Below are 72,089 nucleotides of genomic sequence, written 5' to 3'. Positions count from 1 at the left end.
TTCTCAAAGATCAGATGGTTGTAGATGTGTGGCATTATTTCTGAGGCCTCTGTTATGTTCCATTGGTCTATATATCTGTTTTGGTATCAGTACCATGCTGTTTTTGTTACTGTAGCCTTGCAGTATAATTTGAAGTCAGGTAGCATGATGCCTCCAGCTTTGTTCTTTTTGCTTTGGATTGTCTTGGCAATATGGGCTCTTTTTTGGTTCCATATGAAGTTTAAAGTAGTTTTTTCCAATTCTGTGAAGAAAGTCATTGGTAGCTTGATGGGGATAGCATTGAATCTATATATTACCATGGGCAGTATGGCCATTCTTACGATATTGATTCTTCCTATCCATGAGCCTGGAATGTTTTTCCATATGTTTGTGTCCTCTCTTATTTCCTTGAGCAGCAGTTTGTAGTTCTCCTTGAAGAGGTCCTTCACATCCCTTGTAAGTTGGATTCCTAGGTATTTTATTCTCTTAGTAGCAATTGTGAATAGGAGTTCACTCATGATTTGGCTCTCTGTTTGTCTGTTATTGGTGTATAGGAACACTTGTGATTTTTGCACATTGATTTTGTATCCTGAGACTTTGCAGAAGTTGCTTATCAGCTTAAGGAGATTTTGGGCTGAGACGATGGGGTTTTCTAAATATACAATCATGTCATCTGCAAAGAGAGACAATTTGGCTTCCTCTCTTCCTATTTGAATACTTTTATTTCTTTCTCTTGCCTGATTGACCTGGCCAGAACTTCCAATACCATGTTGAATAGGAGTGGTGAGAGAGGGCATCTTTGTCTTGTGCCAGTTTTCAAAGGGAATGCTTCCAGCTTTTGCCCATTCAGTATGATATTGGCTGTGGGTTTGTCATAAATAGCATTTATTATTTTGAGATATGTCTCATCAATACCTAATTTATTGAGAGTTTTTAGCATAAAGGGCAGTTGAATTTTGTCAAAGGCCTTTTCTGCATCTATTGAGATAATTATGTGTTTTTTGTCATTGGTTCTGTTTATGTGATGGATTATGTTCATTAATTTGCGTATGTTGAACCAGCCTTGCATCCCAGGGATGAAGCCCACTCGATCATGGTGAATAAGCTTTTTGATGTGCTGCTGGATTCAGTTTGCCAGTATTTTATTGAGGATTTTTGCATCGATATTCATCAGGGATATTAGCCTGAAATTTTCTTTTTTTGTTGTGTCTCTGACAGACTTTGGTATCAGGATGATGCTGGCCTTGTAAAATGAGTTAAGGAGGAGTCCCTCTTTTTCTATTGATTGGAATGGTTTCAGAAGGAATGGTACCAGCTCCTCTTTGTACCTCTGGCAGAATTTGGTTGTGAATCCATCTGATCCTGGGCTTTTTTTGGTTGGTAGATTATTAATTACTGCCCCAATTTTAGAACTTGTTATTGGTCTATTCAGGGATTCGACTTCTTCCTCCTTTAGTCTTGGGAGGGTGTATGTGTCCAGGAATTTATGCATTTCTTCTAGATTTTCTAGTTTATTTGTGTAGAGGTGTTTATAGTATTCTCTGATGGTAGTTTGTATTTCTGTGTGATCGGTGGTGATATCTCCTTTATCATTTTTTGTTGTGTCTATTTGATTCTTCTCCCTTTTCTTTTTCATTATTCTGGCTAGTGGTCTATCTATTTTGTTAATCTTTTCAAAAATCCAGCTCCTGGATTCATTGATTTTTTTGAAGGGTTTTTTGCATCTCTATCTCCTTCAGTTCTCCTCTGATCTTAGTTATTTCTTGTCTTCTGCTAGCTTTTGAATGTGTTTGCTCTTGCTTCTCTAGCTTTTTTAATTGTGATGTTAGGGTGTCGATTTTAGATTTTTCCTGCTTTCTCCAGTGGGCGTTTAGTGCTATAAATTTCCCTCTAAACACTGCTTTAGCTTTGTCCCAGAGATTCTGGTATGTGTGTCTTTGTTCTCATTGGTTTCAAATAACTTAGTCATTTCTGCCTTAATTTCATTATGTACCCAGTAGTCATTCAGGAGCAGGTTGTTCAGTTTCCATGTATTTATGTGATTTTGAGTGAGTTTCTTAATCCTGAGTTCTAATTTGATTGCATTGTGGTATGATAGACTGTTTGTTATTATTTCTCTTCTTTTGCATTAGCTAAGGAGTGTTTTACTTCCAATTTTATGGTCAATTTTAGAATAAGTGTGATGTGGTGCTGAGAAGAATGTATATTCTGTGGATTTGGGGTGGAGAGTTCTGTAGATGTCTATTAGGTCTGATTGGTGCAGAGCTGAGTTCAAGTCCTGAATATCCTTGTTAATTTTCTGTCTTGTTGATCTGTCTAATATTAACAGTGGGGTGTTAAAGTCTCCCACTATTATTGTGTGAGAGTCTAAGTCTCTTTGTAGGTCACTAAGAACTTGCTTTATGAATCTGGGTGCTCCTGTATTGGGTGCATATATATTTAGGATAGTTAGGTCTTCTTGTTGCATTGATCCCTTTACCAATATGTAATGGTCTTGTCTTTTTTGATCTTTGTTGGTTTAAAGTCTGTTTTATCAGAGACTAGGATTGTAACCCCTGCTTTTTTTCCTTTCCATTTGCTTGGTAAATATTTTTCCATCCCTTTATTTTGAGCCTATGTGTGTCTTTGCATGTGAGATGGGTCTCCTGAATACAGCACACTGATGGATCTTGACTCTTTATCCAATTTGCCAGTCTGTGTCTTTTAACTGGGGCATTTAGCCCATTTACATTTAAGATTAATATAGCTATGTGTGAATTTGATCCTGTCATTATGATGTTAGCTGGTTATTTTGCCCATTAGTTGATGCAGTTTCTTCATAGTGTTGATGGTATTTACAATTTGGCATGTTTTTGCAGTGGCTGGTACCAGTTGTTCCTTTCCATATTTAGTGCTCCCTTCAGGAGCTCTTGTAAGACAGTCCTGATGGTGACAAAATTTCTCAGCATTTGTTTGTCTATAAAGGATTTTATTTCTCCTTCGCTTATGAAGCTTAGTTTGGCTGGATATGAATTTCTGAGTTAAAAATTCTTTTGTCTAAGAATGTTGAATATTGGCCCCCACTCTCTTCTGGCTTGTAGGGTTTCTGCCGAGAGATTCGTTGTTAGTCTGATGGACTTCCCTTTAACCCGACCTTTCTCTCTGGCTGCCTTTAACATTTTTTTCCTTCATTTCAACCTTGGTGAATCTGAGGATTATGTGTCTTGGGGTTGCTCTTCTTGAGGAGTATCTTTGTGGTGTTCTCTGTATTTTTGAATTTGAATGTTGGCCTGACTTGCCACGTTGGGGAAGTTCTCCTGGGTAATATCCTGAAGAGTGTTTTCCAACTTGGTTCCATTCTCCCAGTCACTTTCAGGTACACCAATCAAACGTAGGTTTGGTCTTTTCACATAGTCCCATATTTCTTGGAGGCTTTGTTCATTCCTTTTCATTCTTTTTTCTCTAATCTTGTCTTCACACTTTATTTCATTAAGTTGATCTTCAATCCCTGATATCCTTCTTCTGTTTGATCAATTTGGCTATTGATACCTGTGTATGCTTCACAAAGTTCTTGTGCTGTCTTTTTCAGCTCCATTAGTTCATTTATGTTCTTCTCTAAACTGGTTATTCTAGTTAGCAATTCCTCTAACCTTTGTTTCAAGGTTCTTAGTTTCCTTGAATTGGGTTAGAACGTGCTCCTTTAGCTTGGAGGAGTTTGTTATTACCCACCTTCTGAAGCCTACTTCTGTCAATTCGTCAAGCTCATTCTCCATCTTGTTTTGTTCCCTTGCTGGCGAGGAGTTGTGATCCTTTGGAGGAGAAGAGGTGTTCTGATTTTGGTAATTTTCAGTCTTTTTTGTGCTGATTTTTCCTCATCTTTGTGGATTTATCTACCTTTGGTCTTTAATGTTGGTGACCTTTGGATTGTGTTTTTGCGTGGATGTCCTTTTCGTTGATATTGATGCTATTCCTTTCTGTTTGTTAGTTTTCCTTCTAACCATTAGGCCCCTCTGCTGCAGGTCTGCTGGAGTTTTCTGGAGGTCCGCTTCTGATCCTGTTTGCCTGGGTATCACCAGTGGAGGCTGCAGAACAGCAAAGATTGTTGCCTGTTCCTTCCTCTAGAAGCTTTGTCCCAGAGGGGCACCCACCAGTTGCCAGCCAGAGCTCTCCTGTATGAGGTGTGTCCACCCCTGCTGGGAGGTGTCTCCCAGTCAGGAGGCACAGGGGTCAGGGACCCACTTGAGGAGGCAGTCTGTCCCTTAGCAGAGATTGAGTGCTGTGCTGGGAGATCTGCTGCTCTCTTCAGAGCCAGCAGGCAGGAATGTTTAAGTCTGCTGAAGCTGCCCCCACAGCCGCCCGTTCCCCCAGGTGCTCTCTCCCAGGGAGATGGGAGTTTTATCTATAAGCCCCTGACTGTGGCTGCTGCCTTTTTTTCAGAGATGCCATGCCCAGAGAAGAGGAATCTAGAGAGGAAGTCTGGCTACAGCAGCTTTGCTGAGCTGTGGTGGGCTCCGCCGAGTTTGAACTTCCCTGCAGCTTTGTTTACACTGTGAGGGGAAAACCGCCTACTCAAGCCTCAGTAATGGCAGACGCCCCTTCCCCCACCAACCTCAAGTGTCCCAGGTAGATTTCAGGTTGCTGTGCTGGCAGTGAGAATTTCAAGCCAGTGGATCTCAGCTTGCTGGGCTCCATGGGGGTGGGATCTGCTGAGCTAGACCACTGGGCTCCCTGGCTTCAACCCCCTTTCCAGGGAGGTTCTGGCATTCCAGGCACCACTGGGGTATGAAAAAAACAAAACAAAACTCCTGTGGCTAGCTCTGTGTCTGCCCAAACAGCTGCCCAGTTTTGTGCTTGAAACCCAGGGCTCTGGTAGCATAGGCACCTGAGGGAATCTCCTGGTCTGAGGGTTGCAAAGGCCATGGGAAAAGCATAGTATCCAGGCCAGAATGCACTGTTCCTCATGGCACAGTCCTTCATGGCTTCCCTTGGCTAGGGGAGGGAGTTCCCCGACCCCTTGTGCTTCCCGGGTGAGGTGACGGCCCACCCTGCTTCGGCTCGCCCTCCATGGGCTACAGTGCACCCACTGTCTAACCAGTCTCAATGAGATGAGCAGGGTACCTCAGTGGGAAATGCAGAAATCACCCACCTTCTGCATTGATCTCAATGGGAGCTGCAGACTGGAGCTGTTCCTATTCAGCCATCTTGCCAGTCACCCATTGCTTCTAATTTTGATGACTATGAATAAAGAAGCTATAAACATTAATGTACAGGTTTTTGTGTGGACATAAGTTTTCAGCTTATTTGGGTAAATAGCCAGGAGCACAATTGTTGGTAAGACTATTTAGCTTTGTAATAAACTTCCAAACTATATTCCAAAATGGCTGTTCAATTTTGCATACATAACAGTTTCACTGCCCTAAATATCCTCTGTGCTCCACATACTCATCCCTTTCCCATCTCCTGAACCTGTAGCAACCACTCATCTTTTCAGTCTCCAGAGTTTTGCCATTTCCAGATGTTATACAGTTGGAATAATACAGCATATAGCCTTTTCAGATTGGCTTCTTTCACTTAGTAATGTGCATTTGAGATTCCTCCATGTCTTTTCATGCCTTGGTAGCTCATATTTTTTTAGTGCTAAATAAAATTTCATTGTACCACAGTTTATCCACTTACCTACTGAAAAATATCTTGGTTGCTTCCAAGTGCTGGCAATTCTGAATACAGCTGCTATAAACATCCATGTACAGGTTTTTGTGTGGCCCACATGTTTAACTCATTTAGGTAACTAGCTAGAAACATGATTGTTGCATTGTTTGGTAAGGGTATGTTTAGTTCTGTAAGAAACTGTTGCATTGTCTTCCAAAGTGGCTGTACCACTTTGCATGCCCACCAGCAATGAATGAGAGTTCCTGTTGCTCCACATCCTCACCAGCAGTTAGTGTTGTCAGTGTTTGGGGTTTTCACTATTTCAATAGGTATATAGTGGTATCTCTTTGCTGTCTTAATTTGAAATTTTGTAGTGACATATGATGTCAAGAACCTTTTTGTATGGTTCCTTTGCCAAATGCATACCTTCTTTGGTGAGGTGTCTGCTATATACTGTATGGTTTCAACTATATGACATTCTGGAAAAGGCAAAACTATAGAGACAGTAAAAAGATCAGTGGTTGCCAGGGTTTGGGGAAAGGGAGCAATAAATAGGCAAAGCACAGAAGATATTTAGGGCAATGAAACTATTCTGTATATACAAAGCTATGTTATGCTATACCATACTATACTACACCTATACTATACTATACTAGTGGATACATGTCATTATACATTTGTCAAAATATATGGCGTATACAAAACCAAGAGTGAACCCTAATGAAACTGGACTTTGGATGGTAATGATGTGTCAATGTAGGTTCATCGATTGTAACTAGTGGGGGATGTTGATAGTGGGGGAGGCCATGCAAGTGTGGAGGTGAGGGAATATATGGGAACTCTGCACTTTCTGCTCAATTTTGCTGTAAACTTAAAACTGCTCTAAAAACTAAAATCTATTTTTAAAAAAGTTATTCCTCCCCCCAATCCATTGAGGTTATCCATTATATTAACAGATTTAGGAAGGAAAAGTCACACAATGCTATGAATTGAAAATCATACAAAGTATTTGACAAATTAAAATCACCATAAGATACCATTATATACCAATTAGAATGGCTAAAATAAAAATATTATTTATACCAAATGGCGGTGAGGATGTGGGGCAACTGAATCTTTCATACATTGCTGTTGGCATAGCACTCTGACAGTTTCTTATAAAACTAAACATACAGTTATCATATCACCCAGCAATTGCACTCTTGATCATTTATCAAAAAAAAAAAAAAAGAAAACGTATGTTCACAAAAAAATCTTGTACATGAATAGCAGATTTATTTGTAATAGACAAACACTGGAAACAACCCAGCTGTCTTTCAGATAAATTCATGGTTAGACAAACAGTGATACAGTCATATACATCCTGGAATACTACTCATCAATAGAAAGGAACAAGCTATTGATATGTGCAGCAAATTTAATGAATCTCCAAGGAACTATACTGAGTCAAAGAAGCCAGACCCAAAGGCTGCATACCGTGTGATTCTATTTGTATGTTATTCTGAAATAGAGAAACCTATAAAGATGGATAATTCATCAGTGGTTGCCAGGAGTTGGGGGTGTAGGGGGGGAGGAGATGTGACTATAAAGGAATTGCAGGAGGGAGTTGTCAAATTATAACATTTTATTCCTAGTTCTACTCCTCCTCATCTATCACCTTCTCCTCCACCCTTCCTATGTGTTACTTAAAGAATAACTATTCATCCAGCCTTCTCTAGACTTCCACCCCTCCTCCACCCCTAGTTTGGTTCAGAGAGAGTATCAATTCTTCCACGAGCTTATCTCTGGTTTGTGGCAGGTAGCAGCAGTGTGACATGCGTATATGATGCAAGGGGTGACCACTTATTTTCATTCTATGTTGTGTTGACAATTACTTTGCAATTCTACCTTTGTCTCCTCCCTACTTTTGCATTAATATTAACATTTGATTTGGGGTCTAGCCTATTTTCTTCACTTGTTTTTGGTACTTGTTTTTATTACAGTGTGATCAGGGCCTACTCCTGGAAAAGGAGTTAATCTCACTATGCAAATCTATTCCTTTCCTCCCCCACCAAAATAGCTTAATTTAATTCTGAGACCACTGGGTAAAATGACAAGTGGAAAGGAGATTTTTTGCTTCAATGTAAATCTGAAGTAAACTTGCAGTAATCACAGCTTCAAAGACTAGAAGACAAGGATCAAGATTTTTAGTGGTATAATAGTGCTCTTTTTGATTTTGCTGATGCCAGATGACAACACACCTTTCTTAGAAAAATGGTACTTATTTCTGTTCATATTATTCTCAAAAGGAATATATCCATAAAGATGGGGGATTTAATTAAATAAATAATTTTATTCATTCCATTATAAATGTATAGCTATTTAGAAAATTTCTGAAATATGTTTGTGTTTCTTTGTCTTGAAAAATCTGAGGAGTGTTTCTCTCCAACTGTATACTTTCAGTACAACTTTTATCACTTTAACCACAATAAATGGTGTAATATAGGCTCACTGGGTTTTGTTATATTTGTTACATTTTCACTAAACCTTGAATTTAACACTAAACAATATAAAAGAGAAGGTGAGTACAACCCATTCTGACTATTCACAGCATGTCAGGTACCATGGAGAAGGTCACAAGTGCGCTAGTAGCTAATTCAAGGACCCTTTCTTTAAGGAGATAAGACGAGCAAATAGGTGCATGTTTTATTCCTTTAGTTGGTTGGAAAATACACATTTCTTACTTCTTTCCCGAGCTTGGCTTCCAGGCCTGTTTGCCTCTCACTCCACCCTTACCTCTTCTAGTCAAAATGTTACCAGTTGTATTCAGGGTAAGGAGAATTTAGTCTTAACCAATATACAACTTGAGGTGGTAAAAATATGTCTAAGTTAGATGGTAAGAAAGAGGGGTAAATAGTCAGAGAAAAAGGTGGTACGCTGTCACCAAATTCCAGTCAATCAATAAAATCTCTCATCTGGTGAATGCACAGAGAATCTATGATAATGTTCTAAGGCACGTCTAAAATGGAGTCAAGAAGATGAAGAGGATTCCCGAAGAATATGCTGAAGGAGTAATCAAGCATAAGGCAGAAACTATAGACAAATCGTTACAGTCGAGTTATCTTCTAACATGAAATGTGGTAAAATGGGATGGATACAGTGGCTCATGTTTGTAATCCCAGCACATTGGGAGGCCGAGGCAGGAGGATGGCTTGATCCCAGGAGTTCAAGAGCAGCCTGGGCAACAGAGTGAGACCTCATCTCTACAAAAGATAAAAAATTAAAAAAATGGCTCAGTGTGGAGGCATACACCTGTAATCCTAGCTATTCGAGAGACTGAGGTAGTAGGATTGCTTGAGCCCAAGATTTCAAGGCTGCAGTGAGCTGAGGTCATTCCACTGCACTCCAGCCTGAGTGACAGAGCGAGACCCCATCTCTTAAAAAAAAAATGTGTTAAGCTGGGCGCAGTGGCTCATGCCTGTAATCTCAGCACTTTGGGAGGCCTAGGCAGGTGGATCAAGAGGTCAAGAAATCAAGACCATCCTGGCCAACATGATGAAACCCCATCTCTACTAAAAATACAAAAATTAGTTGGGCATGATGGCAGGCACCTGTACTCCCAGCTACTCGGGAGGCTGAGGCAGGAGAATCACTTAAACCAAGAGGCGGAGGTTGCAGGGAGCCAAGATTGTGCCACTGCACTCCAGCCTGGTGACAGAGTGAGACTCCGTCTAAAAAAAAAAAGTGTTAAGAATGATCACAGTGTTCCTATATGGAGTCAGACGTTGCCCTAATTATTAATGAGAATCAGTATGGGAAGCAAACAAATATCATGTTGGAATTTTAACTCTAAAATCTTGCCAGAGAACCTGCAGGCTTTGACATTACATAGGTAGGTACAGATCTTGGGGAAGAATAGAGGCCCATATATTCACTTACATTTGGCATATGAAGAAAAGGCACAGAGTCATTGACAAAGGTTCAAGTGAAGACTTGTAGTACATTTTGTTTATAAAAAAATTATAAAGGGAGATTCTCATAGGACACAAGGGAGTGGTAATCTTTTCCAGTGGGCATAAGGCAAAGGAAATATTTTCTTACATAGGAGAGGAAAGGGAATCTGGAAACCCCATTCTTTTTTCTTTTCCTCACAATCTATGATACCAAAAGTCTACAAATTTTGAAACTGGAAAGAGAACCTCAAGTTCAATATAATTAAATCATTAAATGTCCCTGGCATCTGTGATCACATGGTAACTGCTAAAAAGTGATGGCATCCCAACCCTTTTTATAGATTATTTTTTCTCATTATTTTCAGCTCAAACTCTACAAATATCACAAAAACCTGCAATTACAGTAGTGCCATAAAAATATAAAGTTGACAAAGTCTTCTGTTAGAACAGATGGGCCTCTAGAGTTCCAACCAATGCAGATTAAAAGCTATTATAAAGTATAAAATCAGGCCATTGTGAATTTCAGTTGGGCTTTTAACAAAAAAGCTCTGCTTCATGTGGTCTTGTTGATCTGTAGAGCCTGCAGCTCTGCATTGCATGGAGATTATACTTTATCTGGTTGATGTTTCAGTATTTATATGGTTTAGTACAGAAAGGAGAAAATATATGTAATGCTCAAATAGAGGATATCGCTTCATAGGTTTGCAGGGTATATAGTATATAGTAGATTGTTATTTTGTTTGGCAGCCCTAAATCTGAATACCCTTTCTAAGTCTGGTAGATAAACAAATTGTGAGTTTTGGTGGGAGGCAGAGCTATCTCTCTCTTTGGGAACTGAAAATGCCAGATACTTTTTAAGCTCCCTTGAAGTTTTGATACAGGCATGTGACCTGGAGTCAGACAATTATATGCAGCCACAATGGATGTTAAATCCAGGGTAAATGATGAAAAGAATCAGAATCACACAGACCTCCAATTAACATTCCTTAGTGATTCCTTGCTTTGAAAACCCTTTTGGATCTAAACACATAACAATGGTGCATAAGATACAAAAAGTAAAAATAAAAAAGAATGTAGTTGAGATCAAATACAAGAGATATATATTTGTGAACCAGAGATGGGCTGAGGCTTGCTGAACTCGAAACCCAAGAACAGGCAATAGTAGCTAGAAATTTAGCTCCTGTATGGCCATGGAGACTGGAGTGATTCATACAAGACACGAAAAACAGATGCAGACTCACAGTGTAAAGCAATGGGTCAGGGGAACCAGGTCCCAACTCATCCCCTCTGAAAGGGGCCTAAAGAAATTACCCCAAATGTTTCCTGGGACAACTACAGTGAAGAACCTAAAACTAGAATAATGCTGCAGGTCAAGGAAAGTAAAAGAACAGACATACCATGTTGAAACCTGGGATTGAACTAAGCCACATGCTGGCCTTTACTGAATCTGTCAGGTCCTCAAGATCACTATGAGACAAAGCCCCCCAAAAGTTATTATTAGACCTAGCTTTGAATGGAAAGTACAGAGGGACAAGGGTAAGCAACTACAAAACTGCCAAAATAAAAGGGGGAGCATAGACGGGAGTAAAAGAAAGAAAGAAAACTGAGGCTACAAACAAAAATTCCAAAATGCAAGAATAAATCTAAGACTATGAAAAAATTGATAAAACAAATAATTGAAACAGAAATTTACTGCACAAGAAATTATTTTTGGATTCCATTCCAAGATGGCCGAATAGGAACAGCACTGGTCTGCAGCTCCCAGCATGATTGATGCAGAAGATGGGTGATTTCTGCATTTCCAATCGAGGTACCTGGCTCATCTCATTGGGACTGGTTGGACAGTGGGTGCAGCCCATGGAGGGCGAGCTGGAGCAGGGTGGGGCATTGCCTTGCCGGGGAAGGGCAAGGGGTCAGGGGATTTCCTTTTCCTAGCCAAGGAAAGCCGTGACAGATGGTACCTGGAAAAATGGGACACTCCTGCCCAAATACTGCACTTTTCCAATGGTCTTAGCAAATGGCACACCAAGAGATTATATCCTGCATCTGGCACGGTGGGAGCCTTGCTTACTGCTAGTGCAGCAGTCTGAGATCGACCTGCGAGGCAGCAGCCTGGCAGGGGGAGGGGTGTCCGCCATTGCTAAGGCTTGAGTAGGTAAACAAAGCTGCTGGGGAAGCTCAAACTGGGTGGAGCCCACTGAAGCTCAGCAAGGCCAGCTGCCTCTGTAGTCTCCACCTCTGGGGGCAGGGCATAGCTGAACAAAAGGCAGCAGAAACTTCTGCAGACTTAAACATCCCTGTCTAACAGCTCTGAAGAGAGCAGTGGTTCTCCCAGCAAGGTGTCTGAGCTCATAGAACGGACAGACTGCCTCCTCATGTGGGTCCCTGACCCCTGTGTAGCCTAACTGGAAGACACCTCCCAGTAGGGGCTGACTGACACCTCATACAGGCGGGTGCCCCTCTTGGACGAAGCTTCCCCAGGAAGGATCAGGCAGCAATATTTGCTATGCTGCAATATTTGCTGTTCTGCAGCCTCCACTGGTGATACCCAGGCAAACAGGGTCCGGAGTGGACCTCCAGCAAACTCTAACAGACCTGCAGCTGAGGGACCTGACTGCTAGAAGGAAAACTAACAAACAGAAAGGAATAGCATCAACATCAACAAAAAGGACATCCACACCAAAACCTCATCTGTAGGTCACCAACATCAAAGACCAAAGGTAGATAAAACCACAAAGACGGGGAGAAACCAGAGTAGAAAGCTGAAAATTCTAAAAAACAGAGCACCTCTTCTCCTCCAAAGGATCACAGCTCCTCACCAGCAACAGAACAAAACTAGATGGGGAATGACTTTGACGAGCTGACAGAAGTAGGCTTCAGAAGGTCGGCAATAACAAACTTCTCCGAGCTAAAGGAAGCTGTTTGAATCCATTGCAAGGAAGCTAAAAACCTTGAAAAAAGATTAGACAAATGGCTAACTAGAATAAACAGTACAGAGAAGACCTTAAATTATCTGATGGAGCTGAAAACCATGGCACAAGAACTATGTGATGCATGCACAAGCTTCAATAGCCAATTCAATCAAGTCGAAGAAAGGGTATCAGTGATCGAAGATCAAATTAATGAAATAAAGTGAGAAGAGAAGTTTAGAGAAAAAAGAGTAAAAAGAAACAAACAAAGCCTCCAAGAAATATGGGACTATGTGAAAAGTCCAAATCTACGTTTGATTGGTGTACCTGAAAGTGATGGAGAGAATGGAACCAAGTTGGAAAACACTCTTTAGGATATTATCCAGGAGAACTTCCCCAACCTAGCAAGGCAGGCCAATATTCAAATTCAGGAAATACAGAGAACACCACAAAGATACTCCTCGAGAAGAGCAACCCCAAGACACATAATTGTCACATTCACCAAGGTTGAAATGAAGGAAAAAATGTTGAGGGCAGCCAGAGAGAAAGGTCGGGTTACCCACAAAGGGAAGCGCATCAGACTAACAGTGGATCTCTTGGGAGAAATTCTACAAGCCAGAAGAGAGCAGGGAGCAATATTCAACATTCTTAAAGAAAAGAATTTTCAACCTAGAATTTCATATCCAGGCAAACTAAGCTTCATAAGTGAAGGTGAAATAAAATCATTTACAGATAAGCAAACACTGAGAGATTTTGTCACCACCAGGCTTGCCTTACAAGAACTCCTGAGGGAAGCATTAAACGTGGAAAGGAAGAACTGGTAGCAGCCACTGCAAAAACATGCCAAATTGTAAAGATCATTGATGCTAAGAAGAAACTGCATCAACTAAGGGGCAAAATAACCAGCTAACATCATAATGACAGGATCAAATTCACACATAATAATATTAACCTTAAATGTAAAAGGGCTAAATTCCCCACTTAAAAGACACAGACTGGCAAATTGGATAAAGAGTCAAGACCCATCAGTGTGCTGTAATCAGGAGACCCATCTCATGTGCAGAGACACACATAGGCTCAAAATAAAGGGATGGAGGAATATCTACCAAGGAAATAGAAAGCTTAAAACAAAACAAAACAAAAAAGCAAGGATTGCAATCCTAGTCTCTGATAAAATAGACTTTAAACCAACAAAGATCAAAAGAGACAAAGAAGGCCATTACATAATGGTAAAGAGATCTATTCAACAAGAAGAGCTAACTATCCCAAATATATATGCACCTAATACAGGAGCACTGAGATTCAAAAAGCAAGTCCTTAGAGGCGTACCAAGAGACTTAGACTCCCACACAGTAATAATGGGAGACTTTACCACCTCACTGTCAATATTAGACAGATCAACGAGACAGAAGGTTAAAAAGGATACCAGGACTTAACTCAGCTCTGCACCAATCAGACCTAATACACATCTACAGAACTTTCCACCCCATATCCACAGAATATACATTCTTCTCAGCACCGTATCACACTTATTCCAAAATTGACCACATAGTTGGAAGTAAAGCACTCCTCAGCAAATGTAAAAGAACAAAAATCACAACAAACTGTCTCTCAGACCACAGTGCAATCAAATTAGAATTCAGGATTAAGAAACTCAATCAAAACCACACAACTACATGGCAACTGAACAACCTGCTCCTGAATGACTACTGAGTAAATAACGAAATGAAGGCAGAAATAAAGATATTGTTTGAAACCAATGAGAACAAAGACACAACGTACCAGAATCTCTGGGAAACATTTAAAGCAGTGTGTAGAGGGAAATTTAGAGCACTAAATGCCCACAAGAGAAAGTGGGAAAGATCTAAAATCGACACCCTAACATCACAATTAAAAGAACTGGAGAAGCAAGAGCAAACAAATTCAAAAGCTAGCAGAAGGCAAGAAATAACTAAGATCAGAGCAGAACTGAAGGAGATAGAGACAGAAAAAACCCTACAAAAAAATCAATGAATCCAGGAGCTGGTTTTTTGAAACGATCAACAAAATAGATAGACCACTGGCAAGACTAATAAAGAAAAAAGAGAGAAGAATCAAATAGACTCAATAAAAAATGTTAAAGGGAATATCACCACCGATCACACAGAAATACAAACTACCATCAGAGAATACTATAAACACCTCTATACAAATAAACAACAAAATCTAGAATAAATGGATAGATTCCTGGACACATACACCCTCCCAAGACTAAACCAGGAAGAAGTTGAATCCCTGAATAGACCAATAACAGGCTCTGAAATTCAGGCAATAATTAATAGCTTACCAACCAAAAAAAGTCCAGGACCAGATGGATTCACTGCTGAATTTTACTAGAGGTACAAAGAGGAGCTGGTACAATTCCTTTTTTTCTATTGATTGGAAACTATTCCAATCAATAGAAAAAGAAGGAATCCTCCCTAACTCATTTTATGACGCCAGCATCATCCTGATACCAAAGCCTGGCAAAGACACAACAAAAAAAGATAATTTTAGATCAGTATCCCTGATGAACATCGACGCGAAAATCCTCAGTAAAATACTGGCAAACCAAATCCAGCAGCACATCGAAAAGCTTATCCACCATGATCAAGTTAGCTTCATCCCTGGGATGCAAGGCTGGTTCAACATCTGCAAATCAATAAATGTAATCCATCACATAAACAGAACCAACGACAAAAACCACATGATTATCTCAATAGATGCAGAAAAGCCCTTCAACAAAATTCAACAGCCCTTCATGCTAAAAACTCTCCATAAACTAGGTATTGATGGGACGTATCTCAAAATAATAAGAGCTATTTATGACAAACCCACAGCCAGTATCATACTGAATGGGCAAAAACTGGAAGTATTCCCTTTGAAAACTGACACAAGACAGGGATGCCCTCTCTCAGCACTCCTATTCAACATAGTATTGGAAGTTCTGGCCAGGTCAATCAGGCAAGAGAAAGAAATAAAGGGTATTCAATTAAGAAAAGAAGAAGTCAAATTGTCCCTGTGGGCAGATGACATGACTGTATATTTAGAAAACCCTATTGTCTCAACCCCAAATGTCCTTAAGCTGATAAGCAACTTCTGCAAAGTCTCAGGATACAAAATCAATGTGCAAAAATCACAAGTATTCTTATACACCAATAACAAACAAACAGAGAGCCAAATCATGAGTGAACTCCCATTCACAATTGCTACTAAGAGAATAAAATACCTAGGAATCCAACTTACAAGGGATGTGAAAGATCTCTTTGAGGAGTACTACAAACCACTGCTCAACGAAATAAAAGAGGAATCAAGCAAATGGAAGAACATTCCATGCTCATGGATAGGAAGAATCAATATCATCAAAATGGCCATATTGCCCAAGGTAATTTATAGATTCAATGCCATCCCCATCAAGCTACCAATGACTTTCTTCACAGAATTGGAAAAAACTACTTTAAACTTCATATGGAACCAAAAAAGAGCCCATATTGCCAAGTCAATCCTAAGCCAAAATAACAAAGCTGGAGGCATCATGCTACCTGACTTCAAACTATACTACAAGGCTACAGAAACAAAAACAGCATGGTACTGATACCAAAACAGATATATAGACCAATGGAACAGAATAGAGGCCTCAGAAATTATGCCACACATCTACAATCATCTGATCTTTGACAAAACTGACAAAAACATGCAATGGGGAAAGGATTCCCTATTTAATAAATGGTGCTGGGAAAACTGCCTAGCCATATGTAGAAAGCTGAAACTGGATCCCTTCCTTACACCTTATACAAAAATTAATTCAAGATGAATTAAAGACTTAAATGTTCGACCTAAAACCATAAAAACCCTAGAAGAAAACCTAGGCAATACCGTTCAGGACATAGGCATGGGCAAGGACTTCGTGACTAAAACACCAAAAGCAATGGCAACAAAAGCCAAAATTGACAAATGGGATGTAATTAAACGAAAGAGCTTTTGCACAGCAAAAGAAACTACCATCAGAGTGAACAGACAACCTACAGAATGGGAGAAAATTTTTGCAATCTACCCATCTGACAAAGGGCTAATATCCAGAATCTACAAAGAACTTAAACAAATTTACAAGAAAAAAACATACAACCCCATCAAAAAGTGGGCAAAGGATATGAACAGACCCTTCTCAAAAGAAGACATTTATGCAGCCAACAGACATATGAAAAAATGTTCATCATCACTTGTCATCAGAGAAATGCAAATCAAAACCACAATGAGATACCATCTCACACCAGTTAGAATGGTGATCATTAAAAAGTCAGGAAAACAACAGGTGCTAGAGAGGATGTGGAGAAATAGGAACACTTTTACACTGTTGGTGGGGGTGTAAACTAGTTCAACCATTGTGGAAGACAGTGTGGCGATTCCTCAAGGATCTAGAACTAGCAATACCATTTGACCCAGCCATCCCATTACTGGGTATATACCCAAAGGATTATAAATCATGCTGCTATAAAGACACAGGCACAAGTATGTTTATTGCAGCACTATTCACTATAGCAAAGACTTGGAACCAACCCAAATGTCCATCAATGATAGACTGGATTAAGAAAATGTGGCATATTTACACCATGGAATACTATGCAGCCATAAAAAAGGATGAGGCCTTGTCCTTTGCAGGGACATGGATGCAGCAGGAAACCATCATTCTGAGCAAACTATCACAAGGACAGAAAACCAAACACCGCATGTTCTCACTCATAGGTGGGAATTGAACAATGAGAACACTTGGACATGGGGCGGGAAATATCACACACCGGGGCCTTTCATGGGGTGGGGGGAGGGGGGAAGGATAGCATTAGGAGAAATACCTAATGTAAATGACGAGTTAATGGGTGCAGCACACCAACATGGCACAGGTATACATATGTAAGAAACCTGCATGTTGTGCACATGTACCCTAGAACTCAAAGTATAATAAAAAAACAAGAAAAAAAGAAATTATTTTTGTGTAATAATCTGATGAAGAATTGAATATAAGTGTATTGAAAATGTTCAAAGACATAAATGAAAGCATAATTTTGACTAAAAAAGTAAAGAAATAAAAACAGAGAGATATTTTAAAAGAACTGGTATATTTGACAAAAATTAGCCAGGCATAGTGGCATGCACCTGTAGTCCCAGCTACTCGGGAAGCTGAGGTGGGAGGATCTTTTGAGCCCGGGAGGCGGAGGTTGCAGTGAGCCATGATCACACCACTGCACTTCAGCCTAGGTGACAGAGTGAGAACCTGTCTGAAAAAGAGAAAAAAAATGTATATTTGAAAACAAACCCATTAGAATGTTGGAAATTTGATCTCTTGTCAGAAAAATTGAAATTTAATAAAGACTAGGCCAATAGAGAAAATTAGTGAATTATATGAAATAATCCTGAGGAATGCAGGATGGAAGAGGGAAATAAAAATAAAGAGAAATATTAAAGAGAAGACTGAGATGCTTCCACATTTGTAGAAAATTGTTTTAAGGGGGTGAGAACGGAGGAAATGGCAAAATACAATAATTTGAAGATATAATAAGTGAGAATTTTATTTTAATTAAGTTAAGCCTAATTTGCTGGGCCTGGTGGCTCATGCCTGTAATTCCAGCTACTTGGGAAGCGGAGGCAGGAGTATCTCTTGAGGCCAGGAGTTCGAGAACAGCCTGGGCAATATAGTGAGATCTCCATCTCTTAAAAAAAAAAATAATAAATTAGCTGGGTGTGTTGGTGCATGCCTATAGTTCCAGCTACTCAGGAGCATGAGGCAGAAGAATCACTTGAGGCCAGGAGTTTGAGGCCCATGGGGCTATGATTGTACCACTGTACTCCAGCCTGGGCAACAAAATGATATCTTGTCTCTTAAAAAAATAGTAAAATAAGATTGCTTTGGTTATTAGGGCTCTTTTTGGTTCCATATGAATTATAGAATAGATTTTTCTAATTCTATGAAAAACAATATTGCTAGTTTGATAGGAATAGTGTTGAACCCATAGGTTGCTTTGGGTAGTATAGCCATTTTAATGATATTGAGTCTACCAACCCATGAGCATGAAATGTTTTTCCATTTGTTTGTGTCATCTGATTTCTTTCAGCAGTGTTTTGTAGTTCTTCTTCTAGAGCTCTTTTAAATCCTTGGCTAAAGGTATTTCTAGGTATTTTATTTTTGTGTGTGGCTATTTTAAACAGGATCGTGTTCTTGATTTGGCTCTCAGCTTGAACATTATTGGTGTATAGAAATGCTACTGATTTTGGTAAATAGATTTTGTATCCTGAAACTTTATTGAAGTCATTTATCAGTTCTAGGGACCTTTTGGTGGCATCTTTAGGGTTTTCTACGTATAGAGTCCTATCGTCAGTGAAGAGAGAGATCTTGACTTCTTTTCCTGTTTGTATGCCTTTCATTTCTTTGTCTTGCCTGATTGCCCCAGCAAGAACTTCTAGAACTATGTTGAATATGTGTGGTGAGAGTGGGCATCCTTGCTAAGCAGCCAACAAACATATGAAAAAATCCTTCATATCATTAATCATCACAGAAATGTAAATCAAAACCACAATGAGATACCATCTCACACCACTTAGAATGGTTATTACTTACAAGGCAAAAAATAACATGTTGGTGAGGCTGCAGAGCAAAAAAGGGAAACGCTTACACACTGTTGATGGGAATGTAAATTAGTTCAGCCACTGTGGAAAGCAATTTGGAGATTCCTGAAACAACTAAAAATAGGACCACCATTCGACATTCAACCTGGAAACTGCATTACTGGATATATACCTAGAGGAAAATAAATCATTCTACCAAAAAGACACATGCACGTCTATGTTCATTGCAGCACTACTCACAATAGCAAAGACGTGACATCAACCTAGGTCATCAATGGTGGACTGGATAAAGAAAATGTTGTACATATACACCATGGAATACTATGCAGCCATGAAAAGGACAAAATCATGTTTTTTGCAGCAACATGGATGCAGCTAGAGGCCAATATCCTAAGCTAATTAACACAGAAAGAAAACCAAATACTGCATGTTCTCACTTGTAAGTGAGAGCTAAACATTGGGTACACATGGACATAAGGATGGGAGAAATAGACATGGAGGCTCCTAGAGTGGGGGTGGGGAGCAAGGGTTGAAAAGCTGACTATTGGGTACTATGCTCATTACCTGGGTGATGGGATCATTTGTAAACCCCAAACCTCAGCATCATGCAATATACCCATGTAACAAATCTGCATATGTACCTCTGGAATCAAAATAAAAGTTGAAATTTTTAAAAATAATAATAATTAAATTAAATAGAACAAAACCTTGAACATGCAGAATAAAAGGACTCTTAGCACCTCATATAATAAATTAAAACAAATACATAGCTAGGCATTTCACAGTAAAGTTGTAGAATTTCAGAGATGAAGAGACTGTAGTAATAGCTACAAAATACATTATATACATATTAATAAGAATTTGAGAGAAGACTTCTCACCAGTAGCGCTTAATGACAAAGAGAAAGGAGTAACATTTTCAGAGGGGAAAAACAAATCTCAATTTACCATTTTTACACAGCTAAACTTATCATTTAAGCTTGGTGGGGAGAGATAGAGAAATTTAAGAGAAAAAAAGACTAAGAGATCCTTCATATATGCAAACACCATTTAGGAGGTCGAATGGGAGATACGAGCTCTTTTGCCATAGAAAAAAATTAAATAAAATGCTTAGACATAAACTTAACAAGAAATATTCAAAACAGATATGAGCAAACCTCTACAACACTTTAAAAGACCGAAATAGACTTAGCATATTCTTGCATTAAAGAATCAACATAATAGGGTATCAGATCTCCTTAAGTTTATTTATAAATTTAACAGTTATTTTCCTGGAGCTTAACAAGTTGATTATAAGTTCATTTAGAATCACAAATAAGTAAGAATATCCAGGAAACCCTGAAAATGAAAAGTAATGGTGAAAGGTCTAACAATACCAGACATTAAAACATACTACATATCTTTTAAAATTATCAACATTTTGATACTGGTTCATAGACACACCAACGAGAAAGAATAGAAAATCTAAGCCAGCCATAGTCACTCACGCCTGTAACCCCAGCATTTTGGGAGCCCGAGGCAGGAGGATCTCTTGAGGTCAGGAGTTTGAGACCAGCCTGGCCAACATGGCAAAGCCCTGTCTTTACTAAGAATACAAAAATTAGCCGGGCATGGTGGTGGGTGCCTGTAGTCCCAGCTACTCAGGAGGCTGAGGCAGGAGAATCATTTGAACCTGGGAGGTGGAGGTTGCAGTGTGCTGAAATCGCACCATTGCACTTCAGCCTGGGTGACAGAGTGAGACTCCGTCTCAAAAAAAAAGAATAGAAAATAGACCCCATTTTATATGAAATTCAAGTATACACTAAAAGTGACATCTCAAGTCAGTAGGGGGAGATGGACTTTTATTTAGTTGGTATGGGATAACTATATAACCTTAATGAAAAAGATAAAACCCCTCACACCATACACTAGATAAGTTTTAAATGGATCAGAGATTCAAATACAGAAAATAAACATATAAGTACCAGAGGAAAACATGGGTGAATTCTTCTGTGAGTTGAGAGTTGGAAAAACTTTCCTTACTATGTTTTAAAATCCAGAAGTAATAAGGGAAAAAAGACTCATATATTTGATTACATTTAAAACATTCTGAATAAAGTAAAAAGAGAAATAATAAACTAGGAAAGAATATAGGACTTCTTAAAATAGGCAGGAAAAAGACCATCAGTCCTAGAGAAAACTTGGATAGAGATAAGAACAGACAGTTCACAGAAAAAAATGCAAATGGACCTTAACCTTATGATGGTTAACTCAAAATGAATGAAATGCAAACTGTGCAGAAAGACCATTTCACACTTACCAGATTGGCTGAGGCTATGAGGCAACACTGCTGATGGGAGTGGAAAATGCAAAGTCCCTATAAAGGGAAATTGGCAAAATCCTGAAAAATTACATACTAAATTATCCTATGATCCAGCAATCTCATTTCTAAGTATATCATTCAAAGATACATTGCCAAAAATGCAAAGACATATATATGTGTGTGTATATATATATATAGTTATTCATTGAAACATTATTTGTAATGATAGGAAAGCAAGAAACATATCTAAATGTCTATCAATAGGGAACTGCTAAAATAAACTGTGGTATTAAAAAGTGAAGTGCTATGCAGGTACAAAAATGGATAAAAAAAATCTCTGTGTAATACTATGAAGTAATCTTAGGGTATGTTGTTTAGGGAAGAAAATCAAAAAGGAGAAAACAGTATAGATGCCATTTTTATCTAGGAAAGGAGAAATATAAATTATAAATGCATGTATAATTATGCCCATATGTCATTGTAAATGAAATTATAAACCATAACATTAAAGAATGGTTACTTATGAGGAGAGGAAGTAGCATCAAAGAGACAGAAATAGAAGCTAGATTTCAATGAATATACCTCATTTTGTGTGTTTGACTTTGAAACTATGTAAATATTTCATGCATTTATAAGGCAAAATTAAATTTATACAAAGCAACTCCTAAAATTGAAATTAAGAAGACATAAATGAACTCATGTGTATATAGTTGGTGGCATAATCACCGAAAGAAGACTTATACCCATTGATTTTAAAACACAGAAATTTGTCTGTATACCCTTAATGGGGACAAAACCTAAGGACAAAACAACAACAATAACAAAAGGCAGCCCTGAAAAATAGATCTAAAACCACTTAGTAATTAATTACATTGTTAGTGGTAGTGTTGATAATGTTATTCTGCGATTGTTGTGTGTTTATTGTTGAATAAGGCAAATGAGTAATTTTTTGGTGTCATCAGGATTTTTGACATGGGAGAAAGGAAATCGGTATGTAAATTCAATGAGGTTAGGTAAAATTGGTTATTCTTATTTGAATTGGAAGTATCATTATGAACTCATGATGCATTTTCTTTTTAAAAGGCCTATTTGTTTTTATCACTAAAAAGATCTAGAAACGAAAATGAACCAGAAGTAATAAGCACCACTAGAGCCCACACTGTGGTCTCTAATTTCCCATTAGAAGGATCAGAGTTCCTGGATATAAAATGTATTAGATGAGCTTAAATATCATGTGATATAATAAAAGCAAGAAGTTTTATCAAAGAGTAATAGAATTGTGTCTGTAGGACTCAGATATCAGTATGAATAGGTTCCAACTAATCAAAGGTAGGTCTGTCTGAAGATCATGAAGGATAAAAACATGTAATGGATTTAAATCCATGAGTTCATAAGGATATTTTAAAAAATACTCTTTGATCTTCCTTGGAGGATGCTAGAGAATGAATTTACTACTCAGAATTAACAAATAAGGGGTTATACCAATGCACTCCAGAAAAAAACCCACATAAATAAGGGGGGAAATCAAGTATTAATTATGCCTTTCCTATATGAACTGTACTCAGGGTAAACAAATAGTTGATAAGTACAAGTTTCTATCTATAGAAGTATTTCAACTAATAAATGAAAAAGAAATAATAAAAATAAAACCACCATTTTGTAACACTTATCTAATTAATGATGTAGGTAATGGTCATTAGTGGCTATTAATGGCATAAAAAGAGAGCCAGACATTATATGCTTTCTAATGGAAACACACCACATCACCTATAATAAATATGTTAGTAAATTTGTTTAACTATTAATTTAAAATAATTATAACAACTTTTCATATTTAAAATGGGTATAAAATTAAAACATTAAACAAAACCAAGAGCAAGTGTGCCCATTGGACAGTAAAACTAAGCTAAGGACCAAGGTTGGATAAAGATATAGATATTGAATAACTGAACTTTCTCAGAAAATGCAGCCTCCAAATCAACAAATGGAAAATTTTATCTATCCAACAGAAGGCATAAGAAAAGGAACATATAATAATTACACAAGTAACTTCAAATATATTAATAATCAAAATAAATGTAACATATTACACTCTTTATTAAAAGAGTGGGCCATTTAAAACTTCAAGTATGTAAGACACACATCGAAAAATAAAGCCACCAGAAATGTTGACAATAAAGGAATGAAAAACGTCATGCAGGGTAGAACAAGATGGCACAATAGAAGTCCCCACCAATTATACCCTCTGCAAGGACACCAATTTAACAACTATCTACACAAAAAAAAAACCTTTGTAAGAAACAAAAATCAGGCAAGCACTCACAGTACCTTGTTCTAACTCTATATTGCTGAAAGAGGCACTGAAGAGGTAGAATAAACCCTTTGGAATTGCTGACGCCACTCCTCCCCCATCCCCTGGCAGTGGAGGCTTGGTGCAGAAAGACTTTCTGTGCCCTGGGGAGAGGGACAGCCAGCAATCCTTAGGCGATGAACTTTCGAGCTGCCTTTGTTAAGGCAGAAAGCAAAATGCGATAAAACTCAACTGATGCCCAACCACTGAGGATGCATTTAAACCTGCCCTAGCCAAAGGGGAATAGCCAGTCCCCGCAGTGGGAACTTGAGTTTCTGCAAGCCTTCCCACCATGGACTAAAGTGCTCTGGGGCTCCAAATAAACTAGAAAGGCAGTCTAGGCCACAAGGACTGCAACACTAGGTGAGTGCCAGGGCTGAACTGGGCCCAGAGACAGTGAACTGGGTGGCGGGTGGCAGGTGGCAGGGGCGGGAACTTCACCTACTGAATCACCATCTGGGGCAGCTAAGAAATTGCTGGTATCACTCCTTCCCTAAGCCAAGGGTGCACAGCTTGTGTCTCCAAAAGACATCCTCCTTATCATGGTAGCATCAGCTTCTACAATCCTCCTCCTTCCACAGTCATGGTGGAAGGCAAAGTAGGAGCAGGCAAAAGAAAAAAAAAAAGAGATCCCCTCCTTCTACTTGAGGAGAGGAGAGGCGAGAGTGGGAGGACTTTGTCTTGCTTCTTGGATACCACCTTAGCCACAGCAGGATAGGGCATTGATCAGAGTCATGAGGCCCCCATTACAGGCCCTACCACCTGGACATTTCTAGATACACCTTGGGCCAGAAGTGAACCCACTGCTTTGAAAGGTGTTACGTGCAACCATGTGAAGAGACCACCAAACAGGCTTTGTGTGAGCGATAAAGCTTTTTAATCACTTGAGTGCAGGTGGACTGAGTCCGAAAAAGGAGTCAGCAAAGGGAGATGGGGGTAGGGCAGTTTTATAGGATTTGGGTAGGTAGTGGAAAATTACAGTTAAAGGGGGTTTTCTCTTGCGGGCAGGGGCAGGGGTTACAAGGTGCTTGGTGGAGAGCTCCTAAGATTAATTGTCCAGGAGAAGGAATGTCACAAGATCAATTTATCAGTTAAGGTGGGGCAGGAACAAATCACAATGGTGGAATGTTATCAGTTAAGGCAGGAACTGGCTATTTCACTTGTTTTGTGGTTCTTCAGTTACTTCAGGCCATATGGATGTATACGTGCAGGTCACAGGGGTTATGATGGCTTAAAGGCCTGACAAAAGGAAGGACCCAGTCCTGACAGGATGAATCACCTACTAATAGAAGAGCCCTTGGACCCTGACCAGCAGTGATACCCAGGTACTATGTTGAGTACACTATGATGGGTATAACACCAACCAGGCTCTTGGGGTCCCCAATTCCAGGACTTGGCTCTTGGATGGCATTTCTGGACCTGCTCAGGTCAAAGAGGAGCCCACTCCTCTGAAAGGTGAGTCTCAGGCCAGGCAGCATTCACCATAAGCTAACTAAAGAGCCCTTGGGCCTTGAGGGAACATCAGAGGTAATCTGGTAAAACTCCTTGTGGGCCTGAGGTGGCGGTGGCCACATGCTGTGTCAAAAATAAAAACTCTCATGCCCCTTTGTTCAAATATACTCTCATAGCAACTGGCCAAAAAACGCCCCTCTACACGAAAGTAAAATTGCTTTACTAAAAATCCTTTATTCAAGTGTTCAATTTCCTTAAAATTTTAAGCGTTATTCCTAACATGGCCAGCAGTCACATGAAAAAATGCTCAATATCACTGATCATTAGAGAAACACAAATCCAAACCACAATGAGATACCATCTCACACCAGTCGGAATGACTGTTATTAAAAAAGTCAAAAATAACAGATGCTGGTGAGGTTGTGGAGAAAAGGGAACACTTATACACCGTTAGAGGGAGTGTACATTAGTTCCACCATTGTGGAAGACAGTGTGGTGATTCCTCAAAGACCTAAAGACAGAATTACCATTTGACTCAGCAATCCCATTACTGGGTATATATGGAAAGGAATATAAATCACTCTATTACAAAGACACATGCACATGAATATTCAATGCAGCACTATTCACAAAAGCAAAGACATGACATGGAATCCACCTAAATGCCCATGAATGATAGACTGGATAAAGAAAATATGGTACATATACACCATGGAATACTATGCAGCCATAAAAGAGTACGAGATCATATCCTTTGCAGGGACATGGATGCAACTGGAGGCCATCATCCTTAGCAAACTAATTCATGAACAGGAAACCAAATACTGAATGTTCTCGCTTATAAGTGGGAGCTAAATGATGAGGGGAACAACACACACTAGGGCCTATTGGAGGGTGGAGGATGAGCAAAGGGAGAGGATCAGGAAAAATAAGTAATGGATACTAGGCTTAATACCTGGGTTATGAAATAATCTATACAACGAGTCCCCATGACACAAGCTTACCTATGTAACAAACCTACACATGTACCCCTGAACTGAAAATAAAAGTTGAAAACAATTTTTTTAAAAAGAGAGAGAGAGTAGAAAGATGTTTACCAGAGGCTGGAAAGGCTCGTGGGGGGTTGAGCTGGAAGTGGGGATGGTTAACGGGTACAGATATATTTAAAATGAATAGATAAGGCCTAGTATTTGTTAGCACAACAGGGTGTCTATAGTCAATAATAATTTAGATATACATTTGAAAATAACTAAAAGAGTATAATTGGATTGTAAAACAAAGGATAAATACTTGTGGGGATGGATACCCCATCTTCCATGATGTGATTTTTATGCATTGCGTACCTTATCAAGACATCTCATATACCCCATAAACATACATACCTATCCACAAAATTATCCACAGAAATATAAAAACCCATGCAAATACTAACTATAAAAAGGTGTTAAATTATATTCATATAAGTCAAGTTAAAATTGGAAGCCAAAAGCGTTAACTGTAATAAAGACAGATAACTAGCAATAATATAATGAAATGAAAATTGTACCAGAAAGGTATTTGTTTTCAACTTGTATGAAACTGACAACGTTGCCTCAACGGATATACAACAAAACTCTACAATCATAATAGGAGATTTAAAATCATCTCTACTATAAATTGATAGATCAAGAAGATAAAAAATTATTAAGGGTGTAGAATCTGTGATATTGCAAAATATGTATTTGGTCTTTGTCCCTATTTCCTTACATACAGCTACCAAAACCCTTGGATTCTCTAAAGTGATCAGAATCTTTTGTATATTAATGAGATGACTGGTAGCTGGGGCCCCTAAATATCTTCAGGAAGGAGGGTAGTCACTGGAAATACCAACATATTATTAGAGGGTTGTGATATTTAGCCCCACCTCCCAACCTCTGGGGAGGGAAGAAGGGCTGAAGGTTGAGTTGGTCACCAATGACCAATGATTTAGTTAATCATATCTACACATGAAGCTGGTTCAGAGAGCTTCTAGATATCTGAACACATGGAAGTTCCTGGAGTGTGGCATGCTCAGAAAGGGGATGAAAACTCTGTTCCCCTTCCCACATGGTTGCCCTGTGCAGCTCTTCCATCTGGCTGTTTATCTGTATACTTTTTAATATCCTTTATAATAAATTGGTAAACATAAGTAAAGTATTTCCCTGAGCTCTGTGCAATGCTCTAGCAAATTGATAGGATCCAAGGAGAGAGTCATAGGAACTCCAATTTACTGCTGATAGGTCAAAAGTACAGATCAAACCTGGGGTTTGTGTCTATCATCTGAAGTGGGGGACAGTCTTGTGGGACTGAGCCCTCAACCTATGGAATTTGACAATAGTGTCAGAATGGAATTGGAGGACACACAGCTGGTGTCCCCTGGAGAATCTGGTGTCCATGTGCTATGTGTTGAGTGTGAAAGTAGAGAGCAGAAAGGAAAAACAGGGTTTTTTTTCTCTTACAAGAAGGAATTTTGTTATTCAAAGGAACAACAAAATTAATTACCATTCAATAAATATAAAATATACATTATTTCCAAATATAGATGGAATATTTATAAAAACTAGTCACTTAATAGGACTTAAATAAAGTTTCTAAAAAGTGTAAAAGATGTGTTATCATATTGACTATGTTCTTCCTTGATCACAATAAAATTGAATTAGAAATCAAGCACCAGAAAAAGGTGGTTAAAAACACAATGTTTGTAAACCTAAAAATGTTCCTGGAACTAACTCATGCTTAATAAGAAACAATGAAAATTGCAAAATAGAAATTTAGACCTGAATGACAATGAAAATACTACATTTCAAAACTTGTAACATGCAGCTAAAGCAGTGTTTAGAGAGAAATTTATAGTCTAAAATGTTTTTATTTAAAAATGAAAAAGATTGAAAATAAAGACGTTAATTGAAAATAAAAAAGTTGTGTTCTCTTCCAGAAGCTAGAAAAGGAATGACAGATATTCAGTTAGTATGGAAGAAATAGAGACTTTATGGGACTAGGAAACTAAAAAAAAAATCTTCCTTGAAACAAGAACAGGAAACTACAAAAAATCACATTCAGGAAACAACAATAAGAACAAAGAAATAAAAACATGGAAAGTTTTCAATAAAATGGAGTGTAATTTTGAGAAAAATTTCCTGGAAAACAGCAACAAGACAACTTTATGAAAATGGGAGATAAAAGATAAGCTAGCTGTTGAGGTTTCACATCTAAATAATAGGAATTCATAAGGAAAGACAAAGAGATGCAGAGAACAAAGAAAATAGCGCAGAAGTCATGGATGAAATGATTTAAGAATGTTTCCCATATCTGAAAGACCTGTTTCACAACTAAATGGATCAATCAATTGAAGGGCTCAAACCTAGGCATGTCTTCATAAAATTTTGGAGCACTGGAGATCCTGCAGCTTCCAAAGAGGAGAAAAGGAAAAGGTTTAACAGGAATGTAAAAGGGTCAGAATAGCATTGGAGTTCTAACCAGCAACAGTGAAAGCCCAAAACCAATAGAGCAGCATCATTCTTAGAAAATAATTACAATCAAGGATTTAACAAGCAGCTAAACTATCAAATAAGTGTGAGGGTAGCATAAAGGCAGTTTTTTCCCAACATGCAAGATCTCAACCATTTTTGCCTCCCAGAAACTGAGGGAGTAAACCAAGAAAGAGGAAAACATGGGATTCAAGTAATGGGGGCTGATATAAGAAAGAAGGAAGGAAATTCCCCCTATTACTGCTGACGTGAAATCTCAGAAAGACAACTGCAGATTAGGGAGAGAGCAATCACTAGTTTCCAGAAGGATTTCTTCAAGAAGATGAAAAAAAAATAGAATCCAATATTATATTATTCTATTATGAGGCTATTTACACAATGGAGCATAATTTTAGGGGGAAGCATTTGCGAACAAAACAAAAAGATATCAACTGCAAGAAAACAAAAGATTATGCAGGAAAAAATATTTCAAGATAAATAGCGTTTATATAGACCCAATAATGACTCAATTATGGTTAAATTATTATGATTTAACCAAAGAAACCATATAACTGTTCTGGAAGGACAGGGCACAAGGAAAATAGGGCATGAGGGAATGTAGTGGGGATTGAATAATAGTGAGAGGTAACTAAACCCCAGATACCAATATTCCGTTTTGGGAAATCAATGGATAATGTTTAAAACTTCGCAAGCAAAAAGTAGCAATATAAGCCATGTTTTTAAGATACGTGAATCATAAGTAATAGCTAAAAGAATGAACATGGTTGCTTCTGGGGAGCAGGAATGGGGAAGGTGTGGCAGGACAGTGTTATTTGTTATGAAACAATCTATGTGCACAACTCTGTGACTTTTCCAAATATATGCATACACACACACACTCACACACACACACACACAAAACTTTTATAAAGACAAATACTAAATAAAATAAAAAGACTAACATCGCAAATAAGTTGGAATAAAGGGGACAAGAGCTGTAAAAATAAAGTGGAAAACTACATAGGATCAACAAAAATAAAAACTGTTACAAAATCTATAAATTTAACATATCTCTAGTAATACTGAACAAAAACAGGAAATCACATGAAAAGCACACAAGTAAACAATATTAGGAACAATGAGATATAACATTACAAACAAGGAGTTTTCTAAAATTAAAAGATAAAGAGAATATAAATAATATATTTAGGAACAGATGAAATAATTTCTTTTTTTAATTGCATATTGAGTTGCATATATGAATTATTAAGTTGCATATATCATGCTATTTTCTCATGTTTCTTAATGTACACTGCTTTTTTTACTATTATAATTTTTCTTTTCTTTTTTTAAAATTTTACTTTAAGTTCTGGGATACATGTGCAGAACGTGCAGGTTTGCTACATAGGTATACATGTGCCATGGTGGTTTGCTGCACCTATCAATCTGTCATCTAGGTTTTAAGCCCCACATGTATTAGGTATTAGTCCTAATGCTCTGCCTCCCACCCCCTGACAGACCTGGTGTGTGATGTTCCCCTCCCTTTGTCCATGTGTTCTCATTGTTTAACTCCCACTTATGAGTAAGAACATGCAGTGTTTGGTTTTCTCTTCCTGTGTTAGTTTGCTGAGAATGATGGTTTCCAGCTTCATCCATGTCCCTGCAAAGGACATGAACTCACTCTTTTTTATGGCTGCATAGTATTCCATGGTGTATATATGCCACATTTTCTTTATCCAGTCTATCATTGATGGGCATTTGGGTTGGTTCCAAGTCTTTGCTGTTGTAAATAGTGCTGCAATAAACATATGTGTGCATGTGTCTTTATAGTAGAATGATTTATAATTCTTTGGGTATATACCCCGTAATCGGACTGGCAGGTCAAATGGTATTTCTGGTTCTAGATCCTTGAGGACTGGCCACAGTGTCTTCCACAATGGTTGAACTAATTTACACTCCCACCAACAGTGTAAAAGCGTTCCTTTCTCCACAGCCTCGTCAGCATCTGTTGTTTCCTTACTTTTTAATGATTGCCATTCTAACTGGAGTGAGATGGTATCTCATGTGGCTTTGATTTGCATTTCTCTAATGACCAGTGATGATGAGCATTTTTTCATGTGTCTGTTGGCTGCATAAATGTCTTCTTTTGAGAAGTGTCTGTTCATATCCTTCACCCACTTTTTGATGGGGTTGTTTGTTTTTTTCTTGTAAATTTATTTATGTTCCTTGTAGATTCTGGATAATAGCCCAATGGAACAGAATAGAGGCCTCAGAAATAACACCACACATCTACAACCATCTGATCTTCGACAAACCTGACAAAAACAAGCAATAGGGAAAGGATTCCCTACTTAATAAATAGTGCTGGGAAAAAAACTGGCTAGCCATATGCAAAACTGAAACTGGACCCCTTCCTTATACCTTATACCTTATACAAAAATTAACTCAAGATGAATTAAAGATGTAAAAGTAAAACCTGAAACCATAAAAACCCTAGAAGAAATCCTAGGCAATACCATTCATGACATAGGCATGGGCAAAGACTTCATGACTAAAACACCAAAAGCAATGGCAACAAAACCAAAATTGACAAATGGGATCTAATTAAACTAAAGAGCTTCTGCACAGCAAAAGAAACTATCGTCAGAGTGAACAGAATGGGACCTACAGAATGGGAGAAAATTTTTGCAATCTATCCATCTGACAAAGATGAAATAATTTCTAAGAAAATGTAAATTATAAAAAATTGACTCAAGATATCAATTAACCACTGAAAGCTTTCAAAAGTAATCAACTGTCTTATTCAAAAGATATCAGGACCCATTAATTTTATAGGCAATTTTTATCAACTTTCAAGGAATACATTCTCCCTATGTTATATAAACCATTCCAGAGAACATAAGAACTCATTTATGAGGCTAATAAAAACTTGATAACAAAAATGGAATAAAAACAGTGCAAAAAATTAAACCATTCTCACTTATAAACATAGATACTAAAGTTCTAAAAACAGACGGTGCAAATTTAAAAATGTATTATACCAATGTATTAGTTTTCTATTGCTGTGTAACAAATAATCACACAATGTAGCGGTTTGAAACAACATTCATTTACTATCTCAGTTTCTGTAGTTCAGAAATTCAGAGACAGCCTAACTAGATTCTCTGCTTAGGGTCTCATATGCTGCAGTTAACTTGGCCAGAGCTGGGTCCCATTTGAGTATTGGAGTCTTCTTCCAAGCTCACAAGTTGTTGGCAGAACTCATTTTCTTGAAGCTGTGGAACTCATAGGGGCATGTTTCTTCAAGGCCAGCAGCAGAATCTCTCTAATCACTAGACCCTCTTTTAAAGAGCTTGCCTGAGTAGGTCAAGCCCACCCAGGGAATCTCTCTTTTAATTAACTCAAAGTCAACTGAATAAGGACTTTAATTGCATCTGAAAAATCCCTTCGCTTTGCCAAATTCTACTGGTTAGAAGCAACTTATATGTTCCACTCACACTCAAGGGGAGATGATTTCACAAAGGCAAGGATACCAGGGAGTGGGAATCACAGGGGCCATCTTAGAATTCTGCTTAGGACAACCAGGTAGAGTTTATCCCAGGAATAAGTAGAGTACATTCCAGTGATGCAAGGATGATTAAACGTTAAAAAGTCTATTAATGGTTGTCATTCTAGGTCTCAGCCTCTCCCTATGGCATTCGCCTGCTTGCTCTGAGGCTCGTGAAGCCAAAACTGGCTAGACTTTCCTACTTTCCGCCCGCCTGTAGCCGCGTTGTTGCCACTCTGCCACCATGTTCGAGGTGCCCCTGGTCCAGGGCTCCATCCTGAAGAAGGTGTTGGAGGCACTCAAGGACCTCATCAACGAGGCCTGCTGGGACATCAGCTCGAGCGGCGTGAACCTGCAGAGCATGGATTCGTCCACGTCTCCTTGCTGCAGTTCACCCTGCCGTCTGAGGGCTTTGACACTTACCGCTGTGACTGCAACCTGGCCATGGGCGTGAACCTCACTATTATGTCCAAAATACTAAAATGTGCTGGCAATGAAGATATCGTTACACTAAGGATTGAAGATAATGTGAATACCTTGGTGCTAGTATTTGAAGCTTCAAATCAGGAGAAGGTTTCAGACTATGAAATTAAGTTGATGGATTTGGATGTTGAACAACTTGGAATTGCAGAACAAGAGTACCACTATGTAGTAAAGATGCTTTCTGGTGAATTTGCAAGTATATGCTGAGATCTCAGCCATATTGGAGATGCTGTTGTAATTTCCGGTGTAAAAGATGGAATTATATTTTCTGCAAGTGGAGACCTTGGAAATAGAAAACAAATTGTCACAGACAAGTACTGTCGATAAAGAGGAGGAAGCTGTTACCATGGAGATGAATGAACCAGTTCAACTAACTTTTGCACTGAGGTACCTGAACTTCCTTACAAAAGCCACTCCACTCTCTTCAATGGTGACACTCAATATGTCTGCAGACATACACCTTGTTGTAGACTATAAAATTGCTGATGTGGGACACTTAAAGTACTACTTGGCTCCCAAGATGGAGGATGAAGAAGGACCTTAGGCATTCATAAAATTCAAGAAAATAAAACTAAGCTCTTTGAGAACTGCTTCTGAGATGCCAGCATATACTGAAGTCTTTTCTGCCACCAAATTTGTACCTCTAAGTACATATGTAGATATTGTTTTCTGTAAATAACCTTTTTCTCTATTCTCTGCAATTTGTTTAAAGAATAAAGTCCAAAGTCAGTCAGATCTGGTCTAGTTAACCTAGAACTATTTTTCTCTCTTAGAAATACTTGTGATTTTTACAATACAATAGGGTCTTGACTCTAAATGCAGTTTTAAGATTTGTTTTTGCTACAGCTCCCAGCATGAGCGATGCAGAAGATGGCTGATTTCTGCATTTCCAACTGAGGTACCGGGTTCAACTCACTGGGGAGTGTTGGACAGTGGGTGCAGGACAGTGGGTGCAGTGCACTGAGCATGAGCTGAAGCAGGGTGAGGCATTGCCTCACCCAGGAAGTGCAAGGGGTCAGGGAATTCCCTTTCCTAGCCAAAGAAAGGGGTGACAGAGGGGTCACTCCCACCCTAATACTGCGCTTTTCCAATGGTCTTAGCAAATGGCACACCAGGAGATTATATCCCGTGCCTGGCTCGGAGGGTCCTATGTCCACGGAGCCTCGCTCATTGCTAGCACAGCAGTCTGAGATCAAACTGCAAGGTGGCAGTGAGGCTGGGGGAGGGACGCTCCCCATTGCCAAGGCTTGAGTAGGTAAACAAAGTGGCTGGGAAGCTCAATCTGGGTGGAGCCCACCGCAGCTCAAGGAGGCCTGCCTGCCTCTGTAGACTCCACCTCTGCAGGGAGGGCACAGCCAAACAAAAGGCAGCAGAAACCTCTGCAGACTTAAATGTCCCTGTCTGACAGCTTTGAACAGAGTAGTGGTTCTCCCAGCACACAGCTTGAGATCTGAGAACAGGCAGACTGCCTCCTCAAGTGGGTCACTGACCCCTGAGTAGCCTAACTGGGAGGCACCCCCCAGTAGGGGCAGACTGACACCTCAAATGGCCGGGTACTCCTGTGAGACAAAACTTCCAGAGGAATGATCAGGCAGCAACGTTTGCTGTTCACCAATATCCGCTGTTCTGCAGCCTCCACTGCTGATACCCAGGCAAACAGGGTCTGGAGTGGACCTCTGGCAAATTCCAACAGACCTGCAGCTAAGGGTCCTGACTGTTAGAAGGAAAACTAACAAACAGAAAGGACTTCCACACCAAAACCCCATTTGTACATCACCATCATCAAAAACCAAAGGTAGATAAAACCACAAAGATGGGGAAAAAACAGAGCAGAAAAACTGGAAACTCTAAAAATCAGAGTGCCTCTCCTCCTCCAAAGGAACGCAGCTCCTCACCAGCAACGGAACAAAGCTGGACGGAGAATGACTTTGACGAATTGAGAGAAGAAGGCTTCAGACGATCAAACTACTCCGAGCTAAAGGAAGAAGTTCAAACCCATGGCAAAGAAGTTAAAAACCTTGAAAAAAAATTAGATGAATGGCTAACTAGAATAATCAATGCAGAGAAGTACTTAAAAGACCTGATGGAGCTGAAAACCACGGCATGAGAACTACGTGATAAATGCACAAGCCTCAGTAGCCGATTTGATCAACTGGAAGAAAGGGTATCAGTGATTGAAGATCAAATGAATGACATGAAGTGAGAAGAGAAGTTCAGAGAAAAAAGAATAAAAAGAAAGAAACAAAGCCTCCAAGAAATATGGGACTATGTGAAAAGAACAAATCTATGTCTGATTGGTGTACCTGAAAGTGACTGGGAGAATGGAACCAAGTTGGAAAACACTCTTCAGGATATTATCCAGGAGAACTTCCCCAATCTAGTGAGGCAGGCCAACATTCAAATTCAGGAAATACAGAGAATGCCACAAAGATACTCCTCGAGAAGAGCAACTCCAAGACACATAATTGTGAGATTCACAAAAGTTGAAATGAAGGAAAAAATGTTAAGGGCAGCCAGAGAGAAAGGTTGGGTTACCCACAAGGGGAAGCCCATCAGACTAACAGCTGATCTCTCAGCAGAAACTCTACAAGCCAGAAGAGAGTGGGAGCCAATATTCAACATTCTTAAAGAAAAGAATATTCAACCCAGAATTTCATATCCAGCCAAACTAAGCTTCATTAGTGAAGGAGCAATAAAATCCTTTATAGACAAGCAAATGCTGAGAGATTTTGTCACCACCAGGCCTCCCCTACAAGAGCTCCTGAAGGAAGCACTAAACATGGAAAGGAACAACTGGTACCAGCCACTGCAAAAACATGCCAAATTGTAAAGACCATCGAGGCTACGAAGAAACTGCATCAACTAACGAGTAAAACAACCAGCTAACATCATAATGACAGGATCAAATATACACATAACAATATTAACCTTAAATGTAAATGGGCTAAATGCTCCAATTAAAAGACACAGACTGGCAAATTGGATAAAGAGTTAAGACCCATCAGTGTGCTGTATTCAGGAAACCCAACTCATGTGCAGAGACACACATAGGCTCAAAATAAAGGGATGGAGGAAGATCTACCAAGCAAATGGAAAACAAAAAAAGGCAGGGGTTGCAATCCTAGTCTCTGATAAAGCAGACTTTAAACCAACAAAGATCAAGAGAGACAAAGAAGGCCATCACATAATGGTAAAGGGATCAATTCAACAAGAAAAGCTAACTATCCTAAATATATATGCACCCAATACAGGAGCACCCAGATTCATAAAGCAAGTCCTTAGAGACCTACAAAGAGACTTAGACTCCCACACAATAATAATGGGAGACTTTAAAATCCCACTGTCAACATTAGACAGATCAACAAGACAGAAAGTTAACAAGGATACCCAGGAATTGAACTCAGCTCTGCACCAATCAGACCTAACAGACATCTACAGAACTCTCCACCCCAAATCAACAGAATATACATGCTTTTCAGCACCACACCACACCTATTCCAAAATTGACCACATAGTTGGAAGTAAAGCACTCCTCAGCAAATGTAAAAGAACAGAAATTATAACAAACTGTCTCTCAGACCACAGTGCAATCAAACTAGAAGTCAGCATTAAGAAACTCACTCAAAACAGCTCAACTACATGGAAACTGAGCAACCTGCTCCTGAATGACTACTGGGTACATAATGAAATGAAGGCAGAAATAAAGATGTTCTTTGAAACCAATGAGAACAAAGACACAACATACCAGAATCTCTGGGACACACTCAAAGCAGTGTGTAGAGGGAAATTTATAGCACTAAATGCCCACAAGAGAAAGCAAGAAAGAACTAAAATTGACACCCTAACATCACAATTAAAAGAACTAGAGAAGCAAGAGCAAACACATTCAAAAGCTAGCAGAAGGCAAGAAATAACTAAGATCAGAGCAGAACTGAAGGAGATAGAGACATAAAAAACCCTTAAAAAAATCAATGAATCCAGGAGCTGGTTTTTTGAAAAGATCAGCAAAATTGATAGACCGCTAGCAAGACTAATAAAGAAGAAAAGAGAGAAGAATCAAATAGATGCAATAAAAAATGACAAAGGGGATATCACCACTGATCCCACAGAAATACAAACTACCATCAGAGAATACTGTAAACACCTCTATGCAAATAAACTAGAAAATCTAGAAGAAATGGATAAATTCCTCAACACATACACCTTCCCAAGACTAAACCAGGAAGAAGTTGAATCTCTGAATAGAACAATAACAGGCTTTGAAATTGAGGCAATAATTAAGAGCTTACGAACCAAAAAAAGTCCAGAACCAGATGGATTCACAGCCAAATTCTACCAGAGGTACAAGGAGGAGCTGGTACCATTCCTTCTGAAACTATTCCAATCAATAGAAAAAGAGGGAATTGGCCAGGCGCGGTGGCTCATGCCTTTAATCCCAGCACTTTGGGAGGCTGAGGCAGGCAGATCACAAGGTCAGGAGATGGAGACCATCCTGGACAACATGGTGAAACACCGTCTCCACTAAAAATACAAAAATATAGCCGGGCGTGGTGGCAGGTGCCTGTAGTCCCAGCTACTTGGGAGGCTGAGGCAGGAGAATGGTGTGAACCCAGGAGGCGGAGTTTGCAGTGAGCCTAGATCGCGCCACTGCACTCCAGCCTGGGTGACAGAGTGAGACTCTGTCTTAAGAAAAAAAAAAAAAGAAAAAGAAAAAGAGGGAATCCTCCATAACTCATTTTATGAGGCCAGCATCATCCTGATACCAAAGCCTAGCAGAGACACAACCAAAAAAGAGAATTTTTGACCAATATCCCTGATGAACATCAATGCAAAAATCCTCAATAAAATACTGGTAAACCGAATCTGGCAGCACATCAAAAAGCTTATTCACCATGATCAAGAGGGCTTCATCCCTGGGATGCAAGGCTGGTTCAACATACGCAAATTAATAAATGTAATCCAGCATATAAACAGAACCAATGACAAAAACCATATGATTATCTCAATAGATGCAGAAAAGGCCTTTGGCAAAATTCAACAGCCCTTCATGCTAAAAACTCTCAATAAATTAGGTATTGATGGGACGTATCTCAGAATAATAAGAGTTATCTATGACAAACTCACTGCCAATATCATACTGAATGGGCCAAAACTGGAAGCATTCCCTTTGAAAACTGGCACAAGACAGGGATGCCCTCTCTCACCACTCCTATTCAACATAGTGTTGGAAGTTCTGGCCAGGGCAATCAGGCAGGAGAAGCAAATAAAGGGTATTTGATTAGGAAAAGAGGAAGTCAAATTGTCCCTGTTTGCAGATGACATGATTGTATATCTAGAAAACCCCATTGTCTCAGCCCAAAATCTCCTTAAGCTGATAGGCAACTTCAGCAAAGTCTCAGGATACAAAATCAATGTGCAAAAATCACAAGCATTCCTATACACCAATAACAGACAAACAGAGAGCCAAATCATGAGTGAACTCCCATTCAGAATTGCTACTAAGAGAATAAAATACCTAGGAATCCAACTTACAAGGGATGTGAAGGACCTCTTCAAGGAGAACTACAAAGCACTGTTCAATGAAATAAAAGAGGATACAAACAAATGGAAGAACATTCCATGCTCATGGGTAGGAAGAATCAATATCGTGAAAATGGCCTTACTGCCTAAGGTAAGTTATAGATTCAATGCTATCCCCATCAAGCTACCAATGACTTTCTTCACAGAATTGGAAAAAACTACTTTAAAGTTCATATGGAACCAAAAAAGAGCCCGCATTGCCAAGTCAATCCTAAACCAAAAGAACAAAGCTGAAGGCATCATGCTACCTGACTTCAAGCTATACTACAAGGCTACAGTAACCAAAACAGCAGGGTACTGGTACCAAAACAGAGATATAGACTAATGGAACAGAACAGAGCCCTCAGAAATAATGCCGCATATCTACAACTATCTGATATTTGACAAACTTGAAAAAAACAAGATATGGGGAAAGGATTCCCTATTTAATAAATGGTGTTGGGAAAACTGGCTAGCCATACGTAGAAAGCTGAAACTGGATCCCTTCCTTACACCTTATACAAAAATTAATTCAAGATGGATTAAAGACTTAAACGTTAGACCTAAAACCATAAAAACCCTAGAAGAAAACCTAGGCATTACCATTCAGGACATAGGCATGGGCAACGACTTCATGTCTAAAGCACCAAAAGCAATGGCAACAAAAGCCAAAATTGACAAATGGGATCTAATTAAACCAAAGAGCTTCTGCACAGCAAAGGAAACTATCATTAGAGTGAACAGGCAACCTACAGAATGGGAGAAAATTTTTGCAATCTACTCATCTGACAAAGGGCTGATATCCAGAATCTACAATGAACACAAACAAATTTACAACAAAAAAACAAACAACCCCATCAACAAGTAGGTGAAGGATATGAACAGACACTTCTTGAAAGAAGACATTTATGCAGCCAAAAGACACATGAAAAAATGCTCATCATCATTGGCCATCAGAGAAATGCAAATCAAAACCACAATGAGATACCATCTCACACCAGTTAGAATGGTGATCTTTAAAAAGTCAGGAAACAATAGGTGCTGGAGAGGATGTGGAGAAATAGGAACACGTTTACACTGTTGGTGGGACTGTAAACTAGTTCAACCATTGTGGAAGTCGGTGTGGCAATTCCTCAGGGATCTAGAACTAGAAATACCATTTGACTCAGCCATCCCATTACTGGGTATATACCCAAAGGATTATAAATCATGCTGCTATAAAGACACATGCACACGTATGTTTATTGCGGCACTATTCACTATAGCAAAGACTTGGAACCAGCCCAAATGTCCAACAATGATAGACTGGATTAAGCAAATGTGGCACATATACACCATGGAATACTATGCAGCCATAAGAAATGATGAGTTCATGTCCTTTGTAGGGACATGGATGAAGCTGGAAACCATCATTCTCAGCAAACTATCGCAAGGACAAAAAACCAAACACCACATGTTCTCACTCATAGGTGGGAATTGAACAATGAGAACACATGGACACAGGAAGGGGAACATCACACACCGGGGCCTGTTGTGGGGTGGGGGGAAGGGGGAGGGGGGAGGCATAGCATTAGGAGATATACCTAATGCTAAATGACGAGTTAATGGGTGCAGCACACCAACATGCCACATGTATACATATGTAACGAACCTGCATGTTGTGCACATGTACCCTAAAACTTAAAGTATAATAAATAAATAAATAAATAAAGTAAATAAAAGAATTGTTTTTGAATTTAAATAAAGTTACTTGAATTTCAAAAAAGTCTATTAATGTAATAAATATGCTATGTTAACAGATAAAAGTAGAGTGATATCAAAAACATATTGAATAAAAGTCAATGCAGAAAAAAATCCTTTAGCAAATTCAGAAAAAAGGTAACTTCTCTAACCTAATAAAAGTATCCATCACAATTTATGGGAAACATCATTTGAAAAACTGGAAACATGCCCATAAAACTTAAGAACAAGACAGAGGTGCCATCTTTTTTTTAAAAAAAATAGGCTTTAATTTTTTAGAACAGTTTTAGGTTCACAGCAAAATTGAGCAGAAGGTACTGAGATGTCCCATATAATCCCTTCCCCCACATGTGCACAGCCTCCCCCTCTAGCAACATCCCCCCAACCCCCACCATGCCAGAGAGTTACATTTGTTACAATTGATGAACCTACATTAACACATCACATCATTATCACTTAAAGTTTGTAGTTTACATTAGGGTTCGCACTTGGTGTTGTACATTCTATGGGTTTGGGCAAATATATAATGATATATATTTACCATTATAGTATCATACAGAGTAGTTTTACTGCCCTAAAAATTCTCTGTGCCCTGGCTATTCATCCTTTTCTTCCTTCTAAACCCTGGAAACCATTGATCTTTTTACTGTCTTCGTAGTTTTGTCTTCACAGAACGTCAAAGAGTTGTAATTATACATTATAGACCCATTTCAGATTGGCTTCTTTCACTTAGTAATATGCATTTAAGCTTCATCCATGTCTTTAAATGGGTTGATAATCCATTTCTTCTTAAAACTGAATACTATTCCATTGTATGAGTATAACACAGTTTATTCACTTACCTACTGAAGGATATCTTGGTTGCTTCCACGTTTTGGCAATTACAAATAAAGCTGCTAAAAACATTCATGTGCAGGTTTTTGTGTGGACATGTTTTCAACTCCTTTGGGTAAACACCAAGGAGCATGATTGCTGTATCATATGGTAAGAGAATGTTTCATAAGGAACTGCCAAATATTTTCTAAAATGGATGTAACCCTTTGCAGTTCCATCAGCAATGAATGAGAATTCCTGTTGCTCCACATTGTCACCAGCATTTGGTGTTGCCAGTGTTTTGGATTTTAACTATTTTAATAGGCGTGTAGTGCTATCTCAGTGTTGTTTTAATTTGCATCTCTCTGAAGACATATTACATGGAGCATCTTTTCAAGTGTGTATTTGGGATCTATGTATCTCTGTTGGGAAGGTTTCTTTTAAGGTCTTGACTCATTTTTAAAAATCAGGTTGTTCATTTTCTTACTGTTAAATTTTAAAAGTTCTTTGTATATTTTACATAACAGTTCTTTATCAAATATGTCTTTTGAAGATATTTTCTCCCAGACTGTGGCTTGTCTTTTCACTCTCTTGATAGTATATTTTGCAGAACGTAAAATTTTAATTTTAATTAGGTCCAAATTATCAATTCTTTCTTCCATGGAGTGTGCTTTCTGTGTCATATTTAAAAAGTCATCACCAAACCCAAGGTCATCTAAATTTTCTCCTAGGTTATGTTCTAGGAATTTTATAGTTTTGTGTTTTACATTTAAGTCTTTAATTGATTTTAATTTTTGTGAAGAATGTAAGGTTTGAGTCTAGATTAACTTCTTTTGCATGTGGATGTCCAATTGTTTCAGCAGCATTTGTTGAAAAGACTCTCTCTGCTCCATTGAATTGCCTTTGTTCTTTTGTCAATTATCAGTTGATTTTATTGATGCGAGTCTATTTCTGGGCTTTCTATTCTGTTCTATTGACCTATTTGTCTATCCTTCTACCAACACTATACTGTCTTGGTTACTGTAGCTTTATGGTAGTCTTAAAGTTGGGTAGTGTCATTTCTCGAATTTTTTTCTTCTTCTTCAACATTGTGTAGCTATTCTGTTTTTGGATTTTTTTTTTTTTGCTTCTCCATATAAACTTTAGAATCAGTTTCTCAGTATTCACAAAAATAATTTGCTGGGATTTTGATTGGGATTTCATTGAATCTGTAGATCACGTTGAGAAGAACTGATATCACAATTGCCACAAAAAGAATAAAATACCTAGGAATACAGCTAACTAAGGAGGTGGAAGATTTCTAAAAAGAGAACTACAAAACACTGCTCAAAGAAATCAGAAATGACACAAACAAATGGAAAAACATTCCATGCTCATGGATAGGAAGAAACAATGTTGTAAAAATGGCCATACTGCCCAAAGCAATTTATAGATTCAATGATATTTCTATTGAGCTACCATCAAGATTCTTCACTGAACTAGAAAAAACTATTTTAAAATTAATGTAGAACCAAAGAAGAGCCCGAATAGCCAAGGCAATCTTAAGCCAGCCAATCTTTTACATATTTTGTTAGATTTATACCTAAATATTTCATTTTGTGAGGGTGTTAATGTAAATGGTAGTGTATTTTTTTTTATTCCACTTGTTCCTTCCTGGGATATAGGAAAGCATACTTTTGTATATTAACCTTATATCCTGCAACCTTACTGTAATCACTCTTTGGTTCAAGGAGATTTTAAAAATCAATTCTTTGGAGTTTCTCCATAGACAACTGTGTTATCTACAGACAAAGACACTTTTATTTTTTCTTTCCCTATCAGTATATGTTTTATCTCTTTTTCTTGTCTTATTGCATTAGGTAGGACTTACAGTACAAAGTAAAAAGGGAATGGTGAGAGGGGACATTATTGCCTTGTTCTTTTTTAAAATTTATTTTTTATTTTTGTGGGTACATAGTACCTGTATATATTTATACAGCACATAAGATATTTTGGTACAGGCATGCAATGTGTAATAGTCACATCGTGGAAAACTGGGTATCTGTCCCCTCAAGTTTTTATCTTTTGTGTTACAAACAACCCAATTCTTGTCTTGTTCTTGAGCTTATTGGGAAAGCTTTGAGTTTCTCACCATTATGTATATTAGTTGTTAGTTTTTGTAGATATTCTTTATCAAGTTGAGGAAGATCCTCTCCATTCCTAGTTTATTGACAGTTTCTAGTCATGAATGGATGTTGGACTTTGTCAAATGCTTTTCTGCATCTATTTATGTGATCATGTGATTTTTCTTCTTTAACTTGTTGATTTAATGTATTACATTAATTGATTTTTGAATGTTGAACCAAACTTGCATACCTGGGATAAATCCCACTTAGTCATGGTGTATAATTCTTTTTCTATATTGTTAGACTTGATTTGTTAACATTTTGTTGAGGACTTTTGCAGCTATGTTCATGAGACATGTTGGTCTGTGGTTTTCTTTTCTTATGAAGTGTTTGTCTTTTGGTATTAAGGTAATGCTGGCCTCACAGAATGAATTAGGAAGAATCCTTTTTACTTCTGTCTGCTGAAAGAGATTATATAGAATTGATATTACTTCTTTTTTAATGTTTGGAAGAATTTACTTGTGAACTCATCTGGGCCTCATGATTTCCATTTTGAAAGGTAATTAAGTATTTATTCAATTTATTTGATAGACAATAGACATATTCATATTGCGTATTTCTTCTTGCGTAAGTTTTGGCAGATTGTTTCTTTCAAAGAATTGTTCTACTTCATCTCAGTTATCAAATTTGTGGCCACAGAATTGTTCCAAGTATGCCTTTATTATCCTTTCAATGTGCATTGGAGCTATAGTGATATCCCCTCTTTCATTTCTAATATTAGTAATTTGTATCTTCTCTTTTTTTTCTTAGTTAACCTGGCTAGAGGTTTATCAATTTTAATGATATTTTTAAAGAAGAAGCTTTTAGTTTCATTGATTTTTAAAATTGATTTTCTATTTTCAATTTCATTGATTTATTCTCTAATTTTTATTATTTCTTTTCTTCTACTTGCTTTGAAGTTAATTTGCTCTTCTTTTCTTTAGTTTCCTAAGGCAAAAATTATTGATTTAGATTATTGATTTTAAATTTTTCTTCTTTTCTTCTATATGCACTCAATGCTATAAATTATCCTCTGTGCACTGCTTTCTCTATATCCCACAACTTTTGGATAAGTTGTGTTTTCATTTATTTCAAAATATTTTAAAATTTCTCTTGAGAATTCTTCTTTGATCCATGTGTTATTTAGAAGTGTGTTGTTTAATTTCTAAGTATTTTGGGATATTCTAGCTATCTTTCTGTTATTAATTCCTAGTTTAATTCTATTGTTGTCTGAGAGCAGACAACATGTGATGTCTATTTTTAAAATCTGTGTTTTATGGCCCAGAATGTGGTCTATTTTCATGAGTGTTCTATGTGAATTTGAAAATAATGTATATTCTGCTCTTGTTGGATGAAGTATTCTGTAAGTATCAATTAGATTCAGTTGGTTGATGTTGTTAAGTTCAGTTATGACCTTACTGATTTTCTGTCTGCTGAATCTGTACATTTCTGATAGGAGTGTATCGAAATCTCCAAATATAATAGTAGATTCGTGTATTTCTCCTTGTAGTTCTATTAATTTTTGCCTTATGTATTTTGGTGCTGTTGTTAGGTGCATACACATTACAGATTGTTATTAGTCTCAGAGAACTGATCCCTTTATCTTTATGTAATATCTGTCTTTATCCCTGATAGCTTTCCTTACTGTGAAATATACTGTGTATGAAATTAATGTAGCTAATCTTACTTTCTTTTCATTAGTGTAAGCATGGTGCATCTTTCTCCATTCATTTACTTTTAACCTATATGTGTCTTGATTTAAAGTGGGTTTCTTGTAGACAATATATAGTTAATTTGGGATTTTTGATGTTCTCTGACAATCTCTCTTTTCATTGATATATTTAAGTAGTTTATGTTCAAAGTGTTTACTGATATAGTTACATTCACATCTGTCACATTTGTTACTGATTCTATTTGCTGCCCTTATTCTTTGTTCCTTATTTTTGACTTCCATTATTTTTCTGCCTTTTGTGGTTTTGAGCATTTTATATGATTCAATTTTCTCTCCTTTTAAAGCACATCAGTTGTACTTCCTTTTCTACTTTTTTTATGATTGCCTTAGATTTTACAGCACTCACTTATAACTAATCCAGTTCCACTTTCAAATAACACCATATTGCTTCACGGTTATGCAAATATTTTATAATAACAAAATAATCCTAATTCCTCCCTCCTACCCCTTGTATCTTTGCTGTCATTCACTTCACTTATACATAAGCATATCTATATAATACATTGTTGCTGTTATCTTTCAAACAAACTATCCATTAGGTCAAGATTAGATTAATCAAGATAAGATTAAGACAAATAAAATTTTTATTTTACCTCAATTTATTTCTTCTCTGATGTTCTTCCTTTTTAGTATAGATCTGAATTTCTGACCTATATTGTTTTCCTTCTCTCTAAATAACTTCTTTTAATATTTCATGCAAGGAATGTCTAGTGGTGACATTTCCCTCAATGTTTGTTTGTCTAAGAAAGTCATTATTTGTCCTTCACTTTTGAAGGATAATTTCTTGGGGTACAGAATTCTAGGTTGGTAGAGTTTTTTTCCTCTCAATAAGGTAAATGTTTCATTTCACTCTTGTCTTATTTGCATTGGTTTCTGAGGAGAAATCAGATGTAATTATGATTTTTGCTCCTCTATAGGTAAGGTGTTTTTTTTTCTCTAGCTGCTTTCAGAATTTTTTCTTCATCTTTTATTTTCTGTAGTTTGAATATGATATGTCCATGTGTAGCTTTTGGGGGGCATTTATCTCATTTCATATTCTCTGAGCTTCCTGGGTCTGTGGTTTGGTGTGACATTAGTTTGGAGAAATTTCATTATTGTTTTAAAAATTTCTTCTACTGCTTTCTGTCTTTATTTTCCTTCTGGTATTCTTATTATGGACATGTTACACCTTTTGTGGTTGTCCCACAGTTTTGGGATATTCTGTTCTGCTTTTTTCAGTCTTTTTTCTCCTTCCTTTTCAGTTTGGGAGGTTTCTATTGAGATATCCTCAAGTTCAGAGATTCTTTCCTCAGCTATGTCCAGTCTATTAATAAGCCCATCAAAGACATTTTTTCTTCATTTTTGTTACAGTGTTTTTTATTTATATAGCAATTATTTTTGTCTCTTTCTTAGAATTTTCATCTTTTTGTTTATGTTGTCCATCTATCCTTGCATGCTGTCTACTTTATTCATTAGTACCCTTACTATATTAATCATAGTTGTTTTAAATTTCTGGTCTGATAATTTCAACCAATCTGCCATATCTGGACATCATTTTTTAAAAGTTAAGATTGTACTGGAGGTCCTTGGCAGTGCAAGAAGATATAAAAAATAAAAATGGCAAAAGAACTGAAAGGGAAGCATCAAACTTTCCTTATTTGTACCTGACAGATTGTCTGCAAAGAAAATTAAAGAGAAGAGGCAAGCTCTTTGAATTAGTAAAAATGTTTAGCAAGGCTGTTAAATACAAAATCAACATATGAAAATCAATATCATTCTTACACAACAGTAATAGCCAATCAGACAATGGAAAAAGATGGGCAAAAAGAGTCTATTGACAAATAGCAATCAGACCACAAGGTGCCTAGCATTAATCCCTTCAAAATACATAAAATATTATTGAAGTGGAAAAGTATATTAAAATATAATATAGAAACATATATTGAAATATATAATATAGAAGACATAAATACATAATGAGATATATGTACCATTGTTCATCGACTAGTAGATTCACTGGAATAACAATAACAGTTTTTCCTGAACTAATCACTTTAGTGTAATTTCAATAAAAATACTAATAGTGATATTTTCTAGAATTTGATAAGCTTATCCTAAAGTTTATTTGAAAGATCAAAGGGCTAATACTAGCCAGGAAAAGTTTGAAGAACAGTGTGAATGAATTTGCCTTACCAGAATCCAACTTACTATAAAGCTAATTACTGTTAATGTAGCACAATATTGGCAGATAAATAGACAAATAGAGTAATGGAACCAAATGGATGGCTCAGTACCAGACCTATATATGTGAAATATAAAATCTGTAACAGATAAATCAATGGGAAAAGAATTCAGTAAATGGTGCTGTTAACACCATTCTTAGGCCTTTGTCTCCTTCTACTTATAAATACTTTTCTTAGAAATATGATCAACTTCTTTGAATTTAACCAGTGATTTCCAAATCTGTTCCTCCACCCCAGCTGTCACCCTTGAGCTCTAGGCCTATCTATTCAATTGCTTATTAGAGATATCCTCATGGATTTCAAAACATGCAAACTAAACTTATTATCTTATTCTACAGATCTTCTCTTACTAATGTATTTGCTGACTCAGTCAGTGAAACCACCCTTTACTCTATTAAGCAAGCCAGAGTTCCCTGGAAGCCATCCTAGACCAATATTTCCCAAACCTGTAGTTCTAGGCAAACCTACCAGAACAGAATATTAATGTGTTATGTAAAAATTAAAGTTATTTGATAAAATAAAATTTTGAACTACTGGATTAACAAAAATAAGCAGATTTCCCCTGTCAAATTAGTTATTGGAGCTCTTATCATTCTAGTGATCACCTAAGAGAGTCACACTGTGTTTCTCAAACCTTTGTTATGTCAGAACCCAATCTGTAAATAAAATATCTTGCTGGACTAACTTTTTAGGACTTCAGGATATGTTTTCCTTTCTTCACCTCCCTCACCCCTGAATAATCACTAATTTTTTTAATTTATTGTTTAAATATCATGGGCCTTCTCCATTTAATGGCCACTGGCCTTTGTACATTGAGTCTTATTCCCTTTATCTCAACCCTTTCTCCATACAGTTGCCAGTGACCCTAGTTACAGAACTGACTGTGTTAGCCTCCTGCTTAAAGCACTTCGATAGACCACCATTTCAGTATAAAGCTCGAGGTTCCTTAGTTTAACAAGACCTCTTAGTTATTAGCTCCAATGTTCCTGCTCCTTCTCAATGCTTTCCACCCCAGTGATAGTAAATCATCTGATGGGGTCCAAGATACACTGCCCCAAAATGTGTCATCTTGTGATTTGAGAAAACAGCAGAAGCGAGAAGATCACTTTCACATTTCTCTTTCCCTTCTCCCCTAAAGCAGGCCATAAAACCCTCATTTTAGAGGTACTTTCCTGGATTAGTCAGGGTTATCCAGAGAAACAAGTCAATAAAAGGTATATATAGAGAAAGAGAGAGATAGACAGATAAGAGGGAGATTTATTATGGGAACTGGCTCATATAATTATGGAGTTTGAGAAGTCTCACAATACACTGTCTGTAAGCTGGAGAACCAGGGAGCCTGGTGGTGTCATTCAGTCTAAATCCAAGGACCTGAGAACCAGGGGATCCAACAGTGTAATTCTCAGCCCAAGACTGAAGACTTGGGAAACTGGGGGCCTGCTTGTATAAATCCCAGAATCCAAAAACCTGAGAACCTGGATTTCTGATTATTGAGGACAGAAGAAGATGAATGTTCCAGCTCTGGAAGAGAGAGTAAATTTATACCTTCCTCTTCCTTTTTGCTCTATCTGGGATCTCAACAGATCAGATGATGCCCATTCACATTGGTGGGGGAAGATCTTCTTTACTTGATCTATTGATTGAGATTCTAATCTCTTATGAAAACATCCTCACAGACCTATGCAGAAATAATGTTTTACTAGCTATCTGGGTATCCCTGAACACAGTCAAGTTGATACCTAAAATTAACTATCACAGCTCCTTATACCCAGAGGAAAGAAATATTCTTGTCTCTGAAGACATAGGGACTCAGAAAAGAATCTGAACAAACAGGTCTTGCTAAGTTTCTCCTGGTTTATTACCATTAGATTGTACCCTTTTGTCCTCTAATCATAGTTCTCCATGACTATTTTACTTCTTCATCAAACCTTGTATAAAAATGCACAAGTTCAACTGTTACTTTATATCATTTCCTTATTAAGGCTCCCATATCACATAAAACTTATATGAAATACATTTGTATGCTTTTCTCTTATTAATCTCTTTTGGTATAGGGCCCACAGCCATGAACCTAGAATGGGTAGAGAATAAGTTATTTTTCCTCTCCTACACCTCTATAGCTCACTATGTATTACCCAGCATTCATTTTCTCTGTACTATACTCTGCCTGCAAGTTTACACATTATATAGTATGTCCAAGGATAATGAATTCCATTTGCTTGACTGGATTTTAAAATCTAATTTAGAAACCAATAATAGGTTTGAAATAATTAGCAAATAAAATATGAGTGTTAGCCTCATGGATAGGCTTATTTCCAGGTCTTGGTCCTTGTAACTGAGCCTTGTGCATTTGTGTAATGAGTTCTGATAAAGGCTTCTCATCAGAAACTTGTGTTATTCTCTGTTTGATTAAAAAACATATCAACATCATGTGTGCTCTATTTTTCTATAACTGGCTGCAAATATGATTCATCTAATCTTTGGCAAAATATCTCTTTATCTTTATGGCTCTCTTCTTATTACAGTGAAGTCATATTGACATTAAAAACCTTGATAACTTTAACTGTGTTAAAATTAAGAATTTTGTCCATAGAAAGATACCAGTAAGAGAACATAAAGACAAGCCACAGAGTGGTAAGAGACATTTGTAAAATATATAACTGACAAAGGACTTGTGTCTAGAATACACAAATAACTCCTACAAATCAACAGAAAAAAGACAAACAGCCCAATAGAAAAATGAGCAAAGATTCAAACTAGCACTTAACAAAAGAAGAAATTCAAATGGCCAATAAATAGGAAAAAGTGCTCAACTCTCTTAGCAATCAGGAAAACACAGATTAAAACCCCAATAAGATATTGTGAAACCATCCCGATAAACTTTATGAAATTAATCAAGGAAGAAGAGAGAGGGAGATAAATAAACCAAGCTTGCATCACATTTAGCATTAATCCTGAGGTCAATTTGCTCTCTGACCTGTTTCCTCATAGTTGTTTGGTGCCTATTGTCCTAGAATCCCATAGACCCTAGATTATAGTTCCCCTTAACTGTTCTATAGATAATGACTTGAATGTTATGAAATATTAAGTTTTCCCTTTGAGATATTCCTTCAGGTCTTTCCTATTGATGAAACTACTGGCTCAGCTGATCCGAAGGACCTCACTAATGCCAGCTGATCTGAAAGACCCCACTGACACCAGCTAGTTTGAAGGATCCCACAAGGAACTGACTCAGCAAAGAATGCAGTTTCCAAATCCTGATGATTTCAACCATCTTGCCCTGACCAATCAATGACCTCAATTTTCCAGCCTCTCCCCCTCCATGATCCTCTTAAAAACTCCAGCCCAGATTTCCTCAGGGAGATGGGAGATGGATTTGAGGATCTCTTTCCATCTCCTCACGCAGCACCCTGCTATCATTAAACTCTCTTCTGCAAACCCTGTTGTCTCAGTGTAATGGGTCTGTTACTGTGCAATGGGATATGAGCCTGTTGGTCTTATAGTAATTGTGTTTAAAATTCAGCCCATCAGAATGCCTAAAGCTAAAAAAGGCTGATAATAACAAGCTTTAGTGAGATCATGGAAGAAAAATAACTCTTAGACATTGCTTGTGAAACTGTAAGTTGGTACAACCACTTTGGAAAACTGTTTGGCAATATTTGCTAAAGCTGAACATGTAAACTGATGACCTAACCATAATACACATGGGTATAAATCCATCAGGAAGGCATATTTAAATGCATCAAGACATGTACAAGAATGTCCATAAAAGCCCAAAATTGGAAGCTAGGCAAATGTTGGCCAGTGGTAGAATGGATAAATGAAGTGTGAAATAGTCATGATAGTATAGTATTCCAATAGTAACTATGGAATACCATACAGCAATGAAAACAAACAATATACAACAAATTAGATCAATTTCACAAACATAATGCTGAGTGATGAAGCCAGACACCAACGAATGTAAAGAATTCCATTAAATACATTTTAGAGATCAAACTCATATTTAATATTTTGGTATATGTATATATGTGGTAAAACTATAAGGAAAAGCAATGAGTGATGACCATAAAAATCAAAATAATGGTTACTTTTAAGGGAGGAAGGAGATTGTGATTGGGAGAGCACATGGAGTCATGGAAAGGAGACTGATGGAGTGTAGGAAATGTTCTATTTCTTGGCTTGGATATTGATGACACTGGTATTCATTAAAAAACAGTTTCTTAAACTGTACATTCTCATTATATGTTCGTTTAGAATTCGTATTTTATTTCATAGTAAACAAGCCTCAAGGCCAGGCATGGTGGCTAATACCTACAATTCCAGCATATTAGGAGGCCCAGGCGGAGGATTGCTTGAGCTCAGGAGTTTGAGACCAGCCTGGGCAACACAGTGAGACCTAATCTCTACAAAAACATAAAAAAATTAGCCAGGTGTGGTGGTGCATGCCTGTAGTCCCAGCTACTTGGGAGGCCAAGGCAGGAAGATCACTTGAGTCCGGGAGATTGAGGCTGCAGTGAGCCATGATCACGCCACTATACTCCAGCCTGGGTGATGGAGCAGAAACCTGTCTCAAAAAAGAAAAGTTTCAAAATACTAATACCTGGGTTCTACCACAATTCAACTGTAGCAGAATATCTGGGTTAAGGTAAGGCATTTTGAAAAAGCCTCTTATGTGACTCTAATAAGCAGCCAGGGTTGAGAACTGCTGATCTAGAGGATGATTAAGCTTTCTCAAATATTAGTTTTTCATCTTTTGATGAAAAACTTAACTCATGATTAAGGTATCTGGTGAGTTCCAAGTATAGGAATTCCACAATATTAATAAAAATTCTTGTCATACTTATTAGTGATGTCTTCACATGTTTGTGTCTTGCTTCCTCCTGCACACACCTTGAGGGCAGGGGCTAGTCTCATACCTGTATGCACCACACCCTGTAGCACAGTACTTATTGGTGAACTAATTTCATATGTATCTAGAATGTCCCCAAAAGCTGCAGACCAAACATATGAATCAACTTAGAGAGCTGAGCACTATGGGAAATACTGAGCAAGTGAGAAGAAAGAGGAGTGAAATGGGAGAAGCAGTGATATGGTTTGGCTCGGTGTCCCCACTGAAATCTCATATTGAATTGTTATCTCCACGTGTCAGGGGAGGTGCCTGGTGGGAGGTAATTGGATCTTGGGGGCGGATTTCCCCCTTGCTGTTCTCATAACAATAAGTGAGTTCTCATGAGATCTGATAGTTTAAAAGTGTATGGCACTTCTCCCTTTGCTCTCTCTCTCCTGCTTTGCCATGGTAAGACGTGCTTACTTCCCCTTCGCTTTCCGCCACGGTTGTAAGTTTCCTGAGGCCTCCCAGCCATGCTTCCTGTTAAGCCTGCAGAACTGTGAGTTAATTAAACCTCTTTTCTTCATAAATTACCCAGTCTCAGGTAGTTCTTATAGCAGTGTGAGAAGAGACTAATACAAGCATTTCAGGAAGTTGCATCCTCCTTTGCCAGTTCCTTCCTCTCTTTTGAAGAGCCACTTAGCAAAGAAACCCCACCTCTGGGAGGACAGTCTCTACCAGCTCCTTCTGTGAGACAGGGTTTCATGCTCCTAGATTTCTTCTTTCCTCTTCTGAGAGCCAATTAAAGCAAAAATGTGCCAGAGAAACAGAGAACTTCAAAGAGACTCATAGAGGTATGATTTCAGGAGAATGGCCTTAAGCTTCCAGCCAAGTTAGGTAGAATCCTATCCTAAAGCTCTTCATTGAAACCTTTACGGGCAAAACTGTCTACCAGCTACAGGTATTTGCATGATGGATGCTTTGAAGACACTCCTTTCCCATGTCCCAAAGTATTTTGTGGTGCAGAACCAAACTGGCCAAAATTCAAAGTGGCATCTTGATTGGGGCCTCCCTCTAGGTGGAGTTCTTCTTATTCTGAGGAACCTAATCATCTAATAGGAGCTATGGTGTTAATGACCAGTAGGGTTATATAACTTATTCTTTCAAGATGGATGCCATTGACATTTGAACAGCTGCCTCCAATATGGTTCAACCAGAGGAGTGACTAGATTTGGAAAGTTCAGACACTAGGACAGTCTGGTGAATCCATAAAATCTTTTGTGAGGAGGCATCAGGACACCTCAAACCACACTATTTAACTGTAGGTGCCCACAGGCTGATTCCACACTAAGAAAGCAACTGGGGACACAGCCAGCTCTTTATTTGAAAATTTGTGTATAAATGACATACCTCTTAACTCCTATCATAGAACCAGTCCAACCCTTCACTTCCAACTAGCCTGGACATTTAACAGGCTGGGTCATCCCATCTCTTCACATGCCTTTGTCCCTGTCTAGAACTGCCCTTGTACCCTGACATTATCCCAATCTTATTCAAAGTCAAATTCCTGCCCTCCTCTTCCATAAACTCTTACAGACCTTTATCAATTTCCTTCTTTAAATTCTAGCTTTTATTGTCTGATTAATTATTTTATCCATTAACTTTAAAAATATTTTCTGAGCACTCTAGAGACTATACAGAAAAACTGTGTCTCAATGGAAAACATGCATTGTCTGGAGAAGGGGTCATCAAACTTTTTCTGCAAAAGAACAAGGTCATAAATATTTTAGGCTTTGAAGGCCGTAGTGTCTCTGTCGCAACTACTCCACTCTAGCATTATAGTGTAAAAGCAGCCATACAGAATACATAACTGAGTAGGCATGTCTGTGTTCAAATAAAACTTTATTTACAAAAACAGGCATGGGGCTAGATTTCATCTGAGAGCCTTAGTTTGCTGACCCTCTGGTCTAGCTGACACTCCTTCAGGTTATCTGATTCTGATTTTATGGGAGCTATTTTGTAGCTCCCTAAATTATAGATAACTGATAGCAATGCAAAATAATTCTTATTTATAGACATGCAAATTCTGTTCTCTGGTAGGGGTTTAATTGACTCCCCTCTCCTACAGTGGAAGACGTCAGTTTCGTCTCCATTTGCACATTCATTTCAATATTCCTGAAATATATATATATATGTGTGTATATATATGTGTGTATATATATATATATATATATATATATATATATATATCTGTTCTTTGTATTCTCCTTTGAATTGGTTATAACATCTGCCTTGCCCCTCATTATGAGTTAAATCAAACCCTAAAAATGTGCTAATTTTTACATCTTTATGAGAATTAAAGGTTTACCACTTTTTAAAAATTATCTTCAATAGGGCAGATACCATTCTGGATACCAAAGGAAATAAGGCATAGTTTCTGTCTTGTTAATTGTCTTTGAACCCCATCAGAATAGTAACTTCCTTAAGGGCAGAAACACCTTGTATCTCATTCAATGAGGACTTGCTTGTTAATTATTTACTGGGTTAATTTCCTTCTATGTAACTTTTTTCCTTTTCTGCTCTAAACCAAATAGTTGCTGTATTGGGATGAGAAGGTAAAAGGATTTCATGTTAGAATGCAGTTAGCAAATCTTTGGGGAGCTCAGAAAAACAGTTCCTCCAATCAAGGGCTTAACATTACTGGAACCATGAACATTTTTGGCCATGGAGGAAATGAATATCACATTCTTGCCAGCGCAAATGTACAAAATTAAACTCTGTGGTTTTATCTATTTTTTAGGTTTTCCAGAAAGAACAAAAGGCTGACTAAACCTTCCTTTCATCTTTGCCAACCAAATTTTTTACACTTATATAGTATATTTCTATTTCATTTGAGGTGCTTTAAATGCCTGGAAAATGCTTAACCTTATAACCACCTTGGGATTTGTATGGGAATCATTTGTCCCCATTTTGTAAAAAATGAAACTGAGGAGTATGCCTCAAAAGATTTTCCCAGAGTAGCACAGAAGGCTATAGAAAAGGCATAGAGAACTCTTGAATCCCAGACCAGTCCCCAGAACTCAGGCTGGCACACACGCTAACCTTCACAGCCCTGTACCTTATAGCCATTGGAAAATTAGCTTTTTGCTAGCTTTTTGCTAGTGGACATGGAAAAGGCATGACCTAAAAATTCTCATAAAACTCCAAATTTTTATAAAATCTTTGGGAATTTATATGAATTTTCAAATTAATTAGTGTTCTGATTATCAGCACTTTACTGTAACTACCATTTACTCTGAAAATGTCACAGTCCCCCACAGCTCCACTAATAATAGTGTTCTGGCTGGAGATCTAAGCTGAGTTTTAATTTGATTTTGGTATATTAAATATAAATTGTTATGTCCACACAAATCTGTATATGTGAGTGTTCATGTCAGCATTACACATAATAGCCAAAATATAGAAATAACCGAAATGTCTGTAGACTAATGATAAACAGGACCACATCTTGCATGACTCCATTTGTATGGAATGGAATTTGACCATGCTATGAAATGTTCAGAAAAGGCAAATCTGTATGACAGAAAGCAGATTGTTGGTTGCCTAGGGCTGGGTTTGGGAATGGAAAGTGATGGCTAATGGGTACTGGTTTCTTTTTGGGGTGATGGAAATGTTCTAAAATTGGATTTTGATGGTGGTTGCAAAAGTCTGTAAATATACTAACAATAATTGACTTGGAACATTTAAAATGGGTGAATTTTATGGTATGTGAGCTATACCTCAATAAAGTTCATAATGAATAAATAAATTGCTGTGTGACTCCCCCACATACACCTCTACCCTTGACTGCTCCACAAGAATACCATAGAAACAAACTGCCTTTGAAAGGACACCAGGAATAATTTTATATAATTTTAAGTCTGACTTTCAGGACAATAATATAGGTGTCATGAGATTCAAAACTTCAATATTGTGATCTGAGGGTAATTTCACCACAGGTGTGCAGCTTAACAGGGTGTTAATTGGGAAGCCCATGAACACCTCCTCCGCAGGCAGCCCAGAAAGCTGTGCCAACATTGCTGGTGAATAGAATAATTCAAGAGCCAAATTCATGGTCAAAAATGAAGAGAAATTTAACTTGCTTTTATACTGAAGCCATTACCACACAAAATGACTTAATGCCCATTTTAATTGGAGCTGAAGGCTTCTTGACTTCACCACTAATCAGAACCACTTCAGGTTTTGGAAATATTTCTGTACTGTGGAAGGAAAATAAAAGAGCCAAATTAAGGGCTGAGGTTTTCTAACAGAAGTAACTTCCCTACATTCAGCAGGTTGGTTTATTTAGAATGAGTACTAAAAGGTCTTGCTGATTCCCTGGGGGATTGGATGTCCAAGGTTTCTACAGATAATAACAGAAGCATAGCTAGCTAAGAATGTAGTTTGCTTCTCTGATAATATCCATTGCTTCTCCTGAACTCCCAGCCCCCAGCTAATAGGGTAAGGGATGGTTACCTTCTCTTTGGGAAGGCATCTAACACTCTGTGGAGCCAAGAGAACTCTTGACCAGAAACTAACATTCTATTTAAGTCAACAGGGCTCGAATCCTGTATATTTAACTTGCCCTGGACATCCATTCCCTTCCTCTTCCAGGAAGACTCCAAGAAACAAGCAATCCATTACTCTTCAAGGACAAAAGCCACTGGTTCAACAATAAGATAGTTTTGAAAAGCCTTGATGTCTTTTTCTAGGTAGAAGAGGAAAAGCCATTTTTTATTAAAAAAAAAATAGCTAGAAATAAAAAGCTTCTGAGTCATTTTATTAACTGAAATAGCTTTCCGAGAACCCTTGTCCAATCCAAAAGGTAATGGACAGCAATTTTCTTCTTTTTCAAACCTCTTCATACTTAAGTGCATCATATGCCTAAGGAAAACAGAAATTTTCTTTTTTTATATCCAACAATATGTGTAGGAAAAAATAAATCTAAAACAAAACACAAAACTAAAAAAAAGGCATGACTAGACTTCAAAAAAGTACCAAACTTGCTCTATGGAAAAGGCAGTGTTTTCCCAAAAACATTTCCAATCACTACATCTCAACATACCATTGCATAAAAGCATTAAGTCTTAAATCCCTACAACCAACCAACCAACCTCTTTGAAAACACAGAAAAATTGTCCTGTTCTTGGCCTAATGCCAAGTACAATTTGACATATTGAAATGTGCTAAAACAGTCTCTTAGCATTTGTTATGAATGATTTGAACCACATCATTTAATGAGATCCATAAAAAGAAAATCTCACTTCAGGCATAAGCAATGAAATACTGTTCTAAGTTTTTTGATGTCCAGATTGGAGTAAACTCTTTGGTGTTCAACTTGTTCTGCTTTATCTTGGTACTATTTTGCATAGAAGTTAGGGAATTTAGACCTAGCCCATTGCAAAAGCAGCACAAATCTAGAGCAATTTTTCCAGTGTGTTTCACAGGACAAAGTTAAACATGTTTCTTTAATATAGAACTTCTCAGAACCTTTAATATGACCATGTCATTGTGAATCTCTAAGGTGATTATATATTGAAGCATGTCCTTCTTTAACCATGGTCTCCTTTTCTACAGAAAATATTACACGGTAACATTGTGAGGGCTACACTTCAAGAAATACAGTGGAATAATTTTAAGGGACTTGAGTTTCAAGTTGGCCAACCGGGATTGTAAAGATGAGCCACTTGACTTTTCAGTGCCTTCTATTCCATCCTTTTCAAAGTTTGGTCTCCTTTCTGTGAATTTCCAGGGATTTAAAAAAAATTAAATGAAAAGATATGAAAGTCTTTTGAAAAGTTAAAAATGTAACCCAAATGTGAGGCATCATTTCAATATCTGTTATCCCATACTGCTAACACCCACCACCATTATTCCTTCTTAAAAGTTTTAAGAATTCAAAATGAGATCAAAGTAATGCAGTTTAAAAGTAAAACTCAATATGATTTAAATACAAGGTAAGTATCTCTTTTTCTTTAAGACACAGGGTCTTGCTTTATCAGTCAGGCTGGAGTGCAGTGGTGGGATTGTAGCTCACTGCAACCTCCACCTCCCAGGCTTAAGTGATCCTCCCGCCTCAGCCTCCAAAGTAGCTGGGACTACAGGTACCTTCCACCATGCCCAGCTAATTTGTTAAAACTTTTTTAGAGACGAGGGTCTCACTATGTGGCACAGGTTGATCTCAAACTCCTGGTGTCAAGCAGTTCTCCTACCTCAGCCTCCCAGAGTGCTGGGATTACAGGCATGAGCCACTGTGCCTGGCCAGATGAGTGTCTTTACAGTAGTTTAAATAGTTGGAGCTCAAAAAGAAAATCAAGGGATACTGAATTTCATCTCTTGGCTCAGTGTGTAAGCACTTATATTTTTACATTAATTTCAAGGGTTTTTTGTTTTTTTTTTTTTTGAGACAGGGTCTGACTCTGTCACCCAGCCTGGAGTGCAGTGGCCTGATCTCAGCTCACTGCAACCTCTGCCTCCCAGGCTCAAGCGATTCTCCCACCTCAGCCTCCCGAGTAGCTGGGAGTATAGGCACGTGTCACCACGCCAGGCTAATTTTTGCATATTTTGTACAGAAGGGCTTTCATCCTGTTGCCCAGACTGGTCTCGAACTTCTGGGCTCAAGTGATCCACCCACCTCGGCCTCCCAAAGTGCTGGGATTACATGTGTGGCCATTGCGCCGGGTGACATTACTTTTATTGGCACATTAGGTAAATACATATTTAGGAGCTAGACTGAGACCTTTTTGCCTATTGGTGTAAATACTTTGTTTCGAGGTCCTTCCCTTCCCTCCCCTCCCCTCCCCTCCCCTCCCCTCCCTTCCCTTCCCTTTCCTTTTTCCTTTCTCTTCTGAGGCACAGTCTTGCTCTGTTGCCCAGACTGGAGTGCAGTGGCGTGATCTCAGCTCACTGCAACCTCTGCCTCCTGGGTTCAAGCGATTCTCCTGCCTCAGCCTCCCAAGTAGCTGGGAATACAGGCGCGTGCCACCACGCCTGGCTAATTTTTTGTATTTTTGGTAGACACGGGGTTACACCGTGTTAGCCAAGATGGTCTCAATCTCCTGACCTTGTGATCTGCCCGCCTCGGGCTTCCAAAGTGCTCGGATTACAGGCGTGAGCCACCGCGCCCGGCCTTGTTTCGAGGTTCTTAAAACGATATGTCAGGTCCATTAAAGTCTGCTGTGTTGATACAGTGGTTATACTTTCCCACTCTATGAGAAAATCAGAGAACGTGACCTTTTTTTTCTTTTGGAAAACATTACAAGACAGAATCCATGTGTTATTAGAGACTGCTCTCCTCAACCAAGGATATTTATCCTTTATTTACTCTTTATTTTGCCATCTAAACTGCCTGAACTGAACACTCTTCCAGTTCTTGACATGTGAGGGGCTTGGCAGGGAAGAGATGGGATGGAGATAGGCTGAAAGGCCTGAATTCCGAGACTGAATTTCTGATCCTCTGTTTCAGATACTAGAAGACAGATTGTCTGCTATGGTTCTCCTTTTTCTTTTCCCCCATCTTTCCCTTTGCTCATTTCCTTCTTCTTTTATTTTATCTTGCCTTTTCTTCATCTCCCTCTGAACACATTCCAAGTTCTTTCTTTTCTTTTCTAAGTCAAAATTCCATACAGTGAAGCAGTCAGAGACCAAACAAAAGACACTAGATCTTACGCTTCTATTAACTCCTACACCTTTGACTATACATATTCCTGAAAAGCTCTGACCCCTTCACTCCAAGCCTGCACAGTTGAGTTATTCAGGCCAGAGTGAGGAAGCTTACATATATTCTTGTTGCATTTCATCTGCTCTGACTGAGCCCAGTCACCTCAACCTTTCAAGATCTTTTGCAATTCTTTTTCTGTTGCACACACCATCACTCACCTAGCTGGTCATTTGGAAATTTGATAAATGTGAATGAACAACCTTGCACAAGGCAGGAAAAGGGCAGAGTTGAGTGGTCTATGGGTGTGGTCTAGTCTATGAGCTATAAATCACTGGACTGCAAAGACATTAATATGAGGGCAAAGAAGATGTAGAAAGAGAGGCATGGTTTTCCACAGAGAACAACCCTCAGGATTAGGTCAGTGGGTTTCTCAACCACCCCCATAGCTTTGAAATTTCTTTATAATGTTAGAATAATTGGGTGTGGAAATGTTGATTAAAGCATAGGTGATGATTATGAGTCTCCATCTATTAATGTTTGTGAGTCCTCATCTGTTAATGAAAGTAGTTGACTTTTTATCAACAAGTGGTTTGAGCAGAATTTCATTCACAGCTCAAACTTTCAGTCATCTATTACCCAGCTGATCTCAGAACAATTTAGTGGTCATCTGTTAGAGAGAATGATAGCTTCAAATAACCTAAGCAACAAGTTTAACCTAAGCAACCTACTGGCTTGGTTAGAGAGGAAACAGTAGTTAATAATGGAGAGACTAGTTGAAGAGCAGGGATCTTGGTAAAGTCAGAAGGATCTGGTTTTTGACAGCCTCTGAGATGGAAAGACACTTTTTAGTTAACAAAGTATCTGCCCTGATTTAAAATATAAATTTTGGAATACTCTGAGCAGGGAGGTAGATGGGGCAGTTTCTACATAAAAACCTTTTATACATATTCCTCTTTCCTGATCAATGTGAAAATAATGTGATTAAACCTTTCATTTTTTTGATTTCTGAAACCACAGAAACCAGAAGCATGAGAAATGAGAACAAATTCAATAAAAATTGCGCAAGTATTTTTATTATGCTAATGTCTCTTCATTTGGATGAGAGCAGGGGGTACAAAGGAAGCGTTGCCATAAATTTTTGGTAGTATAAAAAGCGATTTAAAAATGTGTTTCATGTAAACAGTAAGTATAAGATTTCTGTGGATTGGTTAGTTCAGTTTCTCAGACTATTTTCTTCAAACCATAATCCATTTGATTGTTATCTCTCAATCCATTTTTTTAAATTAATTTTTAGAAAAACAAGCTCATTCCTCATACCCTATACTTTATATTAGCTTATACATCAAGCACCATGTATCACAGCAGGCATTCCATAGAACAGATCTTTTTACAGATGGGAGAGTGGGAGAAGCCCCTATAAGTTTTAATCTTTCTTAAAAAAAAAAGACAAAACCACAACCCTGAAACATGGGTGGGCTTTTAAGGTTGTTTTGTTGGGGTTTTTTGGACACCATCTAGCTTATTGCAGGTTGTCAGCAAATGTTTTTTGAAATGGTTTGTTACATAAAGGGTCACTTAGTAATAATAATTTCAAGCTAATTAAAAAGCTGAAGCATAGATGCTGACAATGTACTGTGATGAGATAATCAGCTTTTGTTAGCACTGTTAATTTAGAAAATGTGATTCTTAGAAACACATTTCTAAACTAACAGTTTATAAAATGAGAGAATGAGAGAAATGGCTACTCAGTTCTAGGATTATAGCAGAAAAGAACGCCAAGGAAAACTGGCCAGAATGAAATGTTCATTTCATATTGCCAGCATATGAGAGGCTAAGGACCATGTCCTACTCATGTACCCTCCATAGCACCTAGCACAAGCTGTACACGAGTTGGCCTTTGATGGATTTTTTTAAATTGACAAATTTTTATAAATCAAATAATGGAAGTCATAGACTTTTGGTGATAGAAGACTTTTTATAATATAGTGGGAAGAGAAAATACTTTGAAACGAGAAAGATACACCTTCAAATCTCCACTCTACCACTTAGTCATTGTGATTTTAGGCAAGTTACTTATACATTTTGAGTTTTTGTCTCTTCACGTGTAGAATGAGGACATTATAATTGTGAAAATCAGGTGAGCTAATATATGTAAGTAGCTTTGAACATGTCCTGGCCAATTCTTGCTAGTTGTTTATTATTTCAGTATTATTATTATTTTTCAGCAAAGACAGGACAACAATTTGTTGGTTTGGAGAAAATAAAAATGATAATGGTTAATGTTTGTTGAGTATTTGTCATATGCTTGGCATTAGGCTGGGTATTATCATTAAGTATTTTTCATATGCTAGGTATTATTTTTCAGCAAAGGCAGGACAACAATTTGATAGTTTGGAGATAATAAAAATGATAGTGGCTAATGTTTATGAAGTATTTGTCATATGCTAGGCATTATGCTAAGTGGTTGATGAGCCTTGTTTCATCTATTTACTTTTTTATAAATAGAAACCCATTACATAAATTGCCCCATCAGGTATTTACTCAGACCTCATAGGTCAGGCAACTAAGGCTAATGGAAGGCAAAAAAAAATTGTCTATATCCACACAGCTGCTGAGTGGCAGTCATCCAAGCTATGTCAGAATAGAAGGCATTAATCTGAGTCCCAGCATGTAACACAATGGAATATTATCCAGCTTTAAAAAAGAAGGAAATCTTGTCTTTTGCGACAACATGGATGAACCTGGAGGATATTATGCTAAGCAAAATAAGCCAGTCACAGAAGGACAAATACTCAATTCCACTCTATATGAGGTATCTATAATAGTGAAACTCATAAAAGCAGAGACTACAATCGTGGTTGCCAGGATCCTGGGGTTTCGGGAAATGGGGAGTTGTTCAATGCCCATAATGTTTCAAATTATGCTCAGTGAATAAGTTCTAGAGATCTGCTGCACAACTCAGCGCCTATAGTTAACAATATGGTATTGTGCACTTCAAAATTTATTAAGAGAGTAGATCTCATGTGAAGTGTTCTTACCACACACAAAGCAAACAACAAAAACAAACAAAAACCCAAAAAGACATAAGGAAACTGAGAGGTGTTGAATGTGTCTATTACTTTGACCATGGTGATGGTATCACAGGTGTTTACACATAACCAAGCTCATCAAATTGTACACATTAAGCATGTGCAGCTCTTTTTATATCAATTGTACCTCAATACAGCTGTTAAAAAAATGAGTCTCAAGATTGAGGAGAGATATTCTAGATCATCCTGTTGGACAAAGTCAGAGCCAAGATTAGAACTCGGAGTTTCTCTCTGAGCCTCTATTTTTATAGTTGTATAATAGAAATAATAATACTATCACAAAGGACTAGGAGATAATGTGGGAATAGGACACAGGGTAGAGTTCATGGGGACATGATGGCACTAAGAAAAAGAGATGAGAAGAAATCAAAGACAAAGCTTCTGGACTTCAGAATTTGGCCTGGAGCTTGCCCCTTAAGCAGGCAGGAGGACTACAGATCCTTGAGAATACAGAACTTGATTTTTTTTCATTTATTCATGCATGAATTTGTTCATTGACTCATCCATCCACCCAACTGTTATTTTTTAACCACTTACAGTATGATTTCTTCTTGGTATCTGAGATACAATGGTGAGAACAACAAAAATAAGAAGCTCATTCTTGATGCTGATAGTATGCTGGCAAGATTTGGGGAACCTCATGGAGGCTAAGACACCTGTGAGCTACTGAACCCCTGAGCCAGAAATAACAGATTCCTGCTACCTGTGCTGTGTCTTTTGCATTCCTGGCTGAATGCAAATCGATACTTTAGAACCACTGTTCAATGTCCTGTTGGTTTCATAGTGTTTGGGCTTTCTGAAGGCTAGCAGAGACAGGTCTGGAAAAGGAAAGCTACTGATACAAAAAGGGGCAAAAACCTTACGGAGCCAACATCAGACAGGGATGATGTTTAACAGAGCTGATTGCTCCACTGTATTTGATGAGTAGGCCATATTGAAAATGTTTGCTAACAATAAATGGCTTAATGCAACAAAGTCAAGTCACTTTGCTAGTAGATAGCTTTGCTTTTACAGTTCTTTGAGCATACTGACTCAATTTAAATCTGTTGCAGTTACTTTGTAACAGAAAACTGTAATTTTCCAGTTACCACTTCGCAACTTGATTTATTCACCTCTTGAAAATTTTGTGACATTCCATAAAATTAATTTACATTTACTACATGAGAAACAATCTCACACATACTATGTTTTTTTTTTTATTACCAAGGCTTATTTTCTGATAGTGGCCAATGTGGTTCTCTCTTAAGAGGAAGTATTAGAATGTCTTAAAAATAGTCCATCTATATTCCATCATTAACATCCTGAGAGAGGATAAAATAGATATTATTAAAACTCAACAGTAACTACAGCTTTGGTTCAGGCCTTAGACATACGTTGTTCAATATGATAGCCGTTAGTCACATGTGGCTACTGAGCATTTGGTATGTGGCTAGTTCAAATTGAGATGTGTGGTAAGTATAAAATACACAGCAGATTTCAAAGACTTAGTATGAAAAAAATATAAAGTATTTCAACAATATTTTAAATATTAATGACAGGTTGAAGTGTTAATAATTGGGATATATTAAGTTAAATAAGTATATTTTCAAATGAAATTTACTTATTTCTTTTGTTTTCTTTTATTTTATTTGAGACTGAGTCTCACTCTGTTGCCTAGGCTGGAGTGCAGTGGTGTGATCTTGGCTCACTGCAACCTCTGCCTCCTGGGTTAAAGCAATTCTCCTGCCTCAGCCTCCTGAGTAGCTGGGACTACAGGCACCCACTACCATGCCTGGCTAATTTGTGTATTTTTAGTAGAGATGAGGTTTCACCATGTTGGCCAGGCTGGTCTCGAACTCCCGACCTCAAGTGATCCACCTGCCTCAGCATCCCAAAATGCTGAGATTACAGGTGTGAGCCACGATGTCCAGCCTGAAATTTACTTTTTTTAAAATTTAACATTTTAAAATGTAACTACTAGAAAATTTGAATTAATAACCTTCCAAAAAAGAAATCTTCAGTTCGGATGGTTTTACCAGTGAATTCTTTAAAATATTGAAGGAAGAAATAATACTGATTCTCTAGAATTTATTCCAAAAAATAGAAGAGGTAACACTTCCTAACACATGCTCTGAGGTCAACATTATGCTAATACAAAAACCAAATAAAGGCATTACAAGAAAAGAAAATTACAGACCAATGTCTCTCATGAACATACACACAAATATCCTTAATAAAATATTAAAAATGAAATTCAACAATGTATATGAAAAATTATTTACCACAATGAAGTGGGATTTAGAGAGGTATGCAAGACTGGTTGAACATTCAAAAATCAATCAATGTAATCTACCATATCAACAGTCTAAAGAAGAAAAACCATAGATTTATATCAATTAATATAGAAAAAGCATTTGGCAAAATCCAATACTGATTCCAATCGGTATCCAATACCAAAAACTCTCAGCAAACTAGGCACAAAGGGAAACTTACTCAATTAAAGAACATCTACCAAAAAATGTATAGCTGAATTATACTCAATAATGAAAAACTGGGTGATTTCCCCTAAAATCAGGAACAAAGCAATCATGTCCTCTATCACCACTCCTATTCAACATGGTTCTGACTAATGAAATAAGATGAGAAAACGAAATAAGACATATACAGACTAGAAAAGAAAAACTGAAACTCTCTCTACTCACAGATGACATGATTGTCTTTGTAGAAAATCCCAAAGAATCAACAATAATCTCCTGGAACTAATAAGTGAGTATAGCAAGGTTGCAATATAAAAGTCAACTGCTCTCCTATATACCAGCAATGAACAAATGGAATTTGAAATGTGAAAAAATATATACCATTTATAATAGCACCTAGAGGGCCGGGTGCGATGGCTCACACCAGTAATCCCAGCACTTTGGGAGGCTGAGGTTGGTGGATCACCTGGGGTCAGGAGTTTGAGACCAGCCTGACCAACATAGTGAAACCCTGTCTCTACTGAAAATACAAAATTAGCTGGGCATGGTGGCACATGCCTGTAATCCCAGCTACTCAGGAGGCTGAGGCAGGAGAATCGCTTGAACCCGGGAAGTGGAGGTTGTAGTGAGCCGAGATCACACATTGCACTCCAGCCTGGGAAACAAGAGTGAAACTCCGTCTAGCAAAAAAAAAAAAAAAAAAAGCACCTAGAATTTAAAATACTTAGAGATAAATATAATAAAATAAGCACAAGATTTGCAGGCAGAAAGCTACAAAATGCTAATGAAGAAAATCAAGGAAGATCTAAATAATGGAAAAATAGCCTATGTTCATGGATTGGAAGACTCAATTATTAAGATGTTAATCCTTTCCAACTACATCTATAGATTCAATATAATCCCAGTGAAAACCCTGGCGGCCATTTTATAAATATCAAGAAACTAATTCTACAGTTTATATGGAAAAGCAAAAGACCAAGAATAGTCAGCACAACACTGTAAAAGAAGAATAAAGTTGTAGCACTCATGTTACTCTACATAAGACTTACTATAAGTCTGCAGTGATCAAGACAGCATCATATTGGCGAAAGAACAGACACATAGATGAAAGGAACAGAATACAGAGTCCAGAAATAGTCTCATACAAATATAATCAACTCATCTTTGACAAAGGAGGAAAGACAATTCAATGGGGGAAAGAATAGACTTTTCAACAAATAGTGCTGGGAAAATTGAACATTCATGTGCAAAAAAATCAACCTAGGCACAGACTTTACATAAAAAGTAACTCAAAATGGATTATAGATCTAAATGTAATATACAAAGTTATAAAATTTTTATATAAAGAATAGAATATCCACATAACTTGGGGTTTTGTGATGAGTTTCTAATATAACAATAAAGATTGTTAAATTGTATTTTATTAAAATTAAAATGTTATGCTTTGCAAATGGAAAATGAAAAAATAAAAAGACAAACCCAAGACTGAGGGATTTTGCAAAGCACATATCTGATAAAGGCTACATATCCAAAATATGTAAAGAACTCTTAAAACTCAGTAATAAGAAAAGGAACAAACCAATTAAAAACAGGAAAAGATATAAATGAACACTTCATCAAAAAGGGATTACACAGATGGCAAATAAGCATATAAAAAGATGCTCAACATCATTTATCATTAGGGAATTGCAAAGGAAAATAATGAGATACAACTACACACCTATTAGAAAGGCTAAAATTTTTTTCCATAAGTTATTGGGGTACAGGTGGTATTTGGTTACATGAGAAAGTTTTTTAGTGGTGATTTGTGATATTTTGGTGCACCCATCACCTGAGCAGTATACACTGCACCATATTTGTAGTCTTTTATTCCTCGCCCCCCCTCCCATTCTTCCCTGCAAGTCCATTATATCATTCTTATGCCTTTGCTTCCTCATGGCTAAGCACCCACATATCAGTGAGAACACATGATGTTTGGTTTTCCATTGCTGAGTTACTTCACTTAGAATCCCATCCAGGTGACTGCAAATGCTGTTAATCCAATCTTTTTTATGGCTGCATAGTATTCCATCATACATATATACCATGGTTTCTTTATCCACTTCTTGATTGATGGGCATTTCGGTTGGTGCCACGATTTTGCAGTTGTGAATTGTGCTGCTATAAACATGTGTGCGCAAGTATCTTTTTTGAATAATGACTTCTTTTCCTCTGGATAGATACCCAGTAATGGGATTGCTGGATCAAATCATAGTTCTCCTTTTAGTTCTTTAAGGAATCTCCACAGTTTTCCATAGTGACTGTACTAGTTTACATTCCCACCAGCAGTATAGAAGTGTCCCCTGTTCACCACATCCATGCCAACATCTAATGTTTTTTGATTTTTTTATTATGGCCATTCTTGCAGGAGTAAGGTGATATTGCATTGCTGTTTTGATTTGCATTTCCCTGGTCGTTAGTGATGTTGAGCATTTTTTCATATGTTTGTTGGCCATTTGTATATCTTCTTTTGCGAATTGTCTATTCATGTCCTTAGCCCACTTTTTGATGGGATTGTTTGTTTCTTTCTTAATGATTTGTTTGAGTTCATTGTAGATTCTGGATATTAGTCCTTTGTCGACATATAGATTGTGAAGATTTTCTCCCACTCTGTGGGTTGTCTGCTTACTCTTCTGACTATTCTTTTTGACATGCAAAAGCTCTTTAGTTTAATTAGGTCCCAGCTACTTATCTTAGTTTTTATTGCATTTGCTTTTGGGTTCTTGATCATGAAATCCTTGCCTAAGCCAATGTCTAGAACGGTTTTTCCAATGTTGTCTTCTAGAATTGCTATAGTTTCAGGTCTTAGGTTTAAGTCCTTAATCCATCTTGAGTTGATTTTTGTATAAGGTGAGAGATGAAGATTCAGTTTCATTCTCCTACATGTGCTTAGTCTTGCTTTGGCTATGTAGGCTCTTTTTTGGTTCCATATGAAATTTAGAATTGTTTTTTCTAATTCTGTGAAGAATAATGGTGTTATTTTGGTGGGGATTGCATTGAATTTGTAGATTGCTTTTGGCAGTGAGGTCATTTTCACAATATTGATCTACCCATCCATGAGCATGGGATGTGTTTCCATTTGCTTGTGTCTATGATTTCTTTCAGCGGTGTTTTGTAGTTTTCTTTGTAGAGGTATTTTGACTCCTTGGTTAGGTGTATTCCTAAGTATTTTATTTTATTTTTTTTGCAGCTATTGTAAAAGGGTTTGAGTACTTGATTTGATTCTCCCCTTGGTCACTGTTGGTGTATAGAAGAGCTACTGATTTGTATACATTAATCTTGTATCTGGAAACTTTGCTGAATGCTTTTATCAGTTCTAGGAGCTTTTTGAAGGAGTCTTTAGGATTTTCAAGGTAAATGATCATATTATCAGTAAACAGTGACAGTTTGACTTCTTCTTTACCGATTTGGATGCACTTTATTTCTTGTCTGATTGCTTTGGCTAGGACTTTCAGTACTATGTTGAAGAGGAATGGTGAGAGTGAGCATCCTTGTCTTGTTCCAGTTCTCAGAGGGAATGCTTTCAACTTTTCCCCATTCAGTATTATGTTGGCTGTGGGTTTGTAATAGATGGCTTTTATTACATTAAGGTATGTCCCTTGTATGTCAATTTTGCTGAGAGTTTTAATCATAAAGAGATGCTGAATTTTGTTGAATGCCTTTTCTGCATCTTTTGAGACGATCATGTGATTTTTGTTTTTAATTCTGTTTATGGGGTGTATCACATTTATTGACTTGTGTGTGTTAAACCATCCCTGATATGAAACCCACTTGATCAAGGTGGATTATCTTTTTGATAGGTTATTGGATTCAGTTAGCTAGTATTTTGTTAAGGATCTTAGCATCTATGTTCATCAAGGATATCAGTCTGTAGTTTACTTTTTTGGTTATGTCCTTTCCTGGTTTTGGTATTAGGGTGATGCTGGCTTCATAGAATGAATTAGGAAGGGCTCCTTCTCTCTCCATCTTGTGGAATAGTGTCAGAAGGATGGGTACCAATTCTTCTATGAATGTCTGGTAGAATTCTGCTGTGAATCTATCTGGTCCTGGACTTTTTTTTCTTGGTTACTTTTAATTACCATTTCAATCTCACTGCTTATTATTGGTGTGTTCAGGGTATCTAATTTTCCTGATTTCAGCTAGTAGTGTTGTATTTTTCCAGGAATTTATCTACCTCTTCTAGGTTTTCTAGTTTATGTGTGTAAAGGTATTCATAGTAGCCTTGAATGATGTTTTGTATTTTAGTGGTGTCAGTTGTAGTATCTCCTGTTTCTTCTTAGTGAGGTATTTTTTTTTTTTTTTGAGACGGAGTTTTGTTCTTGTTGCCCAAGCTGGAATGCAATTGCATGATCTCAGCTCACTGCAACCTCTGCCTCCTAGGTTCAAGTGATTCTCCTGTCTCGGCCTCCCGAGTAGCTGGGATTACAGGTGTGTGCCACGATGCCTGGCTAATTTTTTTGTATGTTTAGCAGAAACAGGGTTTCACCATGTTAGCCAGGCTGGTCTTGAACTTCTGACCTCAGGTGATCCACCCACCTTGGCCTCCCAAAGTGCTAGCATTACAGGCGTGAGCCACCATACTCGACCTTCTCTCTTCTTTTCTTGGTTAATCTTAATGGCCTATCAATTTTATTTATCTTTTTCAAAGAACCAGCTTTTTGTTTCATTTATCTTTTGTATTTTTTTTGTTTTAATTTCATTTAGTTCTGCTCTGATCTTGGTTATTTCCTTTCTTCTGCTGGGTTTGGGTTTGGTTTGTTCCTGTTTCTCTAGTTCCTTGAGGTGTGACCTTACATTGTTAATTTGTGCTCTTTCAGTCTTTTTGATGTAGGCATTTAGGGCTATGAACTTTCCTCTTAGCACCGCCTTTGCTGTATCCCAGAGGTTTTGGTAGGTTGTGTCATTATTGTTGTTTGGTTTGAATAATTTTTAAATTTTCATATTGATTTCATTTTTAGCACAATGCTCATTCAGAAACAGGTTATTTAATTTCCATGTATTTACATGGTTTTGAAGGTTCCTCTTGGAGTTGATTTCCAGTTTCATTCCACTGTGGTCTGAGAGAGTGCTTGATATAATCAATTTTCTTAAATGTATTGTGGCTCATTTAATGGCCTATCACATGGTCTATCTTGGAGAAAGTTCCACACACTGTTGAATAGAATGTATATTCTGCAGTTGTTGGGTGAAATGTTATGTATATATCTGTTAAGTCCATTTGTTCCAAGGTATAGTTTAAATCCATTGTTTCTTTGTTGACTTTCTGTCTTGATGACCTGTCTAGTGCTGTCAGTGGAGTATTGAAGCCCCCCACTACTATTGTGTTGCTGTCTATCTCATTTCTTAAGTTTATTAGTAATTGTTTTATAAATTTGGAAGCTCCAGTGTTAGGTGCATATATGTTTATGATATTTGATTGTGATATTTCCTGTTGGACAAGGCCTTTTACCATTATATAATGTCCCTCTTTGACTTTTTTAAGTTAAAAAAACTGTTGCTTTAAAGTTTGCTTTGTCTGATATAAGAATAGCTACCCCTGCTTGCTTTAGGTGTCCATTGGCATGAAATGCCTTTTCCACCCTTTTACTTAAGTTTATGTGAGTCCTTATGTGTTAGGTAAGTCTCCTGAAGGCAGAAGATAGTTGGTTGGTGACTTCTTATCTATTCTGAGGTTCTGTATCTTTTAAGTGGAGCATTTTGGCCATTTACATTCAATGTTAGTATTGAGATGTGAGGTACTGTTGCGTTCATCATGCTCTTTGTTGCCTGTGTACTTTGGTTTTTTAATTTGTTTGTTTTTGCTTTTTAACTAGTATTTTTGTTTTATAGGTCCTGTGTGATTTATGCTTTAAACAGGTTCTGTTTTGATGAGTTTCCCGGATTTGTTTCAAGATTTAGAGCTCCTTTTAGTCGTTCTTGTAGTGGTGGCTTGGTAATGGCAAATTGTCTCAGCATTTGTTCGTCTGAAAAAAGACTGTATCTTTCCTTCATATATGATGCTTAGTTTCACTGGATACAAAATTCTTAGCTGATAATTGTTTTGTTTGAAGAGGCTGAAGATAGGGCCCCTATCCCTTCTAGCTTGTAGGGTTTCTGCTGAGAAATCTACTGTTAATCTGATAGGTTTTCCTTTATAGGTTACCTGGAGCTTCTGTCTCACAGTTCTTAAGATTCTCTCCTTCATCTTAACTTTGGATAACCTGATGACAATGTGCCTAGGCAAAGAGAAAGGCTAAAATTTTTTAAATTGACAATACCAATTGATGGCCAGTATGCAGAGCAATAAGAACTCTCATTCATTCCTGGTGGGAATGTAAAATGATACAGCTTCTTTGGAGAACAGTTTGTCAGTTTCTTACAAAACTAAACCTAGTATGCCATGTGATTGATAATTGCACTACTAGGTATTTACCCAACTCATTTGAAAGCTTATGTTACACAAAAACTTGCATGTAAATGCTTACAGCATATTTATTCATAATCGCCAAAAACTGGAAGCAACCAAGATGTCTTTCAATAGGTGAATGAATAAACAAACTGTGGTACATTTATATAATGAAATATTCAGTGATAAAATGGATTGAATTGTCAAGCCACAAAAAGACATGGATGAATCTTAAATGCAAGTTGTTAAGTGAAAGAAGCCAGTTCGAAAAAGCTACAGATTGTATGATGGCAATTGTGTGATATTCTGAAAAAGGCAAAACTATATAAAGATAATAAATAGTGGTTGTTAGATGTTTGGGGAGTATGGGAATGGGTTGTATTGGTGAAGCACAGGGGATTGTTTAAGTCAGTAAAACTATTCTGTGTGATACTATCATGGTGAATATAACACATTAAGAAGTTGTCAAACCTCATAGAATTTTACAATACAAAGAATAAACTTTAATTATGCAATTAATAATTTAGAAATTTGAGGGATTCCAGGATGGAATGTAGAATGTGACAAAACAATCTATTATAAATATATGAAGCAACCCCACCCAAAGGGAGTAAGGGACTAAGGTATTGACCTAAGCAATTTTGGAAATGAGTGGTCTGTAAGGTTAAAAGTAAAAGG

General features: G+C 37.6%; 1 pseudogene; it reads left to right on the top strand.

The window, feature by feature from the left end:
• Window positions 32,335–33,440, top strand: PCNAP3 (proliferating cell nuclear antigen pseudogene 3; annotated as a pseudogene).
• Window positions 33,441–72,089: the final 38,649 nt, after the last annotated feature.

This window comes from Homo sapiens, chromosome X (genome assembly GCF_000001405.40).
Source record: "Homo sapiens chromosome X, GRCh38.p14 Primary Assembly".
Classification (NCBI taxonomy): Eukaryota; Metazoa; Chordata; class Mammalia; order Primates; family Hominidae; genus Homo; species Homo sapiens.
This window is presented reverse-complemented; position numbering and strand designations above follow the sequence as displayed.